The sequence below is a fragment of the Lacerta agilis genome, chromosome 6, assembly GCF_009819535.1.
Source record: "Lacerta agilis isolate rLacAgi1 chromosome 6, rLacAgi1.pri, whole genome shotgun sequence".
In the NCBI taxonomy this organism is placed as follows: domain Eukaryota; kingdom Metazoa; phylum Chordata; class Lepidosauria; order Squamata; family Lacertidae; genus Lacerta; species Lacerta agilis.
The window spans coordinates 91226660-91289536 of NC_046317.1; the positions used below are offsets into that span (position 1 = coordinate 91226660).

Sequence of the window (62877 nt, forward strand, 5' to 3'; positions counted from 1 at the left end):
AGATAACTGAGAGGCTAAGGTGTCAAAAGTGTCCGTCTGTCACAAGACTGGACTTTAATTTTTATATGCTATATATCAGCAATGATCTTTAATTTTTAAAATCTAATTAAAATGTATTGGATTATCGCTCTTAAATAATGAACTGTCTGAATCCCAACTTCATCATCTCAATGCCAACCTTTCCTAAACGACGACTTTCCACTAAGCTCAAAACAAAACACTTTTTATTCTAGGTTTGTGCTGCCTGCTGGTTACCTGTCATTAGAGCTCTTTCGGTGCGGCAGAAAATATTCCCTCTTCGCGTTCATCTTGGTATACTAACCAACAACATTAACGATACTAACTTGACCAGCGTCCTTCCCCCCAAAGCCACTTTCTGAAGCCTTTCTTTGGTTTTCCGGAGATAAGAATAAAAGAAGGAGACATTCGGATGAACCAAGATCTCAAATACGGTTTAGGAAACACTTTGACAGGGTGAAAAAGAGAAAGATGAGACTGGAGACCTGCTACATCAAGCTTAATATGGGAGTGAATATAACTCCTTCCTTCTACTGGATCATAGACAACAACCCAATCACGAAACAAAGATCACTATTTACAAAGCTCATTTAAAACTAAGTGAAATTGTGCATTAAGATGAGGCTTCTGTGATTCCAAACGACCTATTTTTCACTAATATCCATAACAAGGATACTATATAATAATAATAATAATTATTATTCTATTGTGTCCTACCTTCCAAAGGACCCCAGGTGGCTGCGCAGATGTCTCTAGGACCAGGTATAAGGCAGCGACACCATGGTGTCACAGTTTGATGGCCCCAGACTCTAAAGTCAACCAGGAATTATAGCCGCACCAACCCCCCCCCCCCCGACTTCCCACGAATGGAATGCATGCAGAGGGAATGGGGATCATTCGTGGTATATAGACAGATCAGGATTCCATTAATGTGCTTCTGTGCATCTGTGGACATTTGGAATCATGTGCTCCCTGGGTGAGATTTGGGCCTTGGGCAATTCGCCATCCCTGGACTCCAGGCCACTGTAAGAAGTGAAGTGTTCTGGTACGTTGGAGGTGCAGCAGAAAGAAAGAAAAATACCTCTATTTTCTCGAACCCTCGCCAGTTCTGGAAGGATCCTTTGGAAAAATCCCATATGACCAGAGACTTTGAGCCTGCCCACTAGGGAATAGGAAGCCCCGAACATTTATTTTTTAGATGCCCCTTTTATGACAAGATACGCAGAAACACCATTGCGCCCCCCCCCCCCAATCGAGAGGCTTGCTGACCTTCCGGATAAGCCTAAACTTCCGGATAAGCAGATTTGCAGGCGCAGTCTATCCTCCTGGAACAAATTAGTCTGCGGGGAAAATAGTCAAAGTGAGCCTCCAGGGTGACAGGGTCAATCTGTATGGTATCTCAAATTTTAAACTTTTAGGTTCTCACGCGTCTGTTTAACTTAATTTTAAGTCTTAAGGTGTTTGCTGTATATTGTTTTAAATGCGTATTTTACCTTTGTGAAAGCTGTGCTAGACGTGCCTTTTGAGCTGGTTTGTAACCGTAATAAACAAATGAAAGTACTTCTCGTTTTATACTGTATTGGCCTGAATACAAGCCTCACTCCCCACCCCCACCCCCAATTCCAAGCGTGAAAAGTTAAAGTGTGGCATATATATGCAGCCAGGTGCGTGGGGCAAACAGCGCCAGGAGTGCAACAAAGCTGCGCCTGCCCTGTGCATATTTCCCCGTCCTCTCCTCCAAGACCGGGAAGGGAGAGACCGAGGAAGGAGAAAGGCTCCCCACAATACAGCGTGGATCCCCCCCCCCCCGTCTAGTATGCAGCCAGGAGCTGCAAGGAATGGAGAGGCTTATATTCGGGTATTTGTTTTCTCTCCCCCCCGCCTCCAATTTTAAAAGTGCGGCTTATATTATTTGGGTGCAGCTTATATTCGGGCCAATACGGTATATTGCAGGCAAAAAAACGGCCACTTCGCTATTGGCAGAGTTGCTGCAGGTCACGGAATGTTCACAAACATTATTTGCCAGGCAGCTGCTGTGCTTGGGCCCTCAAGCAGGGCTTGTAGGGATAAATACAGGGCAGGTAGAAGGAGGGAATCTCAGCTTTCGAGGCTGGAGAGTTTGGGGTGTTGTGGCCACCTTTTCTCCAGAGAAGCTGGACAGATATCCTGCAGGTAGAGCACAGCATTGCTGCACGCCGGGTAAAAGCTGCCCCCGTCACATTCATGCCTTTCGTGCAGTTGGCTCAAAATGTTTTGAAACAAAACTGCCGAGGCGAGGTGAGATTTTATTGAGCCTTTTGCAGGAGACTTGATTCTCCCTGCTGCCGAATAAGGGGAAGGGTCCTGTTATGTACTGAGCTGAATCCTAGAACAATAGGATTCAGAATGCAGCAGTCTGATTGGTCCTAGAACAATAGGATCCAGAATGCAGCAGTCTGATTGGTCCTAGAACAATAGGATCCTGAATGCAGCAGTCTGATTGGTCCTAGAACAATAGGATCCAGAATGCAGCAGTCTGATTGGTCCTAGAACAATAGGATTCAGAATGCAGCAGTCTGATTGGTCCTAGAACAATAGGATTCAGAATGCAGCAGTCTGATTGGTCCTAGAACAATAGGATCCAGAATGCAGCAGTCTGATTGGTCCTAAAACAATAGAATTCAGAATGCAGCAGTCTGATTGGTCCTAGAACAATAGGATGCAGAATGCAGCAGTCTGATTGGTCCTAGAACAATAGGATTCAGAATGCCGCAGTCTGATTGGTCCTAGAACAACAGGATCCAGAATGCAGCAGTCTGATTGGTCCTAGAACAATAGGATGCAGAATGCAGCAGTCTGATTGGTCCTAGAACAATAGGATGCAGAATGCAGCAGTCTGATTGGTCCTAGAACAATAGGATCCAGAATGCAGCAGTCTGATTGGTCCTAGAACAATAGGATCCAGAATGCAGCAGTCTGATTGGTCCGCAGGAGCCACCCAATCCAGCTCCAGGTGGAAGTGAATCTGCAACCTGATTGGCCAACAGGAGTAGCCCGGAATTAGCCAATCACGTGGGGCACATTGTGTAAATAATGTATATATAGCAGACTTTTCAGCTCAGTACATAACAGGTCCTTTTGATTTTTTCATCTTGGGCTAGCCCTGCTGAACAGTTCAACGTGGGGAAAAGACCAGCTTATGCGGCCATTGCTGAAGCAAGGGGTTGAAAATGGGGAGTTTGACACCCCCGAAATGCTTCACAGTCTCTTGCAAGGATGTTGCAACCCAGACTGTGCCAGCAGAGGGCAGCTTAGTCCATTCGCGGCACCGAGGCTCCAAATGGTGGGGTCTCTGAAGCTACTAATTGTGTTTATGTGAAGCAAAAGAAGGGAACTCAGAGCTTCATCTTCAGAGCATGATCCTGTCCTATATAAATCAGTGGTGGGGGAACCTTTGGCTCTGCAGACGTTTCTGAACTCCCACCAATCTCTGCAGAACCAGTAACACAGGTAAGTTCATGCGTGTCTTTACCCAAATAAAAGTCTGAAGTGTAATATAAATCTTACCGGATTTTTCTGCATTTACCCAACAAGCTCGCCCCCCCCCTTCCCCCAAATGAGCCGGATAGCGTGACGCACTTTTCACGGGCAGATTCAGCCTTTAACACACAGAATAGTTCGCCGTACATTTTTTCGGAAGTCCAAAAGCCCACAAAAGACAGCTACCTGCGTCATCTGGGAAGGGAAAGAGAGCGCTGGTTCTGTTTGCGTCCGACCTCAGAAATGAATTCCTAGCCGCAAGGGCCTCTTTGCTGGGGAGTCTCTCTGCCACCTGTCCAAACCTGAAGGCAGTTCCTGTTACCTGTGCCAAGGTTTGCTCTCCCTAGCTCACAGAAACTGCAGCCCGGCTCGGCCTTCTCTCCGCTAAGCTCCTTCGGGGCTGCCTGCAGGCCGGATCATCATCCTCGTGCCCTTTAGCGAGTAGCCCGGTCCCTGGAAGTAGTGCCACCGGATCCCGTTCAGTTTCCGGATATTGTGCCTCGCCGGGTAGTAGATGCCGTTCAGGTTCGAGAGTCCGCAGGCGTCAAACCACCAACCTGAACGTGGATCAGGAGAAACAAACCGTAGGTCAGTGGGTCCCAAAGTGGGCACATCTTGTGATCATTTATGCAGGGTGCGGGGCTTACCTGGCACCCCCAAAGTTGGCATCCCTGCTAGGGGGGCACTAAGAGGCAAGTGGGGGGGGGTGTCGCTGGAAGTGGAGATGACTATCTTTGAAAAGCTGGGTGAAGCCCATCATTTTTGTTGGAATAATTGAACTACAGGTGAAACTCGAAAAATTAGAATATCGTGGAAAAGTCCATTTATGTAAGCAATTGTTTTCATTAGCTACTGGAGTTTAATATATGAGATAGACTCATGACATGCAAAGCGAGATATGTCAAGCCTTTGCTTGCTATAATTGTGATGGCGTACAGCTGATGAGAACCCCAAAGTTGGAATTGTTAATTTGGGGTTCTCATCAGCTGTACGCCATAATCATCACAATTATAGCCAATAAAGGCTTGACGTATCTCGCTTTGCATGTCATGAGTCTATCTCATAGATTAGTTTCACCTTTTAAGTTGAATTACTGAAAGAAATGAACCTTTCCACGATACTCTAATTTTTCAAGTTTCAACTGCAAATAGTTTTAACTGGACTCTGAATGAACATGCAATTAATTGCTACGGTTTTGAATTTTTTTGGTGTGTGTTATTGCCTTCCTCAGTGGCTCATGCAAATCACTATTCATGCAAACCACGTTTTATAGAACCAAGGGAGCAGTGATGATTGTGATGATTATGGTGTGCAGCTGATGAGAAACCCCAAATTAACTTTGGGGTTTTCATCAGCTGTGCGCCATAATCATCACAATTATAACAAACAAAGGCTTGACATATCTCGCTTTGCATGTCATGAGTCTATCTCATATCTTAAACTCCAGTAGCTAATGAAAACAATTGCTTACATAAATGAACTTTTCCACGATATTCTAATTTTTCGAGTTTCACCTGTACATGCAAATGTTTACAGGATGAGAAATTTGAGCTGAAATTCTGATGGCTTATATATGTGTGTATGCAAACTGATTTGGAAATGTGGAGAACTTTATTTTGGAAAAGGAGAAACTCAAGATTCGAAGCTCTTGGATTCCCACTTGACCCCTTGCCTCTCTCCTCCCTCCCTTCGCTGCCAGGGAGCACAAAGGCCGACTCACCACCGGACAGCATCTGGGCACACTTGCAGTTGCGGCAGTTGTCATTGTCAGCATCTCGTGTGCTGAAGCCTGTCCCTTGGAGAGACAATCCACTCTGCTGCCCAGCGCTTCCTTTGTAGCCTCTCAAGAAAAGCCTGTGGAGCAGAAGGCATCATGATGAGAAAGAACGATATCCCCTCCAAGTTACGGCAGAGAGCAGGCCGGCAGAGGCTGGGACTCCAGGATTGCATTTCCTTGTGTGCAGGGCTGGTGGTAGATAGTTTTTGAAGGTGACCCAGAAACTACAACTAATCCAGAATGCGGCAGCTAGACTGGCAAAATCTCAAAATCTCGGCACACGAGCTCCTCTGGCTGCTCCTCCCCGTTCTGCAAATCCTGCTCCTGCGCCAACCTGCCTATTGTCTTTGCAAGGCTTCATATTCAGGCCAGCCAGGGGGCAATGGAAAGACTTCTTCACAGCCACTGTTTGCTGTGGGTCTGTTGCAAAACCACCTGCCTAGTGCCAGATTTAGGATGGAGCAGGTGGTTCACTCAAATGGGGCACTGAGCCAATGGGGCTCAAAATACTACTACTACTACTACTACTACTACTAATAATAATAATAATAGGGACCCAGGTGGCACTGTGGGTTAAACCACAGAGTCTAGGGCTTGCTGATAAGAAGGTCAGCGGTTCGAATCCCCGCAACGGGGTGAGCTCCCATTGTTCAGCCCCAGCTCCTGCCCACCTAGCAGTTCGAAAGCACATCAAAGTGCAAGTAGATAAATAGGTACCGCTCCAGCGGGAAGTTAAACGGCGTTTCCGTGCGCTGCTCTGGTTCTCCAGAAGTGGCTTTGTCATGCTGGCCACATGACCCGGAAGCTGTACGCCGGCTCCCTTGGCCAATAAAGCGAGATGAGTGCCGCAACCCCAGAGTCGGACACGACTGGACCTAACGGTCAGGGGTCCCTTTACCATTAAATAATAATAATAATAATAATAATAATGATAATGCGCTCTGCGTGGGGCTACCTTTGAAGGTGACCCGGAAACGACAACTAATCCAGAATGCGGCAGCTAGACTGGTGACTGGGAGTGGCCGCCGGGACCACATAACACCGGTCCTGAAAGACATACATTGGCTTCCAGGACATTTCCGAGCACAATTCAAAGTGTTGGTGCTGACCTTTAAGGCCCTAAACGGCCTCGGCCCAGTATGCCTGAAAATGTGTCTCCACTCCCATCGTTCAGCCCGGACACTGAGGTCCAGCTCCGAGGGCCTTCTGGCAGTTCCCTCACTGCGAGAAGTGAAGTTACAGGGAACCAGGCAGAGGGCCTTCTCAGTAGTGGATAATAATGATGTGGATGTATATTATTAAAGGGAAAAGAAAAATAAAAAATTAGAGAGAGAGAGAGAGAGAGAGAGAGAGAGAGAGAGAGAGAGGGATGATGATGATGATGTTTTTGGAATTCCACAAATACCTCAGCAGATCAAAAGCCGATGAAATGACAGAAGCAGAAGTGCCCTTGCATGGTGAGCAGAGGGCAAGGAGGCTTATTGGACAACCTGAAAGAACACCATGTTCTCTGAGAAACAGATGCTCGCCAGAAACACTTAGTCACATCCATAAATGCCAGCAGGTTAAAGGAGGCCTGGCATACTCAGCTCTTGCATGGGCAGCTCCCAAGGAAAACGGAGGTGAAGACCCAAACAGAGCTGGAAATTTGCAAGGCGGCAAAGTTCTCTCACAAGAGGCCACCTGCGATGAGTTGAGATTCCCCATTAAACCCACAGGAGATGGTCCCTTCACCTGATGATTTGCTGGGTGGCTGACCTTCAGGACGAAGCACTCTCGGAACAACTTGTCCAAGCTCCTTCGCCTTTATCAGAGTAGGTTAAAAACTCCTTCTAAGCTGGCCAGAACGAGCATTTTCATTTGGGTGAATTTGGCTGATTTGGTGCTTGAAGCACGTACGAAAAAACCCTGGCTGGAATCTCCATGGAGCTCAATGGTTTAGGAGGTGAGACCAATTCTCTTTCATACTCCAGACAGGGATTAGCTCTAAAATGAAGGTGATGTCATACCCTCCAAGCATCCCGATTTTCCAGGGACAGTCCAGGAATTACAGAAACCATCCCGGTTTCTGATTTGATCCAAAAATGTCCCGCTTTTCCTTTTTCCTCCCCTCCATGTCCCAGAGAACAATTAGAAGTGCTGGGTGGGTGGGTGCAAAAACAGACTCCTGTTTATCCTGGAAATAAAAGTCTTGCACCAAACAAAGGAGATGGAGAAGCTGCCCTAAAAAGCCCTTCCTATAATGGACTGCAAGAAGATTAAACCTATCCATTCTGAAGGAAATCAGCCCTGAGTGCTCACTGGAAGGACAGATCCTGAAGCTGAGGCTCCAATACTTTGGCCACCTCATGAGAAAAGAAGACTCTCTGGAAAAGCCCCTGATGTTGGGAAAGATGGAGGGCGCAAGGAGAAGGGGACGACAGAGGATGAGATGGTTGGACAGTGTTCTCGAAGCTACTAACATGAGTTTGGCCAAACTGTGAGAGGCAGTGAAGGATAGGGGTGCCTGGCGTGCTCTGGTCCATGGGGTCACGAAGAGTCGGACACGACTGAACCACTGAACAACAACAACAACAACAACAACAACAACAACAACAACATCTTATCTTATCTTATCTTATCTTATCTTGAGGACACTTAAGTGGCCTTTTAAGGCCAGTGTCTTCACATCAACAACAATAATTTTGAAAGAAAATGTCACCAATCCTCTTTAAATTCTTTCACTGCCATGCTTCAGCAGTCAGCTACTTCTTAGGAAACACAGGGAGAGTTTATTTCTTTATTGTAAATGGAACTTTACACTGTTTACTCAGGTTGGCATGCACTCAAGGGTGGTTTACTCACAACAACCCTGTGAGGCAGGTTAGGCGGAGAGGGAGGGAACGATGGGCCCAAGATAACCAAAATAAGTGGTCTTTATGGCAATGGGGTGGGGGGACAGTCTGAGGCTAACCTTTTTAGACCCAAGTAAGGCCGCTCTGTGGTAGAGCCTAAACCACAGAGCCCAGGGCTTGCCATTCAGGAGGTCGGCGGTTCGAATCCCCGCCATGGGGTGAGCTCCCGTTGCTCGGTCCCAGCTCCTGCCAACCTAGCAGTTCGAAAGCACGTCAAATTCAAGTAGATAAATAGGTACCACTCCAGCGGGAAGGTAAACGGCGTTTCTGTGCACTGCTCTGGTTCGCCAGAAGCGGTTTAGTCATGCTGGCCACATGACCCGGAAGCTGTACGCCAGCTCCCTCAGCCAGTAATGCAAGATGAGCGCCGCAACCCCAGAGTCAGACACGACTGGACCTACTGGTCAGGGGTCCCTTTACCTTTACCTTTACTCCTACGTAACATGGTAAAAACTGATCAGTCTTAAACACTGCAATATCAAGCATTTTTTTACTCAGAACTAAGTCCCACTAAGTCCCACTAATAGGATTCACTCTCTGGTATGTACCTGATCATTCTCACAGTTTCTACAGCAGCTTCCAACCCCCATAAAACCACAATAAAACATTAAAAAGCATCCCTATACAGGGCTGCCTTCAGATGGCTCGGGGGTCAGATAACTCCATACCCTCCAACATATCTCTGATGAAAACAGGGATGTCCTAAGGAAAAGTGGGACATTCTGGGGTCAAATCAGAAAACCGGGATGGCTTCTGTAAATCCGGGACTGTCCCTGGAAAATAGGGACACTTGGAGGGTCTGAACTGTGGTGTGCGTGGTTCTCCTCCTCCCCATTTCATCCTCACAACAACCCTGTGAGGTAGGTTAGGCTAAGAGATGGCGAGCTCCACGGCTGAGTGGGGATTTGAACCCTGCCGATAAACATCTACCATGCTGTTTGCCTACAGTTGGCAAAGACCACATATTACCGATATCGCTGACGCTCGCTCCCCAGCTGGAACTTTTCGTAGTGGGCGTAGGCGCGATTGCCTTCCCAGTCCAGGAGTTCCACCCTCAAAGAATAGGTTCCCTGGTTGGTCAGGAGGTGGACTGCCTCATTCCCCAGCCAGTATTCTCCTGCTGGATCCCCAAAGCCCTAAGAGAGGCAAAACACAAAACACTAAGTGGATTGCTCAATTAAGTTCTCGGCACAAATCAGCTAAGAGGCTGTTCCTCCCTTGAATATTGAAATCAGCTGGTGAAGGCTGAAAGGATTGCAGTCAAAATGGGACCAGGAGAGAAGAAATGAGATCAGCATGGTCAGGAGAACTCCAAGGTCTGCAGATGTACAAACATCATTTAGGGGGGGAAATATTTAGGCAACCTTCCCCCCGCCCCCCCAAAAAAACAGACAAATGAAGAGCAACAGCGTGCTGAGTCTCTGGAGAAAGGGACAGAAAACGGGGAAGAGGAACAGAACAGAATGGAGTATTTTGCAAGAGGATCAGACCTTGCTGGCTGGAACCATGAACAGGAGCACTCCACACCGCAATGTCTTGTAAAAATCAGATGACACATATTTGGGGGGTTTCCATGGTTGGGAAGGTGAGATGAACTCTGTGGTCATTTCATAGAATCATAGAATCCTAGAGTTGGAAGAGACCACAAGGGCCATCCAGTCCAACCCCCTGCCAAGCAGGAAACACCATCAAAGCATTCCTGACAGATGGCTGTCAAGCCTCTGCTTAAAGACCTCCAAAGAAGGAGACTCCACCACACTCCTGGGCAGCAAATCCCACTGTCGAACAGCTCTTACTGTCAGGAAGTTCTTCCTAAAGTTTAGGTGGAATCTTCTTTCTTGTAGTTTGAATCCATTGCCCCGTGTCCGCTTCTCTGGAGCAGCAGAAAACAACCTTTCTCCCTCCTCTATATGACATCCTTTTATATATTTGAACATGGCTATCATATCACCCCTTAACCTTCTCTTCTCCAGGCTAAACATACCCAGCTCCCTAAGCCGTTCCTCATAAGGCATCGTTTCCAGGCCTTTGACCATTTTGGTTGCCCTCTTCTGGACACGTTCCAGCTTGTCAGTATCCTTCTTGAACTGTGGTGCCGACACTATTGGTTGTATCCAATGTTAGTTCAGAGTAGACTCATTAATAGACATGAATAGTCCAAGTCCATTAATTTCACTGGGTCTGCTCTGAGAGTAACTTAGTTGACTCCAACCTTCTGATTGCATCTTATTATTTTGTGTCACATGGAGGAGGAGAAGCTCCTGCTGTGCTGAGCTATGTACTGCAGGGCTTCAGATCAGCTGTTTCTCTTTTTTTACGTTTAAAGCAATTTATTAAGTAGAATGCACATTTGCCCCCTTCTTTCAATCCATCACTACTGAATAAATTTTTGGATGCTGAGACAGTGATTGGGGAGGTAGAGCAAAGTGGGTTGGTGACTTCACGCTGCCTGGCCAATCAGTGCTGTGCAGAGCCCCGATATATGGTTTCCCCATGCTTGATTTGGGAGAGAAGATTGTGCAGCTGACCAAACCGTGGCGAGCAAGTTTCCTCTACATAAAATAATGCACACTGACGCATGGCCTCAGGAAGCCAGTGGGTCAGCAAAATAGGGGTCAGCGAAGCCGTGGGCTGCTATTGGCCCTGTGGTGATTGTATGTGGTCTCTGCTCTTTCTACTTTTGATCGAAAAGATGTGACGGATTGAGGATGACAAGTCCAAGGCAGAATCAGACCTGTTTGTACTCTTTCCAGTTCTTTTGGAAGCTGACGCTGCCGTTGACACGGTACTGGATCACCGTCCAGCCACCTCCGTCCGTCTCCATATCGCAATAGGTCTGCAAAGGAAGAAAGCAGAGGATTCTCAGTTGGAAGGAACAAGAGGCAGAAACACAGCTGAGCCTACGGATATCAGAAGAATCTGATCTTTGCAGATGCCATAAGCACTTTTTTAAAAAACAAACAAACAACACTGGAAACTGATGTGGAACTGTGGAGCACAGAACATGACTTGGAATGAACAATTTTCTCATGCCCAGTCAACAGAGGGGACACGGGTGGCGCTGTGGGTTAACCACAGAGCCTAGGGCTTGCTGATCAGAAGGTCAATGGTTCGAATCCCCGTGACGGAGTGAGCTCCCGTTCCTCGGTCCCTGCTCCTGCCAACCTAGCAGTTCGAAAGCACATCAAAAGTGCAAGTAGATAAATAGGTACCGCTCCAGCGGGAAGGTAAATGGCGTTTCCGTGCGCTGCTCTGGTTCGCCAGAAGCGGCTTAGTCATGCTAGCCACATGACCCAGAAGCTGTACACCGGCTCCATCGGCCAGTAAAGCGATATGAGCGCTGCAACCCCAGAGTTGTCTGCGACAGGACCTTATGGTCCCTTTACCTTTACCTAGTCATCAGAGACTTCCACCAAGAAAATCAGAGTTTAGATTCTGGGTTTAACTCCAATGTCGTGATTGCAAGTAATCATTATTTAACAAGAAAAAGTATGTGATATTCTCTGGGTGCCATGCCCAGTACCAATTACTTCTCTAGTTATTATGGAGGAATGGGACTTACACATTCCAGGCATGAGTTGCTCCACCTCCTAGTTCCAGAGACAAATGAAGGGCATTAAGCATTGGTTTGGAAAAGGGACATCAATCTGTAGGAGAGCCCAGCTATACATGCAGAAGGTTCAATCCCTGGAAGAACCTCTAGGAAGGACTGAGAGAGACAGCACCTACTCTTTGGAAATGCCTGCCTATTGATATCAGACAGGCTCCAGCCAGGACTCCTTTTGACAACTGGGACATGGGTGGTGCTGTGGGTTAAACCACAGAGCCTTGGGCTTGCCGATCAGAAGGTCAGCAGTTTGAATCCCTGTGACGGGGTGAGCTCCCATTGCTCGGTCCCTGCTCCTGCCCACCTAGCAGATTGAAAGCACGTCAAAGTGCAAGTAGATAAATAGGTACCGCTCCGGCGGGAAGGTAAGTGGCATTTCCGTGCGCTGCTCTAGTTTGCCAGAAGCGGCTTAGTCATGCTGGCCACATGACCCGAAAGCTGTACGCCGGCTCCCTCGGCCAGTAAAGCGAGATGAGCGCCACAACCCCAGAGTCAGACACGACTGGACCTAATGGTCAGGGGGTCCCTTTACCTTTAAGAACATTTTTTGGGATGCAGGTGGTGCTGTGGTGTAAACCACTGAGCCTTGGGCTTGCCGATCGGAAGGTCAGCGGTTCGAATCCCCGCAACGTAAACGGCGTTTCCGTGCGCTGCTCTGGTTTCGCCAGAAGCGGCTTAGTCATGCTGGCCACATGACCTGGAAAAACTGTCTGCGGACAAACGTCAGCTCCCTTGGCCAGTAAAGCGAGATGAGCGCTGCAACCCCAGAGTCGTTCGCGACTGGACTTAACTGTCAGGGTCCTTTACCTTTAAGAACATTTTTCCTTAGACAACTCTCCCCAGATGTTTAGAAAGTCAATGCGAGTTTCAATCTGTTTTTAATCTATTGTCATTTTAACTTTTTGAAAGTCTTAAATTGCTGCACTTAAATTTTTCTTATTGAAAAAATTGATGGTTTCGCCTTTTTTTGTAAACCGCTCTGAGGTTTTTGAAGTGGCGTATACTATTTATGAAATGAAATAATAACATAAATGCCGCAGAGGCGCTGCCTGTCAGTGTAGACAATACTGAACTATATAGGCAAATGGTCTATATAGAAGTTGTAAGGAAGTTTTAAGGAAACCTCCTGTGTTCCAGAGCTGCCAATTTCCCCTATGAATGTTCCCCAGCCCAAAGCAAAATCTAGCCACCAGAACCAAGCACAGAAAGGCAATCCATTTGAATAAAATCTGCTTGCCCCTCTTTTGCTTAGCTGCCAATGTTTCTCAAACTTGGGTCTCCAACTGCTTTTGGACTACAACTCCCATCATCCCTAGCTAGCAGGACCAGCGGTCAAGGATGATGGGATTTGTAGTCCAACAACGGCTGGAAACCCAAGTTTGGGAAACATTGGGCCTTAGCAGAACCCGTTTCTAGACCAGGGCATTTTCCAGACACCCTTAGAGAGGGGCAGATTTCTTTAGAAGCAGAGACGGCAGGAGAACCAAGGTGCTTTTTTTAGCTGTACAAATTGAGCAATGATCTCTCTCCCTGCCTCGATTCATAGGCTCTTGGGGTTTTACTGACCTTCTTGGGTTCAGTGAGATTGTTGATATGGAGGGTGTAAACCCCACTGAGATTAACTCCAGATTGGCGGATTTCTGCACAGTCCTGGAACAGCCGGTCTTCTTTCTTTGGAGGAACTAGATAGATAGATAGATAGATAGATAGATAATTTATTGTCATTGTACATAGTACAACGAAATTGAATGGCATCCCACATTTACAGCCACATATACGCATTTATACATTTACAGCCACACATACACATACATACCATCCATCACGACTCCCCAAGATCATATCATTTGGTTACAGCATTTAAAATAGTTATAGCTCTTGGATAAAAACTGTTTTTTAGTCTATTCGTTCTTGATTTAATTGTTCTGTATCTCTTGCCTGAAGGCAACCGTGCAAACAGACTATATCCAGGATGAGATGAATCCTGTAAAATGTTGTTTGCTTTTTTGAGACAACGGGAGCTATATAGTTCGTCCAAAGATGGGAAAGGATGACCGATAATCTTTTGGGCTGTGGTTATGACCTTCTGGAGCATTTTCCTTTTCTTTTTTTTAAAATTTAAAATAAGCCTTTATTAAATTTGTGGGGTTTTTTTTTTTTTTTTTTTAAAAAAAGGATTTCAAACATAAAACAAAACAAAACATTAAGTCTTACATCACACAAATAATAACAGACATAAATTTACAATAGTCTCTTTCAAATTATACATCAAATTTAAAATATGACTTCATATTGCTTCTACAACGGTTTTCTTAGTATAATACTCATTTCATTACTCTAACTAATAATTACTCTCATTCTTACAAACAAACAAAAAACAACAACAAAATTTTTTTATATATAGTTTAAATCTCCCACATGCGTAACTTAACCTAAGCAAATCATTAGTTCCATTTTCAAACCTTCTTTTCTTAAATATTCTTCCACATATTTCCAGTCTGCTTTTGTTTTCTGTTTTTGTATATCTCTTATTTGTATATCTCTTATCTGGAGCATTTTCCTGTCGGTGACTGTGCAACTGGCAAACCAAGCACAGATACAGTATGTAAGAAAGCTCTCTATGCTGCCTCGATAGAAGGATACCAGCAGTCCTTCTATCCAGCAACTAGCAAGAGAAAGTAAAATGCTAAAGAGTTGTCCTCTCCAAATTAAATAAGCATTTTGGGGCATGGATGCAGCGACAGTGAGCTCCCAGTCTCAAGCAAATTTCCCTATTTAAAATGTGAATAAAATTCCTATTTAAAATTTGCTTGGGGAAAACTGTGATTATATGTACTAATTCCTGCCTTGTTCTTTCTTAATCAATCCAAGCTAAAGATGCAGTAAGACCAGAGTGTGGAATCTGTGACTCTCCAGATTCAGCCAGCATGACCAATGGTTAGGGATGACGGGAGTTGTAGTTCAACAGCACATGGGGGATCCTCATCCTTCCAGTAATATTTTGGGCAGATCCACACCATGCATTTAACAAACACCCGGTGCACATTTAAAGCACACGACTTCCCCCAAGGAGTTCTGTGAACCGTACCTTTTAAAGGGTGCTGTGAACTATTGCACCGTGCAGGGAAACTATAGTTCCCAGGATCCTTTGGGGGAAAGCCAGGTGCATTGGATGTGCTTCAAAGGTATGTTGTGGATCTGACCTGAGTTTATTGCAGGTGGGGATGTGTAGACACGGTGTAAAAGCACTGAGTGTGAAAAGTTGCTACACTTATTGCTTTAATACTTAGAAAGCAACGTAGAATTGTAAGTTTTCCAAAAGCATCCTTCACGGTGGAATGCGTCCACTCTTTTCTGTACGTTGCGCCAAATTGGCCTCGTGCGCTATTCTCCTGCACACCTGACCTTTCAAATGACATAGAGCGTCGCTGCAGCCTTCCTCCCACTCCCTCTTCCCATTGGCCCGGCTGCTCTGATGTAAAGGAATGTTCGCAAATCAAGTAGTCCAGAGGGGGAAAGTCCTGATGATGGAACATTGGCAAAAAGGTGCGACTCTGCTAAGGAAAGGAAAGTTCATTTTGGAAGGGGAGACTAGGAAGGAGGGACAGGGAGAGAGGCTGTCGGCAGGTGGGACCCATAAGCAGCCAGGAGAGTTCAGGAAAAGGGGTAAGAAGACTGCAAACTGTTGAGCTATCTCCGTCTGCAGTGGACCTCTGGCTAGCACGCACATTATCTGGAGCTCCCAAGCTGCAGAGGCTTTGGAAGCTTCCTCATTTGAGATAAAGCGTGATTTATTTCAGTGGCTCTAAGCTCACCTTTGCCTTGGGAGACCAGCTGGACCAAATTCTGAACCGACTCCAAAAGCTGCTGCTGCTGCTGCTGGAGCAGGCTGGTGTTGCCGCTGGCCGCGTGGAGAGACTTCTCCAAGCCCTCGATGGTGTTGCTCTGGCGGCTCACCAGCTGCTGCAGCTCCTCCTTCTCCGTCCGGATCCCTTCCAGTTCCATCAGGTGCTTCGTCTCCATCTGCAGGACTCGCGTCTCTAAAATACTGCCAAGGGAGGGAGGAGAGGGAATGAGGGCAACGGAACTGCAGGGCGCATGGCTGGCGGATTTGCGCAGAGCCGGCAAGAGACACTTTTCAGAAGGCGTTTTCTACATCCGTAGAGTTCACCTGTGGGATTCACCAGGATATGGCTCTTGTTTTAGGTGTAATTTAGGGACAGTAAGGCTCTTAACCAAACCTGTAGATCAGGGGTAGCCAACTCCCAAGAGACTGCGATCTACTCACAGAGTTAAAAACTGGCAGTGATCCAGTGGCGGAGCAAGGGAGGGGTGTAGGGGGTAGGGTGCCCCAGGTTCCAGGGGAGGGGGGGTGACATTCTCCGGCCCCTCCCGCCACCCGCCACCCTGCCCCTGCTGCTCCCGTGATGACCGAGCAAACCGCCGAGCGAGCGCCGGCTCGTGGGGCTGCCCTGTCCATAAAGCAGAATTTTCGGGCATGCGTAGTGCATCCAAATCGGCGAGTGGGCGGCGGGGTGGGGGTCGCCTGGTCGCCGCAGGAGCAGCAGCGCCGGGCTGGATGGGCTGTGCATGTGCTGCATTTTTGCGCATGCATAGCCCACCCCGACGTGCGTCGTGATGTCATGACACACGTGCCGTGACATCACAATGCCCTGCCCCTGGGGGTGCCTCTGTCCCGCCGCCCTGGGTGGCGCAGAGGCTTCCTCCATGACTGCAATGATCTACCCACTTTTTTTGGGGGGGGGGGTTCAGATCAAAATTGTTGAGCTTTTTTTTTAGGAAGGTGAGGAAGGCCCATTTTGGGGGAGGAGGTAAAATGTTGAGTTTTTTTTAAGGGGAGCCACAGTTGTTCAGCTTCTTTGGGGGGTACCAATGCTCTACCAGTGATCTACCACAAAGGTTCAGTGATCTACCGGTAGATCACGATCTACCTGTTGGACATGCCTGCTGTAAATGTAGGGTGGTGTAAACACACCATCTGAGTCATCAGCCAAGGGATGTAATCCACTGGAGCAGTGAAGTACAACATTTCCTGTTTGCCTAGAGTGAACATACAGGGGAATGTTGGTCCAGCCAGCTGAACTTCCTGTTACACCTGGTCTGGACCATCCTTCTTTGCATGTGACCAGGTAGATGGGTGTGACCCTTCCAGACCTAACCAAAGGTCCAGTCATGCAGCCATCTCCCTCTTTTGACTCTCCTTTTTGCCTTTTGCCTCCTGGATTGCACCCAGCATTACAGAGCTATACCCATATGGGGTAAACCCACTTTTATGTATTTGTGACTTCAAGCCGAAAGCCAGCCTTCAGGGACCACACTGTGCTCTGTGCTCTGATTGTGCGTGAACTTCTTACTGTTACTTACGAACAACACTGTTGTGCCTTTATTCTTTTAGGAGGGAATCAAAGGGGTCTTACCAGCAATAATAGAGCTTAAGAGATTATAACGAATCTGCAACTAGCTTCCTACTGTGTAAAGAGGGGAATGTACTCTGCTGTATGAATAAACTCACTAGCATGAGTTAGGAAGGATAATATTTAATCAATATATCATTTCCTGTTACCCACATCATTCCCACATCAGAACAATACAAAATTTAAAAAGTTGTATAAACACCGACAATTTGGAAACATTGGCCTGCGAGCGCTCCAACTGGAGAACACCCTTAACCAAAGGTGTAATGGACTTTGAAGACACTCGAAGTCAGGACGAAAGGGAGAAACGTGCTAGGAGGAAGGCACATTTGGCAAACCCTCACTGTGATCAGCTCCTGCCTGGAAACCTATGTCCCCACTGTGGAAAGACGTGTGGATCCAGAATTAGAAGACGCCTGCTTCTTGGGAGAAAAGCGATGACAAACCTAGACAGCATCTTAAAAAGCAGAGACATTACCTTGCCGACAAAGGTCCGTATCGTTAAAGCTATGGTTTTCCCAGTAGTAATGTATGGAAGTGAGAGCTGGACCATAAAGAAAACTGATCGCCGAAGAATTGATGCTTTTGAATTATGGTGCTGGAGGAGACTCTTGAGAGTCCCATTGACTGCAAGAAGATCAAACCTATCCATTCTGAAGGAAATCAGGCCTGAGTGCTCACTGGAAGGACAGATCCTGAAGCTGAGGCTCCAGGACTTTGGCCACCTCATGAGAAGAGAAGACTCCCTGGAAAAGACCCTGATGTTGAGAAAGATTGAGGGCACAAGGAGAAGGGGACGACAGAGGATGAGATGGTTGGACAATGTTCTTGAAGCTACTAATATGAATTTGACCAAACTGCGGGAGGCAGTGGAAGACAGGAGTGCCTGGCGTGCTCTGGTCCATGGGGTCACGAAGAGTCGGACAAGACTAAACGACTAAACAACAAACACTCACTTACAGACTCGCTGTTAAAACTGTTTATGGAAGACAATCTTACTTCGCTACGAGGGATCACCAAAGAAGACACAATCAACATGCACACAGTTAAATGCTGATTGGGCACGTGGAGTTGGAAGGGCACCAAGGGTCATGTAGTCCAACCCCCTGCAATGCAGGAATCACGGCTAACAGATGGCCATCCTGACAGGAGACCACCCAACCTCTGCTTAAAAACTTCCAATGAAGGAGAGCCCACCACCTTCTGAAGGAGTCCGTTCCACTGTTGAACACCTCTTACTGCCAGAAAGTTATTACTGATGTTTAGTTGGAATCTCCTGTCTTGTAACTCGCTCCCCCAGGGGGCAACAATGACCACCAACTTGGATCGCTTAAAAAAAAAAAGATTAGGCAAATCCATGGAGGAGGAGAGGGCTATTGATGGCTGCTTGCCATGCCGACTGTGTTCTGCCTCCACAGTTCATAGAATCCTAGAATCCTAGAGTTGAAAGAGACCACAAGGGCCATCCAGTCCAACCCCCTGCCAAGCAGGAAACACCATCAAAGCATTCCTGACAGATGGTTGTCAAGCCTCCGCTTAAAGACCTCCAAAGAAGGAGACTCCACCACACTCCTTGGCAGCAAATTCCACTGTCCAACAGCTCTTACTGTCAGGAAGTTCTTCCTAATGTTTAGGTGGAATCTTCTTTCTTGTAGTTTGAATCCATTGCCCCGTGTCCGTTTCTCTGGAGCAGCAGAAAACAACCTTTCTCCCTCCTCTAGATGACATCCTTTTACATATTTGAACATGGCTACCATATCACCCCTTAACCTTCTCTTCTCCAGGCTAAACATACCCAGCTCCCTAAGCCGTTTCTCCTAAGGCATCGTTTCCAGGCCTTTGACCATTTTGGTTGCCCTCCTCTGGACACGTTCCAGCTTGTCAGTATCCTTCTTGAACTGTGGTGCCCAGAACTGGACACAGTATTCCAGGTGAGGTCTGACCAGAGCGGAATAGAGTGGTACTGTTACTTCCCTTGATCGAGATGCTATACTCCTATTGATGCAGCCCAGAATTGCATTGGCAATTGGAGGCAGAAATGATTATGAATCTCAGTTGCTAGAAACTGCAGGAGGAGAGAGGGCTCTTGTGCTCGGGTCCTGCTTGCAGATTTCCTACAAGCATCTCAATGGCCCCTGTGAGAACAGAATGCTGGACTAGATGGGCCTTTGGCTTAGAATCATAGAATCCTAGAGTTGGAAAAGACCACAAGGGCCATCCAGTCCAACCCCCTGCCAAGCAGGAAACACCATCAAAGCATTCCTGACAGATGGCTGTCAAGCCTCTGCTTAAAGACCTCCAAAGAAGGAGACTCCACCACACTCCTTGGCAGCAAATTCCACTGTCGAACAGCTCCTACTGTCAGGAAGTTCTTCCTAATGTTTAGGTGGAATCTTCTTTCTTGTAGTTTGAATCCATTGCCCCGTGTCCGCTTCTCTGGAGCAGCAGAAAACAACCTTTCTCCCTCCTCTAGATGACATCCTTTGATATATTTGAAAATGGCTATCATATCATCCCTTAACCTTCTCTTCTCCAGGCTAAACATACCCAGCTCCCTAAGCCGTTCCTAATAAGGCATCGTTTCCAGGCATTTGACCATTTTGGTTACCCTTTGGTTGGGCCTTTGGCTTAGAATCATAGAATCCTAGAGTTGGAAGAGACCACAAGGGCCATCCAGTCCAACCCCCTGCCAAGCAGGAAACACCATCAAAGCATTCATCATCTAGCAGGGTTCTTTGTATGTTCTCACGCTTGCCATTTTTAGAGACTGTCCCCGAAGGAGAGAGTGCGTCCATGTGTCCTGGAGCAACAAAGGCCGGAACAAGCAACTTCTACGACTCTGTCACTGCTGCTGCTGTCATCACCATGCACTTCATCAGTTTATTTTTGCAGCCATTAGGGATTTCATTATTATTTTTTGAAAAAAAAAAAAAAAAAAAGAGAACTTCTCTTGTGATGCTTCTGTGCCATGTTGGTGCCGTACGATTGGATTCTCTCCCCCTGCCCCCGTCACCTTTCTTTGGTCAGGCGAGATCGCCATAAATTGGCTTTTTCGTAACAGTTTGGAACGGCAAACGCATCTTGGGAACGATCCAAAAAGTGCTGCGGTTGCAAGAGAAATCATCCCCCAAGACTTTGGGAAGCCAGCTGGCCGGGATGCAACGAGTTCTGAACTCAGCTCAGTTTGGATCCTTCACAAGAATGGAGCGGAATTGCAGCATGGAACCCAAAGTCAACTCCAAGTCAACTCCATATAGCTTTTTATTTTTTAATTTATAAATGCTCTTTTGTACTGGCCTTATGAGAGTTGAGTGGCAGGGTGCTGCTACCTGTGAGCAGATCTTCATCCTCTGAGGATCTGAAGGTGGTGCCCGATATTGTTTATTTACTTATTTCATAGAAGGTTTTTATTTTTCTCTCCCCCAAGGTACCAAAACATTTAAAATTGATTCATCTACCTCAGCAGCTCCACCACCCACCCTTTTTTTGCCCATAACCTCTTGAAAATTGCTGGTGGTCTCGGATGGATCACTTAGTGATTTTTCCGTCTGCTGTAGCAATTGTAATTCCATAGAAATTCAAATCGCAATGCAGTAAAATACAACGGAAGAAGCAATCAAAAAATAGAATTAAAAAAGCAAGAGGAATATTTAAAGCGATGGATGTCCTGTTTCCCATCTTCAACCATGGATCCAGAGACATGTCATGGACCACCTGGAAGAAGCTCGTGGATGTATCTGATCTGATGCACCAAGAAGAAGAAGAAGAAGAAGAAGAAGAAGAAGAAGAAGAAGAAGAAGAAGAAGAAGAAGAAGAGTTTGGATTTGATATCCTGCTTTATCACTACCCGAAGGAGTCTCAAATCTGCTAACATTCTCCTTTCCCTTCCTCCCCTACAACAAACACTCTGTGAGGTGAGTGGGGCTGAGAGACTTCAGAGAAGTGTGACTAGCCCAAGGTCACCCAGCAGCTGCATGTGGAGGAGGGGAGACACGAACCTGGTTCACCAGACTACGAGTCTACCGCTCTTATCCACTACACCACACTGGCTCTCTAAATGTTGCGACCACACAGGCAGGAGGGACTTCAGTTGTAGGCAGACTATGGCTTCTACTGAACTACACTCTGCTCAGGGTAGACTCACTGAAATTAATGGACTGACCTTAGTCATGCCCATTGTTTCTACAGGACGAATGCTGGATACAGCTCTGCACCCTGCACCACTTTGAGAACTTGCACACCCTCCATCCCCAGCAGAAATTGTGTCAATGGAACTCGCTTTATCCTTTGCTCCTTATCTTCTGGGAACCAAACAGCAAAATCCACAGGAACATATATTGGTCCTCGGCCAACAAATCCATTAGTGACCTAGTGGAACGAGGTGCTCCTTTGGAGAACACTGCTGGAATTAGAGAGGAACCAAGAGGTCCTCACACAGGGGCATACCTAGGATCAAAACTAGGGGGGGGCAAGCCATGGTCGTTCAGGTTCAAAAACAAAAACAGCTTCAGAAAACAAAAACAGCTTCAAAAAACAAAAACAGCTTCAAAAAACAAAAACAGCTTCAAAAAACAGAAAAACTCCCCCCCCCAAACAGAAAGCCCCAAATGGCTGAAAAACTCAGCTTCCCAGGATCCTCAGTCCTCGCAAAGGAACTACTCACCATGCAAGGGAACTCAGTTCGCCAAGCTCCCTTGCAACGATGATGAATCCCGGCAACGATGAATTCACCCCCAAGTCTCAGCCTGCATCCCCATTTGACCAAGCAGGGTGCAGGCTAGGATCCGGTCTCTGATAAGCACGCCAGCTCTTTGTCGGCATGAGGGAGGGGGAAACAGCTGGCGCAAAACACACACACACACACACACACACACACACACACACACACACACTGGCCAACTGTGCCTCCAGCAAGAGCGGAAGAGCTCAACTGTTATTGAGATTCTGGGAGGGGGAGAAAGACCAGTCTTGAGCTTTTTTTTCCTTTTAGGCTGCTGATAACCATTTTTTTTATTTATTTATTTTTTTGCTTCCCCGCCCCCTGGGTATGCCCATGTCCTCACATCTCGGCAGAGCCATGGATGGCGATGGCTGGGAAGAGAACCTCAGTCCTTGGGAGGCTGAGATCTGCAGTCCAGGAGAGCAAGACTGAGATAAGGAAGCGAGCCAATTGCAGTTGGGGATAGATTTATTTCAAATCCTCCTGAGTACATTTCTGGACAGGGAGTCAACCAAGAATCAAAGCCCAAGCCCTGCTGGATTCTTGGCTCATAGGATTAGCAAACTGGAGATTCATTTTACCCAAGAGAATGTGTTTGTAACAACTAATGAAAGAGAGAATGATTTGCTTTAAAGCAGTGATTCCCAAACTTTTTCGGGCATGGCTCGCTTGGTTCCACAAACTCATCCCCAGTGCCCCCTACCTTATCCTATAAAAAAGTATTGTTAAGAATAGTGGTTCAACCCACAAAGGAAGATAATAGCACAATAAAATTCAAAACAGTAGCAATAAATTGCACATTTATTCAAAATCCAGTTTATAGCTATAGGTTCCCAGATAAACTCACTTATAGGTACAGGTGTGTGGCATTGATGCACACACACACACAAACACAATATTGTAGTTTAAAAGAACACACAGCAAAGAATATTGCATGAAAATATTTTGTATCCATTCTTACTAACAAAAACGTAAAGGTGAAATAAATATATAGCCAAAAGTATTTATATATAGCTACTTAGCAAGCATGCACAAACCATCACCTACCACAGTTGTATGGTAACTAATTTATAAGAAAATCAATAGCTATTACCAATACTTGCCTATCTTGTGACTCACGACAACTCAGAAGCAGGAATACAAATAAGCATAGAATCATAGAATTGTAGCATTGCTAGGAATCCCAAGGCCATCTAGTCCAACCCCCCCTGCAATGCAGGAATGACAACGTGACCAGATAACAATGCGGCCAAAGGAAATAGCTTTGAAAGCAAAGTGAGCAAGAGAATTTTAAAGTGAGGAAGGTGTTTTGCTCTAGGCTCTAGCCTGGTCAACTGTAAATAGTCAAAACAAAATAAAAAAATAAAAAATTCCTTCCAGTAGCACCTTAGAGACCAACTAAGTTTGTTCTTGGTATGAGCTTTCGTGTGCATGCATACTTCTTCAGATACCTCATACCAAGCTCATACCAAGAACAAACTGAGTTGGTCTCTAAGGTTGGCCACCTCATGAGAAGAGAAGACTCCCTAGAAAAGACCCTGATGTTGGGAAAGATGGAGGGCACAAGGAGAAGGGGACGACAGAGGATGAGATGCTTGGACAGTGTTCTCGAAGCTACTAACATGAATTTGGCCAAACTGCGAGAGACAGTGAAGGATAGGCGTGCCTGGCGTGCTCTGGTCCATGGGGTCACGAAGAGTTGGACACGACCGAACGACTGAACAACAACAAAAAAGGTGCTACTGGAAGCAATTTTTTATTTTTTATTTTGTTTTGACTATGGCAGACCAACACGGCTACCTACCTGTAACTGGAACTGTAAATAGGCGATTGATGGACACAAAGAGACCCACCTCCAGCAGCAGCCCTGAGCCCCTGAATACATTCTCTGCTTTGGGAAGAGGCAGCTCTGCAGGAATCCAGGTGTTCCTACACCTGCATAGCAGCAACAACAACCTACCTGTTTCGGTTCTGCAGCTTGTGGATCTCGTTCGTCTGCATCAGCAGCTGCTTCTCCAGCTTATTGGTGGACAGAGAGTTCTCCAGGAGCTGGATCTCAATGCGGGAGGTCTGGTTGAGTACCTGCGCAAGGCACAGAAGGAAACCCGAAGCTGGGATGAAGATCTGAGCCACCCCACCTCTGATCCCTTCTGTCTGTTTGATTGCAAAGCTGAGGACACCGGCATATATCTTAGGCACACATATACAGATAATCCCACGCCCATCTGGTGAAACAACAAACATTAAAAGCTTCCCTAAACAGGGCTGCCTTCAGATGTCTTCTAAAAGTCAGATAGTTGTTTATTTCCTTGACATCTGGTGGGAGGCCGTTCCACAGGGCGGGTGCCACCACCGAGAAGGCCCTCTGCCTGGTTCCCTGTAACCTCACAGGGAGGGAACCGCCAGAAGGCCCTCGGAGCTGGACCTCAGTGTCCGGGCTGGACAATGGGGGTGGAGATGCTCCTTCAGGTATACTGGACCAAGGCTGTTTAGGGCCGGGGTCTGCAACCTTTAAGACACAAAGAGCCACTTGGACCCGTTTCCAAAGGAAAACAAACAAACTGGGAGCCGCAAAACCATTGCGACATTTAAAACAAATATAACGCTGCATATATTGTTTCTTACCTTAATGCAATAATAATAAATAACGTATAGGAGCCATGCAAAGTATAATTAGTAAAAACAACAAGAATAAGTTCTTACTTTTTTGCATTGACTCAGGGGCGTACCCAGGATCAAAACTGGGGGGGGGGGGCAAGCCATGGTCGTTCAGGTTGTGACATTTCAGCACGGAAAGGCGAATGAAACCAAAATTTTAGGGAAATTATATATAATTATAGCAGTGCTTTATTACAGTAGTTATTATGATTATTTGCTTGGTTTTTTTAAATTTTTATTCTAGTTACATGTCTTATACCAGGGGTGGCCAACTCCCAAGAAACTGTGATCTACTTTCAGCAGTGATCTACCCCCGTTTTTTTGGGTTCAGCTCAAAGTTGTTTTGGGGTGGGGTGTGGTGGGTGGGAGAGAGGGCTTCCCCCTCTAAGATAGGTTGGCAAGCGAACTAATAAAGAAAGAAAAAGGGGGGGTGGGAATGGAAAAGTGGGGTGGAAAAATATAAATTGGGGGTGGGGTGGGGAGAATATCTATTAAAAATATGTAGTAGTTTAAAAAATAAAAATAAAGGGGGAAAATATTTTTCTTCTTTTTCCTTTTTTTGAAAACAAAAACAAAAGGGGAAGAGAAAAGAAAAAGGGGGGATAGAGGGAGAAAAGGGTAATAATGAAAATTCAAATAGAGTGGCTGCAGCAGCTGTGGGGGATGTTTGTTTGTTTTTCGTTTGTTTGTTTGTTTGTTTTAAAAATGGGATTTCTCCCCTTGGATTAAAAAAGGAGGGAAGGAAGAAAAAGAGAGGGGGGGTGGGAGAGCAAGGCAAAAAGCCAAAAAGCAAAAAAAAGGTTTGAGGGGGGGGGGAAATCGCGCCAGGCACTGCAGCGCGCTGGCCTCGGGGCTCTGGGCCCCGAGCCGCCCTTGGGGCCGTCGTTGAGCATGTACACCGCCCGCAGCGAGCGCTGGCGAAGCACCGGTTGGCTGAGGTTTCAGAAGCAGCCCGGACATTTTCGCCGCCGCCGCCCCAAAGCAGCTCTACTTCATCCTGTCGGCGACCATTACCGCCCTCCCGTCACGGCGACGCCTGGCCCGCCTGCTCCGCCCTCCGTGCGGCCGCTTTGAAAAGGATTCCGCCCGACAGGGGCCGCTCAGAACAGGGGCCGCTCCAATCGCCGCCGCCACCTCCCGCCGCCTTTATTATCCCGACTCTTTTCTCTCTCTCTCTCTCGATAACTCGCAAAGCCCAACTCCTTCTTCTCCCCGCCCTAACGCCACCCTCATTGGCACGTTCCCCTCAAACAGGAACAGGCATCCCGGCGGCTCATTGGCCGGATGAAACGTCGCTCTCCCGTGCCCGCCTCCCGCCTTCATCCTCAGTGGCTACCTCAGTGGTAAGGCCCCGGCTCCGAGCCTATGCGCCAAGGCGGGCGATCTGTCCTGCCAATCGGCACGCCGAGGTGATAAAAGCTCAGCCCTCCCCACACGCTTATTGGTGTGAAGAAGTCGCTTCCTCTCTCTGGGAGTGATCAAGGTGGACATCAATCTTGGGTCTGTCCTCGGGAACCCCGAGCGGGCTGAGAAACACCGCCCAGCTGTTCAACGTTGATGCGGATTTTTCATGGTTTTTTTGGCCCTTTTTTTGCCGATAACCATTTAATTATTATTGAAAGGGCATTGAAAGGGGGCATGCTGGAGCCGCGGGAGACCTGTCAGAGAGCCGCATGCGGCTCCGGAGCCGCAGGTTGCTGACCCCCGGTTTAGGGCTTTAAAGGTCAGCACCAACACTTTGAATTGTGCTCGGGAGCCAATATAGGTCTTTAAGGACCAGTGTAATATGGTCTCGGAGGCCACTCATACTTATTTATTGCATTATTTATTGTTCACTGTTTTCTCTATGGGGCTCACAGTGGCTTATATGGTTCTCCCCCTCCACATTTAACCCCCCACAACAACCCTGTGAGGTGGGCAGGGCGGAGAGTGATTCAAAGTGGGGATTCAAACCTTGGTCTAGTCTGACACTCTAACCACTACACCACACTCCCTCTTTTATCCAGAGCATCTCCTGCTCAACTTATCAACAGCCACGCCAGCCAGGTGAGGTGGGAAAAGCCCCACCCATTTGCTACTATGGAACAGAGCGATTACTTTGGATATGTTAAATGGTGGTACTTAACTGGGCAGCAAAAGCCATTGTTTCTACAGGTTTGTCAAGCTTCCTCTTGTATTAATTTATAAAGGCTTGAACAAATTGGGTCCAGGGTACCTTGGGAATCGTCTGAACCCTTATATCCCAGCTTAGTCACTGAGTTCATCTGCAGGAGCGTCGCTGGTCGTCCCCCAAGTGGGTGAGACTCACTTGACAACAAGAAACAGAATCTTTAGTGTCATTGGTCTAGTCCTGTGGAACTCTCTGCCACAAGAAATTCAGCAGGCTCCTTCTGTGCCAGCTTCTAAACACCTACTGAAAACTTTTCTATTCCACCAGGCCTATGCAGGCAATTAATAATGCACATAATTGACGTGTGTTTTGAACTTTTAAATATGTTTTTACTGTATTTTCTTTTGGTTTTTTTTTTCTTTAAACTGCTTTGAGTTTTTTAAACGAAATAGTGGTCTGTAAATATATTTTATAAACGAACAATACATTCTACCCTCACAGCTACAGGATTGCAGATTTGGAAGGGACACCGGGGTATCATCTAGACTGACCTCTGAAAGCTCATAACAATTTTTCCGCATTTCTTCTCTTCTTCAACCCTCTCTCCCCATTAGAAAACCTCCACCAACCCACCTGCGCCTCCACGTCAGTCAGTTTCCTGGTCTGCTCCGCTGTTTGGTTCAAGAGGTTCGTTCCAATCTCCAGCATCGTGGCCGTCTGGTTCTGCACCACATTCTGCTGGATTTGCACCATTTCCGACTTCATATTCATCTGGATGTAGCTCTCCAGCTGAAGGGAAAGAAGTCAAAATGTTAAGGGCAAACTCCTCAAGACCTTTCCTCCCCCTCTGTCTTGCCTTCCTGCAGTCCAGGGGTGTAGCAAGGTAAATTGGTACCCGGGGGCAAAAAAAAAAAAAATTCACACCCCCCCCAGAGGCATGGGAAGGTCAGGTGGTACCTGGTGCGGAAAATTTCTTGTCAACCCCCCCATTGATTCCTCCCCCCACAAAAATGGTTTTACGTTATTTCATATTTTCTTACAAAGGAATAATAACAAGTAATAATAATAATAAACTTTTATTTATATCCCACCCTCCCCGGCCGAAGTCGGGCTCAGGGTGGCTAACATCAGATACATAACATTGGTTAAAATCAAACAATAATTAAATTGCCTCCTAAAAACATCTCAAAATCAAATTAAAGTCTAATTAGATGGCTTTCCACAGGGTTAGGGTTGGGAACAGTAAGTGCTCCACTGAACTGAAATTTCAGCCTTCACGACATAGGAAAACAGCCAAGTGAACAGCTATTTTGGTGGAGGAGGGTCAAGATATTAACCAATATGCATGAAATTTCATATATAGCTATATAATCCCTAGTATAGTAAGATAAGACCTTCGGAGCAGGCATTTAAAAAAAAATCCAAAAAATGTCAAATTCCCCCCCCCAAATTGTTCCTTGATAATTTGTCACCCCCTCCATTATGGAACCCGGGGCGGCCCCCCGCCCCCCTGCTACGCCCCTGCTCCAGTCCATTCGACAAGAAGGCCCCCTTGCTCCCACTCCCCATTTCCTCCTTCAGAAGAAATAATTGAGAAGCTCATTCGGATGAAATAATTGTGGCGCTTGTCTCCAGAGACGCACCTTGGATTCTCTTGGCTCCACAACGGTGCCAAATCTGGAGCAGTTCTTGAGAAATATAACCCAGGGCAATTTGACCAAGATGATGCTCAGGGATGCTTGTTGCGGCCAGGCAAAATCCTGAGCTATCTAGCGACATGTTGTCAGCAAACCTGGATCGCTGCCTCCAAGAGAGAGAGTGGGGGAGGGGTGGGATCCGCTTTTGGAAAAATTAATCTCTCTGAGAAATGTTGGCTAAGAAAAACGCTGGATGTTTATGGTGTCCCTGAAATCCCTCTTGTTTTCTAGACTCCCATTTTCTCTTGCAAAAAGATCCTGCTTCCATCCAACACACGGGTTTCAATGCTGGAGCTGGATAGCTTCTCTGAGAAAATAGGGGCTCTTTCAAAGATCAATTGGTGGAGGACCTGCAGGGAGGAAAGGCATTTGCCCTCCTCGAACTCTCCTCTCCAGAAAGCAGATCCTAGATACTAACAGTGAACTTGTTGTCTGAGTGTGAATTATCATATACGGCCTCGGCCCAGTACATCTGAAGGAGCGTCTCCACCCCCATCGTTCAGCCCGGACACTGAGGTCCAGCTCCGAGGGCCTTCTGGCAGTTCCCTCATTGCGAGAAGTGAGGTTGCAGGGAAACAGGCAGAGGGCCTTCTCGGTAGTGGCACCCGCCCTGTGGAACGGCCTCCCATCAAATGTCAAGGAAATAAACAACTATCTGACCTTTAGAAGACATTTGAAAACAGCCCTGTTTAGGGAAGTTTTTAATGTTAGATTTTTTTACTGTGTTTTTAATATCCTGTTGAAAGCTGCCCACAGTGGCTGGGGAAACCCAGCCAGATAGGCAGGGTATAAATAAATTATTATTATTATTACCCAAACAGCATCACTTGACATACAAGAGGGAGGTATAATTAGACTCAGGGTGTCCTCAAGGTTTTTGAAAATACAATACAAAACAAACAAACAAGCAAACAAACCCCTCTTTAAGCCAAAACATCTTAAGGGGAGGAACTCACAAAAACTTCCCAAGGAACCAATTCTAAGGTGCTACTGGAAGGAATTTTTTTTTATTTTTTATTTTGTTTTTCCCAATGAAGACTGAGCATACTCAGTGAGCACTGAATATCGAGTGTCTATTTGGTGCGGGGCGGGGAATGGAATGGAGTATTCGGGAAACGGGCATGGCTGGCCAGCACCCTGAACAGGAGAACACCACACTGGATTCCCTATAGCAGGGGTCAGCAACCTTTTCCAGCTGTGGGCCGGTCCACCATCCCTCAGACCATGTGGTAGGCTGGACTATATTTTGGAAAAAAATAAAATGAACGAATTCCTATGCCCACAAATAACCCGGAGGTGCATTTTTTAAAAAAGCACACATTCTACTCATGTAAAAACATGCTGATTCCCGGACTGCCCGTGGGGCAGACTGAGAAGGTGATTGGGCCGCATTTGGCCCCCGGGCCTTAGGTTGCCTACCCCTGCCCTATAGCAACTGTGCATTTGTTGTGCGACACGCGCAATCTTTGCCCCAAAGGCCCTGATATATTGGATGAAAAGAAGGCAAAAAAGCACTCTCCCCTGGCCCCCGCTCAGTGCTTCCTCTCCTGCTTCTCCTCTTCCCCCTTCTCCAACTGGCCGGCAGCTGGGAAAGGTCTGTGTGCATCTCTCCCTTGGGATCCGCCAACACCATTCCGCATGGCTTGGGGCAGGGTAAGAATAAACATGTCATTTCCTCTAAAGCGCTTCCTACTCCAAGCCTTTAGCTGAAAGAGCTTCAGGGGAGAGTCAGCCTTCATCAGATAATTGCTGTGATCAATCCGCTACAGTTTCAACTGCGTTGTTTAAAAGGCTTGCTAACTGAGCAAATCGCCCGCTTGATGGACCGCTCACAGTTGCTGGCCTGGAGCCGAGGAATATGGAATCCCAGCTGCATCAATTCCGGGATGAAGGATGCAGCACAAGCAACAGCTCCAATGGTGCAGTTGGCTAAGGCACTGTATTTCTATACAGGTCCAATTCCTGTCATCTGTATAGTTAAACCAGTGCTTTTTGCTTGGGGTATGCAGGGGTACGCATACCCCTAAACATTTTGTTAAACTTTATACAGTGGACGCTCAGGTCATGAACGTGATCCGTGCAGGAGGCGCGTTCGCAACCCGCAGCGTCCGTAACCTGCAGCGCCGTGTCTGCGCACGCACAGGTTGCGATTTGGAGCTTCCAACCCGGAAGTAACCCATTCTGGTACTTCCGGATTCGGCGCGGTGCGCAACCCAAAAACACGCAACCTGAAGCGGCCGTAACCCGAGGTATGACTGTACTCTTGTCTATTTGCTGTTTCCCAGTCTGAACTATAAAATGGTGATTTTCTTGAGTCAAAATGAGAGTATCCCAATCATTTTTTAAAGAAAAAAAAACCCCCACTGAGTTAAACTATGGAACTCCCTGCCACAGGAGGCAGTGATGGCCACCAATCCAAAAGAGGATTAGACAAATTCAGGGAGGAAAAGTTTGTCGATGGCTCCTACCAACGATAACTAAATGCTTCTGAATACCAGTTGCTGTGAACCCAGAGCCGTCTCATCCATAGAGGCCGGTGGCGCGGCGCGCCAGGGCGCAGGGCACCCCAGGGGCGCCCCCGTGAGCCCACCGGCATACTGGGCTCCCCCTCCCCAACCCGCCCCTGCCCCCATGGGCAGGCAGGCACTCGCGCGCCGGCGGGCGGGCGGGCTGTAAGCCGCCCGCCCTCGCCTCCCGGAGCCCCAGCTGGAGCGCTGAAGCGGCGCGGGGCTTTGCGCGACCTTCCAGCACTCCAGCTGGGGCTCTGGGAGGCGAGGGCGACCAGCTTGCAGCCCGCCCCCCCCCGCCGGCTTGCAGCCCGCCCTCCCGCCGGTGCGCGAGCGCCCGCCCGCCCGCCCCTCATCCTCCGCCCGCCGGAGCGCGGGCGCCCGCTCCAACGCCACGCCTCTCATCCCCCGCTCGCCCACCCCTCCTCCCGAGGGGCGGCCAGCGCGGGAGGGAGGCGGGCGGAGAGGCGGCAGGCTGGGGGCGCCGAGGGATCGCTGCGCCAGGGCGGCAGATCCCTCTAAGACGGGCCTGTGTGAACCACAAGAAGCGAGAGAGCTCTTGTGTCCGAATCCTGACCGCGGCATTTCTTTAAACCACCTGGTTGTCCACTGTGAGAACAGGATGCCGGAGGGCAAATTTTGAAGAAGGGCTGTGTTTCGGTTCCCACTTTGTTTCAAAAAGTGAGAAATTAGGTGAGGTTTGCCTTGAAATGTGACATCTAAAAAGCTGACCAACAAAGTCCCGCTAAGCATCTGGGTCTGATCTGGCTGAGGGCAAAGAAGATACAGCGGCAACAAGGGGCACCCGCAGACCGCAGCGCGAGTTGTCATTGAGAAAAACGGAAAGATGCCTCGAGCTGAGGACGCAGATGAAAGTCAGATGTCCCTTCCTCTTTCTCAAGCCACCAGGGAGATGAATTTCCCAAAACTGGCCTATTTTTAGGAGAGGTTGTTGTGAATCAAATGTTTGGTTAATCTGATACATCCCAGGTGCCCCCTGTTTTTGGAAGGACTTGTGGGAGACAGGGAAATGGGGACTTCGGGATACATGCTGTTGAAGCCCCTGAAGCAAGAAGAAGAAGAAGAAGAGTTTGGATTTGATATCCCGCTTTTCACTACCCGAAGGAGTCTCAAAGCGGCTCACATTCTCCTTTCCCTTCCTCCCCCACAACAAACACTCTGTGAGGTGAGTGGGGCTGAGAGACTTCAGAGAAGTGTGACTAGCCCAAGGTCACCCAGCAGCTGCATGTGGAGGAGCGGAGACGCGAACCCGGTTCCCCAGATTACGAGTCTACTGCTCTTAACCACTACACCACACTGGTTCTCAAGAACGTAGCAGAAAGAGATTCCTACTGCAGAGGGACCAGGGCTTGAGCTAGGAGTCTCGGGGTGCGAAGGACCAGTTTCTTGCGTCACAAGTAATGATCTCAGGAAGGCAAGCAAGCCCCGATAAGAAGTAATGATTCTCCGGCAGTTTTATGTACATTTATTTAAAACAACACAACCAGAAGATGGCTTCTCGCCTGCTCGCATTGGCAAGAGTTGGTCAGCCTGAATCTCTGCCCCTTTCACAGCAGGAAGGACGCCAAATTCCTGTCCTTCCCCTCTTGTCCTCTGACCTTATCCAGTCTCCTAAAACAGGGATGGAGAAGCTGGCCTTCCCCCTTCCCACTTCCACTCAACACACTCTCAGTACTCCGCTTATCTGCTGATTGCCTAGCAACGCTCTGGCTGCCTCCTAACTCTCCCGCTTCTTGAGAACTAACAGTGTCTTCTTCAGGAAGGGGGGGAGGGTCGAATTACCCCTTCTCGGCTCAATTTCTGAGTCTGAGTCTTCCCCTGTGCTTGGGTGAACCACGTTTGTGACAATGCCAAGACAAATGAAGATGGCTTTCAAAGGACTAGCTCTGATCCATGAAGGGCAGGTCAAACCAAGCCCCATAATAAACCCCAGCACCAAGTTTACCCTCTTCCCCTCCTTCTGCAACACACTTCTGGACCCAGCGACATTGTTAGACACGATTATTCTGATGGTTAATTCCCCAGTTTAAGGACATAAGGAGAGCCTGAGGCATGGAGTACCATAGGTCCATAATAGCTGTCTGTCCTGAACACATGCCCTTCCCTGAATGACCTGGAATATCCCAAGAGAGAAGAGGATAGTCAGTCTGAGCTATGGGTAGCCCTCTCAGGAGCCGATGAGCCAGGAGACAGGTCAGTGGACAGAACGGATAAGGAAGGACCAAAAGGTAAAGCAGAGCCAGGGGATGAAAGCAGAATCAAGGGAAAGCTTTGTGCCAGAGCAAGGGTTAGCTGGAGAAGGAAGCTCCTCCCTGTCTAGAAAGCACCACTGGTCCACCTGAATGGGCAGAGTGAGCTCTTTTTCTCTCCAGTAGCACCTTAGAGACCAACTGAGTTTGTTCTTGGTATGAGCTTTCATGTGCATGCACACTTCTTCAGATGCACACAAAAGCTCATACCAAGAACAAACTTAGTTGGTCTCTAAGGTGCTACTGGAAAGAATCTTCTATTTTGTTTCGACTATGGCAGACCAACACGGCTACCCACCTGTAACTCATTTTCTCTAAAAAGGTTAACTCCTGCAATTCAGCCTCCCACCACAAGGGGCAGTCACGCAAAGATTCCAGCAGTGCCAATATATTTCCATTCTCTATCATTCACCATGGTGATTTAATAGGCTGCTGCTGGATTGCAGGAAACAGACATCCGGATTCAGCGTCGGATGTTGCCTCTTAACACCACAATAAACTCCCCCTTGTGCGATGATGTGCACAGATGTTCTGCTGCGGACTGTTGAAAGCTGAGGGCTTAGCAGTAGCTTGAGGGTGGACTCCTCAAAAGGTGTTTGGAATGATGGAGAGAAATGTTTCAAGCCATCGAAAGTATGGCGTCACCTACATCATCTGCGTGGCACATTAGGAGCTGTTTGCCGAGCAGAGAGTGGTATCTGGAGAGAACATGTCATCGTGAAGCCCCACAGCTCCTGGAGACTTTCCCTTAGTGTCACATCGTTAATCCTCCAATTTTGCCGGGCAAAAGTTTTGTTTATGAAAATGAACAAATCTGAGTACAGGAAACACAAGCAGAGGTTGAGGGTGGGGAGGGTCACGGGTAGAGGCTGGGAGGAACACATTACCCAAAATGGCATGCCCACCAACTGCAGCTTGGCTTCTCATTTTCTTGTGGAAAGGGGCATGCCCATTGTTGGTTAAACAGAGCAAAAAATGGAGCAAGTAGAGGCAGCTGCAGATGGTGACAGCAGTCACGAAATTAGAAGACGCCTGCTTCTTGGGAGGAAAGCAATGACAAACCTAGACAGCATCTTAAAAAGTAGAGACATCACCTTGCCGACAAAGGTCCAAATAGTTAAAGCTATGGTTTTCCCAGTAGTAATGTATGGAAGTGAGAGCTGGACCATCAAGAAGGCTGATCGCCAAAGAATTGATGCTTTTGAATTATGGTGCTGGAGGAGACTCTTGACAGTCCCATGGACTGCAAGAAGATCAAACCGATCCATTCTCAAGGAAATCAGCCCTGAGTGCTCACTGGAAGGGACAGATCCTGAGCTGAGGCTCCAGTACTTTGGCCACGTCATGAGAAGAGAAGACTCCCTGGAAAAGACCCTGGTGTTGGGAAAGATGGAGGGCACAAGGAGAAGGGGACGACAGAGGACGAGATGGTTGGATATTGTTCTTGAAGCTACCAACATGAGTCTGACCAAACTGTGGGAAGCAGTGGAAGACAGGAGTGCCTGGCGTGCTCTGGTCCATGGGGTCACGAAGAGTCGGACACGATTAAACGACTAAACAACAAACAAGAGGCAACTGACTTGAATTAATCAGGACTGAGTGTGAACTGCTTCTCGTTTAAACAAAATAAAAAAAAAATCCTTCCAGTAGCACCTTAGAGACCAACTAGGTTTTTTATTGGTATGAGCTTTCATGTGCCTGTACACTTCTTCAGATACACAGAATATTTCCCAGAACGTTTGCTTGGTGTAAGAGCATAAGAAGGACCAGGCCAGTGGTCCATCTAGCCCAGCCTCTGGTCCTCACATTGACAAACCAGATGTGGGATTCTCCTGGTAAGGAAAGGAAATCTGTTACAGGAAGTTAACTTTATGCCAAGTGAGGCCAATGGTCCAGAACCGCCTTTAGTGGTTCTGATTTAAAAGAGAGGTAGAGCTGGGTATCATCCGCATACTGATGAACACCCAACCCAATCCCCCTGATGATCTCTCCCAGCAGCTTCAGGTAGATGTTAAAAAGCATGGGGGAGAGGATGGAACCCTGAGGCACCCCACAAGTGAGAGCCCAGGGGTCTGAACACTCATCCCCCAACACCACTTTCTGAACACAGCCTAGGAGGAAGGAGCGGAACCACTATATAACAGTGCCCCCAGCTCCCAGCCCCAGTTAAGAAGAGTTAAGAAGGAACACAACAAGAAGAAGAAGAAGAAGAAGAAGAAGAAGAAGAAGAAGAAGAAGAAGAAGAAGAAGAAGAGTTTGGATTTGATATCCCGCTTTTCACTACCCGAAGGAGTCTCAAAGCGACTCACATTCTCCTTTCCCTTCCTCCCCCACAACAAACACTCTGTGAGGTGAGTGGGGCTGAGAGACTTCAAAGAAGTGTGACTAGCCCAAGGTCACCCAGCAGCTGCATGTGGAGGAGAGGGGACGCGAACCCGGTTCACCAGATAACGAGTCTACCGCTCTTAACCACACCACACTGGCTCTCAGCAAGCGGATTACCATCAGATGTACACCAAAAAGAAAGCTGTGTCTGGATCTACACACTGTTGTCGCATGCAGTGCACAATGATTCAGAAGTGAGAACCTTGCGCAGTGTCTTAGAATGGGGAACATGGTGTGCAATTAAGCCAACTGTAGATAATAAGAGGGATAAAATGTGTAATGACAGCTTGGATTGCTTTGCGAAGAAAGTGACCCAAATAAGTGAGGCCAACATGAGGAAAGACAGAAATAGAGGGTCAGAAGTGAGTGCTTTGTTTGTTTTCTGTCCTTTTAATACATACCCCAGAAGGAACTTTGAGTTCCTTCTCTTGACAAAGTTGCTAACTGGATTAGTCTGCTCAAGTCAAGTTTCATTCCAGTGCAATTCAACAGGCTGTCCTGATGAATACAAAGAAACAGCCCATAAAGAGGATTAAGCTGCAGCTGTAGAAGTCTGCAGAAATTGTATTAATTTGATAGTTGGGTGTTGCTGTGATGCCGCTCTTCACTGCAGCAAGGCCTGTACTCACATCCCTGTACCTAGGGATGTAAGGAGACCGTCATTTCCATCGCGCCATCTGTTCATAAGAAAGTAAGATGAGTCTGATGGATCCAGCCACTGGCCCATCTAGTCCAGCATCCTGCTCTCACAGTGGCCAGCCAGATGCCTGCGGGAAGCATGGAAGCAGGATTCGCACACAAGAGCAGAGCGCTCCCATCCTGTTCCCATTCATTGCTGCCTCTGTGGCGACAGACATAGCCATTGTGGCTAGTAGCCATCAACGGTTAGTCCTAGGGGCATTTCTAGCCCCTTGGCTGCCCGGGGCAGGAAGCCAAGAGGCACCCCTGGGGGCGGGGCATCACAGCGTGTGTGTGCGTCATGACATCATGACGCACGTGCACAGCGTGACACCCCGCCCTGGGGATGCCGGGTGGCGGCTTTGGGAGTCTCTGCGGGCTGCAGAGATTCCCGAAGCTGCGGCACAAAGGGGTGCCGGGCGGCAGCTTCGGGAGTCTCTGCAGCCCGCAGAGACTCCCGAAGCCGCCGCCCGGACTCCCTCGGCGGAGTGCAAGTCGGGGCAGGGAGAGGGGCGGGCCAGTGAGGAGGCGTGTCACCCCTCCATGCTGGCCCGCCCCTCTCCATATCCCGGCTTTGCAAGCCAGCCAGCGGTGGGAAAAGCCTCTGAAAGGGAGGAAAGGAAGACAAAGCAGGCGCTTTTTGGCCGCCAGGTGGCCCGTGCGGAGCTTGGCATAGATGCAAGGGGCGGGCACCCCTCCTCGCTGGCCCGCCCCTTGCCTCCATGCCGCGGCGAAAAAAGCCGCTGGAAGGGGGGGGCTATTTTTGGCGCTGCCAGGGCAGAGCCGCAGGGGTGGCCAGCGAGAGGGGGGTGACACCGCCCCTCACTGGCCGCCCCTGCGACTCTACCCCGGCAATGCTGAAAATAGCCTTAACAAAAAAAAGCCCAGGGGGGTGGGGCCACTGCCCAAAGTGTCAGCCCCAGCAGGGCACTGCCCAGGGCGGCACCCCCGCCCCCCTTGCTACGCCCCTGATTACTCCTCTCCTCCATAAATTTGTCTCATCCTCTTTTAAAGACACCCACATTGGTGGCCATCCCTGCCTCTTGTGGCAAGGAGTTCCATAGTTTAAGGTTGCTCTCTGTGAAGACGTATTTAATCTGTCCCGACTCTTCCAATGCAGCCAATCTAAACCAAACGACGATGTTTCTACGTCTTTTTAGGGTCTTCAGAATTTGAAATCTCAAGACCGAGGACGTCCTCTGAGAGCAAATGACTACCGGCCCAAATTGCCTGGCCATGCACGACAAGGCCTGCTCCAGCTCACACGGAAACTTTGCTCCTGCTGAACCCAGTGGGATATGATGTTCCCAGGGGGCAGGAGGAAGTTTCATTGAGAAATCCAAGGCTTTTTCAAAGATCCCCAGGATTAACACAGGAAATGGGGGAAGAGAAAGCATCCATAAATGAAAATCTGATCTCTCTCTCTCTCTTGGTGTGTGTGTGTGTGTGTGTGTGTGTGTGTGTGTGTGTGTGTGTTATGTAAAGGCCCAGGGGGCTAAAAAGGGGAAAGGCGACAGATTGTTTTCTGTTGTTGTAGCAGAAGATTTTTTTAAAAAATGGGGGGAATTATGAACCACATTTGTGTCTTTCATGGGAGTTACATTCTGGGGGGGATTGTACGCAAAGGCAAAATTGCATATAGTCAGAATGACCCAGGAACAGCAACCCCATAACCACCCTTACCTTTTTGGAGATGGAGCTCCGAGTGGACCAATCTTGTTTTAAAGCCATCCAGGTTGGTGGCCACCCCTGCCTCCAGTGGGAGGGAGTTCCACAGTATGAAGATGTGCTGCTGAAGAAGGGCTTTATTTCACCTGTCTTAAATCTCCCCACATTCAGCTTAATTGCACATCCACGAGCTCTACTGTTACGAGAGAGGGAGAAGAGCTTTTTTCCCCCTCTCCCCTTATGCTGTGCATAATTTTATCAGCTTCTATCATGTTGCCACTGTAACGGAAAATCCCAGGTGTGGAACTGCCCAGGCACCTGGCCCTTGGGGATAAGCCCACTGGTTTTATTTGGGGTGGGGTCACCTAAGCAAAGTCTCCTCCCGAGTAAATTCATTGGGGTATGGAGTGATGCCCTTAAGGGGACCCATCTCTCTGCCATGATCCAGTAGGCAAGAGACCACGTGCAAAGGGAAATGCCTCAGCAGGTAATCTCTGGGTGCTCCGGGAAGCCACTGGGCTAATATCCCTCAACCGGAATCCCATTGTTCTCTCCCAGGTAAGTGCTCAAGGTATCCTTGCCAATACTTAACACCCATTCACATTGGCTCAGGGCTATCTCCCTGATATTGCTCTGTTTTCCCCATATGTTAATCTTGTTTTTCCTATATGTTAATTATGTATAACTGTTATGTACTGAGTTGAATAGGATCCAAAATGCAGCGGCCTGATTGGTCCCAGAACAATAGGATTGAGATTGCAGCAGCCTGATTGGTCCTAGAACAATAGGATTGAGATTGCAGCAGTCTGATTGGTCCGCAGGAGCCACCCAATCCAGCTCCAGGTGGAAGTGAATCCGCAACCCGATTGGCATACAGGAGTATCCCGGAATTAGCCAATCACGTGGGGCCCATTGTGTAAATAGTGTATATAAAGCAAACGTTTTGGGGAAACCGCATTTCCTCACTACTATGAGCTGAATAAAGAGCATGAAATTCACACTTGACTCCGAGTATATTTCAATAACCCTCCCCTTTCGTGATGTAGTGATGATGTTTTAGTGATGTGGTAGTGAGGTTTCCAAACTGTATTCTGGGATATGGTAGGAGTTTTTAAAAGTTCTTGTAACGCTGCTCTCGGGGTGCAGTTTGACTGTAACCTATTGTGCAATAATAAACCCTGTCTTGTCCTTGCTCCAGTGGCTGGACTTCTTTTATTTAACTCCGCAGAAACCCCAAGGGCCAGGTGCCTGGGCAGTTCCACACCTGGGATTTTCCGTTACACCACTTACTCGACTTTTCTCCAAACTATGAAGTCTCAAAGGTTCCTGACCCCGAGCATCAGGAACATGCAGAAAAGCGGCAGAGTCTACTCAGTTCTCAGAGGTACAATGTAGTTACTTCCCCTGGCTTTGAACCAAGAATGCTTTGATGGTGTTTCCTGCTTGGCAGGGGGTTGGACTGGATGGCCCTTGTGGTCTCTTCCAACTCTATGATTCTATGAAATTGCTTTCCATCTCCCGGCCTGTTCCTTCTTCCATCGAGCTCTTCAGGAACTGTAGCCATCTCTTGAAAACAACTCCAGTGAGTTTGGGGGAGCATAAGGACAGCTTGCTAATCCACTTTCTCCGCAGCCTCTCATTCACCATGCTTGCCTATTGCCAAGCACACAAGAGCCTCTGCTCCCCCTCCTCATTTTTCGCTTCCTCCCCCTTGCCCCATGTTTTCCTTTCAACTAAATTTAATCTCTTCCGCGAGCAATGCAAAACATGGAGTTCAGAAAGGAACTCGAAAGCCCAGGCCCTGTCGCCCTAATTTCTGACAAAGCCAGAATAACAAAACTCAAAACCATCAAAAGTGCCAGCGAGGGAACGGGACGGGGTCGCGGGCACATGCCTCGTTATTTTTGGGAACGGCGGGACCAATCTGTGCTTTCGTTGTCCCTGGGAAGCTTCCAAAGAGGGCAGGATTTGCTCGAAATGTGCAGCGTAGCAGCAGTTTAAGGGAAGGAGGGAGAGAGATCCAGGGAGACAAAGGAGCGATGGAGGAGACTCTCTCCCCCAAATACCCTTCTTTCTCTTCCACTGAAGGAAGGAATTCTCCACACCATTGCAAAGTTAGCGAACTTTGGTGGAGAGGGCTGGGGGATTCCTATAGGGTCTTAAATTGCCGCCTGTTTATCTTCAAATTAGGAGGTTAGTGTGGCAATGGCAGGGACAAACAGATAGTTTAAGGCTGCCAGACTCCAACATGCAAACATGATCCTGAATGTTTCCTCAGCCAAGCCTCTTGCTTCTAATAATAATAATAATAATAATAATAATAATACTAATAATAATAATAAATTTTTATTTATACCCCGCCCTTCCCAGCCAAAAACCGGGCTCAGGGCGGCTAACACTAATTAAAATCACAGCAAAAACATAAACACAATCAATTTAAAATAACAGATACAAATTTAAAAATTCAATATTAAAACTGCAGTCTCATTTTCAAATAACCCACCAATAAAAGAATGAAGCATAAATATCAAACAGAAACCAACCCAAAGGCCAGGTGGAACAGCTCCGTCTTGCAGGCCCTGCGGAAAGATGCCAAATCCCGCAGGGCCCTGGTCTCTTGTGATAGACTGTTCCACCAAGTCGGGGCCAATACTGAGAAGGCCCTGGCCCTAGTTGAGGCCAACCTAGCATCTTTGGCCAAACTGTGAGAGGCAGTGAAGGATAGGCGTGCCTGGCGTGCTCTGGTCCATGGGGTCACGAAGAGTCGGACACGACTGAACGACTGAACAACAACAACAAAGCATCTTTGTTGCTCGGGACCTCCAAAAGATTATTATTTGAGGACCTTTGAGAGGCGGTCCCTTAGGTACGAGGTGAAGGTAAAGGGACCCCTGACCATTAGGTCCAGTCGCAGACGACTCAGGGGTTGTGGCACTCATCTCGCTTTACTGGCCGAGGGAGCCAGCGTACAGCTTCTGGGTCATGTGGCCAGCATGACTAAACCGCTTCTGGCAAACCAGAGCAGTGCACGGAAACGCCGTTTACCTTCCCGCCAGAGTGGTACCTATTTATCTACTTGCACTTATTCATGGTGTACACACTCACTTTGTGTGTGTCTGTGTGTGTGTGTGTGCGTGCGTGTTAGGGATGGGAGGAATTTCAGTTTTGTTTGCATTCTAATTACAAAGTTGCCTAATTCACACTCTCGAACCAGTACATGAATGGAGGGGCAACTATCCTCTGAAATTGGAATTCCAATGGGAATTTGGCCATGCAGTTCTTGGGGAAAACGTGCCTATTAGTCAAAATGTGCCTATTAGTTATTTGAAGAAATTCTCGCTAAAATGCTGCTGGATTGACATGAGGATTAAAAGAAATTGAACTTAATTTAAGATTGGAAAAATGAGAAACCAGGAGAAATCACATATGACAGATTTATCCATCCTGGGGGGTAGAGGGGAAGAACTCTGCATATGCACAAATTATTATTATTATTATTATTATTATTATTATTATTATTACACACTGTAATTTTCCTTCCTAATAATCCCTGGTCTCCACAGGCAGGCATCATGGCCTGAAGGAAGGCAGAACTTTTCCTTTAACTGTCTGGCCAATATTTTTCTTACATTTTCCAATTCTTTCACAACCCCCTCCCCCTCTGCTTACCCCCTCCCCCCCCATGCCTGCAACAGAGTTGTTTTTTCGGGACCTGAATCCAAAGAAAACAGGTCCCATTAAGTGCTTCCAGCTGGATTTATGAAAAACAGGCCTGCCTTGGAAGAGGAGCGTTGTGGCATGGGGGTCATGGGGACACGGGTCTTTTGGAGAGGCTGTCGCGGTGGGGGGGGTGAGCAGATGCCTCCCCCTTCTCTGAGAAATCCTTCGGGTTCCCTGCAAAGCCACAATCTGGAAGCCCAGTGCCTCAGTGCTCAGCATGCGTCACTTCTCATTTTAAATGGACAGCGATGGAAACCAAGCCATATCCAGAGACTTTCGGCACACTGCAGATTTATTTGCAGCTCGATGCGCCTCTTTAAGTGCCATGCCTTCCCACAAAGAACCCTGGGAGTTGAAGATTAGTGGGGTTCGCAGAATTTTCCATTAGAGAACCCAAGCTCCCCACCAACACTAAATTTGCACACCTGGAAATTTTGGGGTAATAATGGCTCAACCAGGTCAAATCACTGGGGAGGAGGTACTGTATTTTTCGCTCCATAGGGCGCATCTCGTTTTTAGAGGAGGAAACAAGGGGGGGGGAATATTTTTTCTGGTTTTCTTCCTCTAAAAGCCCTGGTTTTTTTGAGGATCAGCTAAAAGTTTTGCAGCTTTTTTTTGCAAAGGGAAAAGCCCTGGTTTTTTTTAGGATCAGCTAAAAGTTTTGCAGCTTTTTTTTTTTGCAAAGGGAGAAAAGCAAAGCTCCTTTTGCAAAGGGGGAAAAGCAAAGAGGAAAAGCCCCATTTCTGCAGCTTCTGGAGGAAAGGGAGCCATTTCTACAGTTTCCAGACAGATAATCTAATCAGCCAGTCACATGTCGCTGGGGAAACAAACAACCTCCCTCTGCAGCACATTCAACAATGGAGGCCTGGGCAAGAGGGCGGAGCTGAAAGGGACTCTTATCTCTCTCCCGATCTCTTGCTGATCAGCTGCTGAGCGGGGTCCTTTCAACACCCCTTTTTCTCTTTGTAAAAAGTAAAAGCATGATCTGCTTTTGGCTCCTGGGCAATTCGGCTCCAGGGACCACCATTCGCTCCGTAAGACGCACAGGTATTTCCCCTTAATTTTTTGGAGGAAAAAAGTGCGACTTATGGAGCAAAAAATACGGTATGCCCATGTTTTCAGGATTTATAGATGACCATCTTGCAAAACACAGGTGCAGGACACAACCCTTTTATCAAATCACAGAGTTGTAGAGTTGGAAGGGACTTCCACAATCATCATGTCTAAACTCCTGCAACGCAGGAAAGTCAACTAAAAGGTAAAAAAAGGTAAAGGACCCCCGGACGGTTAAGTCCAGTCAAAGGCAACTATGGGGTTGCGGTGCTCATCTCGCTTTCAGGCCGAGGGAGCCAGCGTTTGTCCACAGACAGCTTTCTGGGTCATGTGGCCAGCAGGACTAAACCACTTCTGGTGCAACGGGACACCATGATGGAAGCCAGAGCTCAGGGAAATGCCGTTTACCTTCCCGCCACAGTGATACCTATTTATCTACTTGCACTCACGTGCTTTCGAACTGCTAGGTTGGCAGGAGCTGTGTCAGAGCAACGGGAGCTCATTCCGTCACGGGGATTTGAACCGCCGACCTTCAGATCAGCAAGCCCAAGAAGCTCAGTGGTTGAGACCACAGCGCCACCTGTGTCAACTAAAGCATCTGTGATAAATGGCCGTTGAATTTCTATTTAAAAACCCGTAATGAAGGAGATTCTGCCACCTTCTGAGGGAGTTGGTTCTCTGTCAAACAGCTATTACTATAATAAAAATAGTAACAGTCACCACAACAAATGTATAAATTTCTTGATATTTTTGTGTGACCCTTTGGAACTCCCTGCCTATTGATACCAGGCAGGCACCTTCCCTGAATTCCTTCCAGTGCCTGCTAAAACATTTTTGTTCGGACAAGCCCACCCAGATATTTAGAAAGCTGATGCGAGTTTTAATCTGTTTCCCGTCTACTGTTATTTTAAGTTTCCCGAAGTTTGAAATTTGCGTTCATAATTGTTCTTATTGTCTTATCTGTTTTGTAAACCTCTTTTAAGTTGTTTTCTTTTTAAAAGCCTTTCAAGCAGTGTAGGAACTTTGTGGAATAAATAAAAGAATATGTAACAGCAGCCCCCCTCACCTTAGCATTTGCTGAAATTTGCAACGCTGCGAAAAAATTACGAAATTTCATTTCAGCGAATCTGGCATTCTTACGCTGCCTGGTTCTGTGCCAGACACAATTCTGTGCTTGAGAATCTAATACAAGGATTTTTGGAATACACGCAATCCTGACTCGGATCTGACCATGCAAAGTGTGCTGAAATCTTTGCATGTCCTAAAGGTAAAACTCGAAAAATTAGAATATTGTGGAAAGGTTCATTTCTTTCAGTAATTCAACTTAAAAGGTGAAACTAATATATGAGATAGACTCATGACATGCAAAGCGAGATATGTCAAGCCTTTATTGGTTATAATTGTGATGATTATGGCGTACAGCTGATGAGAACCCCAAATTCACAATTTCAACTTTGGGGTTTTCATCAGCTGTACGCCATAATCATCACAATTATAACAAACAAAGGCTTGGCATATCTCGCTTTGCATGTCATGAGTCTATCTCATATCTTAAACTCCAGTAGCTAATGAAAACAATTGCTTACATAAATGGACTTTTCTACAATATTCTAATTTTTCGAGTTTCACCTGTATAGCAGAGTCTCAGCAGTGGGATTCGGCTCTTGAGGAAGAACGGAGCCGTGGTTGTTGCTGGAGTCTCATCCAGTAGTTCCTTGCTATTCTGCCCCTGTGCTCTGTGTACATTTCGTCCTGCAAAGCGTTGCTGGGTCAGCCAGACTTTCCCAGTAGCTGCCTCCGGTGCAGCTGTGTACACAGAGGAGAGCAGCCAGACATACAGTATCAAGAAGATACTCTTCCAGAGGAACATGGAAACAGTCCTCAGCTTAAAGTGGCTACAAACCTTCTAAGAGGGGCTACTATTTTCCATCGAGGGACTGATCAGGGCCAGCTCAGAGCTAAAACAATTCTGATGCTCAGGGCATGAATGCATTTAATTTTTCTGTCTCAACGCCCAACTTACTAACAGCAACATCAAGTCCCAAGCCAAACTGGTAGGGGCAGTCTTGTGTACTTATTATGCTCACACCACTTTATTTTATCAATGAGATTAAAGGTAAAGGTAAAGGGACCCCTGACCATTAGGTCCAGTCATGTCCGACTCTGGGGTTGCGACACTCATGTCGTGTTACTGGCCGAGGGAGCCGGCGTACAGCTTCCGGGTCATGTGGCCAGCATGATTAAGCTGCTTCTGGCGAACCAGAGCAGCGCATGGAAATGCTGTTTACCTTCCCGCCGGAGCGGTACCTATTTATCTACTTGCACTTTGACTGCTTCCGACCTGCTAGGTGGGCAGGAGCAGGGACCGAACAACGGGAACTCACTCTGTCGCGGGGATTCGAACCGCCGACCTTCTGGTCAGCAAGCCCTAGGCTGTGGGGTTTAACCCACAGCACCACCCACGTCCCATATCAGTGAGATTAACCTGCTTTAAAAAGAATGAATGAAAAATCCATCAGTTAGAAAGGTGAGCCTAATTAATTTGGCAGCTTTTTTTGGCGGGGCAGGTGAAATAAGTTAAAATATTTTTAAGATGAGATCTAAACTGGCTGGTTTCAGAGGTGCCATATTATGGCCAAAGGATGCAATGTCAGAACATGGTAAAAAGAGCCCGGCTAGTGGATCGGGCCAATGGCCCATCTGGCCTCCTGTTCCCACAGTGGCCAATGAGATGCCCCCATGAGAAACCAGCAAGCGGGATCTGAGCACAAAAGCCCTCTCCCCTCCTGTGGTTTCCAGCAACTGGTATTCAGAAGCATTGCTGCCTCCCACCATAGCTGTCAACTTTTCCCTTTTCTTGCAAGGAATCCTATTTGGAATAAGGGAATTTCCCTTTAAAAAAGGGAAAAGTTGACAGCTATGCCTCCGACTGTGGAGGAAGGACATAGCCATTGTGGCTAGGAGCCACCGATAGCCCTCTCCTCCTCCAGGATTTTGTCTAATCTTCTTTTAAAGACATCTAGGTTGGTGGCCCTCACTGCCTCCTGTGGGAGGGAGTTCCATAGTTTAATTCTGGGCGGTGTAAATAGGTGCTCCCTTTTACGTGTTCAGAATCTTCCAACATTCGGCTTCATGGATGCATTCTAGTGTTATGAGGGAAGGGGGGAAACTTTTCTGTATCAAACTTACGTTGCAACAGGAGTGGGAAACCTGATTTTAAGAAATTGTATTACATTAAAGTAATTTGGTTGGATTTAGTTACAGGTAGGTAGCCGTGTTGGTCTGCCATAGTCAAAACAAAATAAAATAAAAAATTCCTTCCAGTAGCACCTTAGAGACCAACTAAGTTTGTTCTTGGTATGAGCTTTCGTGTGCATGCACACTTCTTCAGATACTTCTTCAGATACACTGAAATGGAAGTCACCAGACCCTTAAATATAGTGAGGGAGTGGGGAGGGAGGGGTATTACTCAGAAGGGTGGTGGGAATGGGTGATTACACCTATGATCAGCCGATCACCCTTCTGATTATATCTACCGGTAGTTACAGGTGGGTAGCCGTGTTGGTCTGCCATAGTCAAAACAAAAAATAAAATAAAATTCTTTCCAGTAACACCTTAGAGACCAACTAAGTTTGTTCTTGGTATGAGCTTTCGTTTCAGTGTATCTGAAGAAGTGTGCGTGCACACGAAAGCTCATACCAAGAACAAACTTAGTTGGTCTCTAAGGTGCTACTGGAAGGATTTTTATTTTATTTTGTTTTGTTTTGGTTGGATTTGTAATAATTTGGAAAATTAATATAAATAATCGCAGAAAACTTTTCTCTATCGATTTTCTCCATGCCACACATAATTCCATAAACATCCATTTGATTTAATTCCCCCAGGGTGCTGATTCACCCGTGGCATCAAGAGGCAGAGTTGGTTCCCCTCTGAAAGTCAGACTATAATTGCAAATAAACCAGCAAATTTTACGCAAATCCTTTTCCAGGCCATTTAAGCAGCGCAACGCATCCTGCTCAGAATCTCCACTTCGAAGTGAAAGCAGACTGGGGAGCGGGGGGTCGTAAGCATCACCCCCCTGCAACCCCCCATTCCATTTCTCACGAGAAGAAGGCCCAGAGATCCCCCCCTCTGCTGGGGAACTCAGTTCCTTCCAGTTGTCCTCCGGATGCTATGGGACACTCTCTGGTCCCAACCCAATCTGGGATGGAGTTATTTGCAGGTCTGACGCAAGCAGCTGTAGCTTAGATGACAGACGAGAGGTCCAGTGGTCCTCTAGAGGGAAGACGACTTTTCTACTCGCCATGGCTGTCTCCTATTTTGGAGGGAGTCGGCTGCCAAGAAAATAGTGGGGAGGAGGGAGAAGAGAACCTGGCCCCCAATAGATATTCCTAGCTCCTTCTCTGAATCAATCAGCTTACCTCCCTCCACTTCATATCTATTTTATCTATCTATCTATCTATCTATCTATCTATCTATCTATCTATGTCAAGGTTGTGTCTCCAGTTCTTTGCTTCCACTCTCATCAGAAAAAAAAAAATGTGCAGCCCAATTGCTGGGTGAGAAATCAATTTATCCCCACCTCCCAATGCTCTTCTGGCCAATGACCGCAAAGGGCCAGGCTGACGGACAGGCATCTAACACACCTTTTGCCAAAAATTGCCTTAACACTTCGTGGTTCTCGCACTTTTTTCTGATAAAAAATCGCTCGCACCACACCAAATTTTCCATTGATAAGAAATGCGTTGGGAAACAAAAATAAACAACTCCTAGCATTCATGACACAGAACATGACTACTTCATAATATGATCACGGGACATGCAGAAAGTATAAAACGATGCAGCTACGTAAGAAAAAACGCATCACTCCCAAACCTTAACTATGTATAAAAACACAGTAAGAGGAATGAGCTCACTTTTGCAAATAAAAGAAATATTTTGATACTATGCCATACGACACTGAAATGTTTAGATGTTTCTTTGATTGTCCTGCCACACTTGCCAGCCTCTCCTGAGAGCCAGTGTGGTGTAGTGGTTAAGAGCGGTAGACTCGTAATCTGGGGAACCGGGTTCGCGTCTCCCCTCCTCCACATGCAGCTGCTGGGTGACCTTGGGCTAGTCACACTTCTTTGAAATCTCTCAGCCCCACTCATCTCACAGAGTGTTTGTTGTGGGGGAGGAAGGGAAAGGAGAATGTGAGTCGCTTTGAGACTCCTTCGGGTAGTGATAAAGCGGGATAACAAACCCAAACTCTTCTTCTTCTTTTACATCAGTGTGGCACGTCACACCCTTTGAGAACCACTGCCTTAAGACACACACACACACACACACACACACACACACACACTTGCTCTGTGATTCCTACATTGCAGGGGGTTGGACTAGATGACTTTTGGGGTCCCTACCTACTACATTTCTATTATTAATGTATGTTGTGAACCTCCCTGAGATCTACAGATGAAAGGCGGTATGCAAATATAATTTAATAATAATAATAATAATAATAATAATAATAATAATAATAATAATAATAGATATGATTCTATGATTCTATATTAGATCATTGGTATTTAAGTTTTCAGTTCTTTGGCTTTGCTTGACATTGTCTGTGCAGAGTCCCGTCCCCCCCCCCCCATCCGCCGCTCTTGCACATCAGCACATATAAATTGTTGCCTCCAAGCCTGCGAAAATCCCCCCGGGAGCTGATTTTAGATGAGCCGCAGAAGCAAGTTCCGGTAGCAAGATGAACCAGAGGACACTGGGAAACCACATCCCATCCCCCTGACCCCCCTCAACTCCCAGAGGTAGGATTAGTGATGGCTGGGGTGGGCGGGTGGAGAGGGACTGGTCATCGCGAGGGGGGGGGAAGAATCACGGGACGTCCACTATTCACACACACCGTCTCCTTCAGGCAGGCTATGAGTGAGTGCTCAGCGGGAGAGGAAGGCACTCTGTGCATGCTCAGTGGCTTCATTCCATCAAAGAGTAAAGATAAAAATTGATTCTCTAGCCCCCTCCCTTGTAGGTCTCCAAATATGTCCAGATCTTTACCATTTTGCTCCAGCAAATTATATCTCATTTTGTTCTTCCGTCCTCTCCAAAATGACAGCGACAGCGTTCCCTTCCTTCAATCCCCATGCACTGCAGCTCCCAAACTCTGCCATATTTCTGTGTGGCCAAGAAAGAGAACCGAAGGCGGGGCTATGCCTATGAGGAGGTGTGGCCATGCAAATAGGAGCGTGCTTAATTCTCAGCACCTGGAGTGAGAAGCAGAAGAAGAAATCCAGTGTCCCTGGGTGCACTTTCCCCCTATATGAATGAAATGTTGGAAGGGATCCCCCAAAGGCCATCTAGTCCAACCCCCTGCAATGCAGGAATCTCAACTAAATCATCCATGACAGATGGCCAGCCAACCTCTGCTTAAAAACCTCCAATGAAGGAGAGCCTGTCAATTTCCAAGGGAGTCCGTTCCACTGTCAGACAGATCTCACTGCCAGGAAATTTCTCCTCATGTTTAGTTGGAATCTCCTTTCTTGCAGTTTGAATCCATTGGTTCGGACATGGCCCTGACTGACCCCCATCCTGTGGAAACTGCATGTGGGGGTACAGTATGTGTTAGAAGCTGCCTTGTACAGAGTCAGACCCTTGGTCCACAGAGTTCAGTATTGCCTACACAGACTGGCAGCAGCTCTTCAAGGCTTCGAATAAGGATCTCTCCAAGCCCTTTGGAGACTGAACTTTGGAGCTTCTGCATGTAGGGCAGATGGTCTAACCCTGAGCTATGACCCTTCCCCTTTCTCTATAGCATGCAGAGGTGTGCTGGGCTGCCTTGCAATGCGCAAGACTGAGTTGGCTCAGTCGGTAGAGCACGAGACTTTTAATCTCAGGGCTGTGGGTTCAAGTCCCATATTGGGTAAAAGGTTCCTGCATTGGAATAGATGACTCTTGTGGTCTTTTCCAACTCTGTGGGTCTATGATACCTCTATGCAGCACTATTTTTCTAGGGGAAAGGGGCCAGAATGCCTCCCTCATTCTCTTAGAATGGCGATGGTGCCCACCTGAGAGGTGCCGGAACTGGTGAGTTCTGGCTGAAAAAAGGCCCTACTTCTATTATACTTCTAGGGGCCTCCACCCATCAAAATGATGGCCATTTTGCTGCTGATCAGGGTAATATCTCCACCAAGCCCTCACCTGTCGCACCTGGGTGTTTGTACCTGCTGGGTGTTCCTTCTGAGCAAGAAAAAACTGTCTACACTGCACCCATGCGCTGAAATTCCAGCGGGTTAAAATCGAGTGGGTGCTTCTTTCTCCAGAGGTTGACAAGCCCACCTGTATTTCCATGGCCTGAAAGTAAGGAAGGAGCTTCCTTGGGTGCCTGGAGGTGCTTCTTACTCAGGACCATAGAATTGTAGTGTTGGAAGGGACCCCCAAGGGTCATCTAGCCCAACCCCCTGCAATACAGGAGTCGCAGCTAATAAATCCCTGACAGACGGGCATCCAACCTCTGCTTCGAAACGTCCATAGAAGGAGAGCCTGCCACCTTCCCAGGCAGTGAGGCGAGTGACTCTTTGCACGCCTCCTCAACCTCTTCATTCATTTCACAAGAGGTGAAACTGAGGCTGAGAGGGATCCTCGGCATCAGCAAGAGGGCTCAGGGCTCCTTGCCTTTTGCCCCAAAACTTTTCATGCGATACTAGGCCTCGCTGATCCCAAACGAGCTTCCGTCCTATAACCGCAGGATGAGTGTGCAATAGCTCCTGAGCATGTGCAGAGCGTCTTCGGCTGTTGATGTCTAGGCGCAGACATGGGCAGGCTTGATCCACGGCATCTCTCCCCGTTTGTGGCTTCCATCCTCCACCCTCACCCCACCCCCCAGAAGACCCTTCCCCCCCTTACCTTCAGCAGCCACTGGGTGTTGTTTTCCAAGACCCTCTCCAGCTGCTGGACCCGTTGGGTGGACTGGTCATCGCTCCACAGCAAAGGGCCAGCCGGGGAATCCCGTTGCAGCGTGTTGACATTGAAGGTCTCCCCAGGGTGCTGGCAGGGTTGGGGGTCGGCCTCTGGCAGGACGAAGGTGTAACTGCAGCGCCCGTTCTGAACCCGGTGCGACCTCCTACGGATCCCCCCCTCGGCCGCCCTCCGCTGGCTGCCCACGGCCCAGGAAGCCGCGACCACCAGGAGACCCAAGGCCCCAAACTGGAGATTTGCAACCGTCCACATGGCTGAGCACGGAAGGGGTGGGTCTCATTGAGTCCCAGGCCACCCACCACCCCCCTGCACTGATCCAGCACCCAGTTGGTATTCTCAGGGCAGAGGCTGCTGGTCAGAACTCCCTTGGGTGCTGGTTCCGGAGACCCAGCTGGGGTGAAGCCTCCGAAAGGCTCTGGCCGTTCCTCAACACGCACTGAAATCCTGCAAGCTCGGGACTTCCTCTCCTCCTGCCCCTCCTCCTCTTCTCATTTTAACATTCCCCACCCCACCCCCCTCCAAGAGTCTTTCTTTTATCATTATGCTGGCTCCAGCAACAATATTGGCCGGCCGGCCATTTTTTATTTTTTTAAAAAAAGAAGTTCGAAGTTTTTTCCCCCTCCTTCGTCTTCCTATCCCACCGCAGGAGCTCAAGTTTCAGAAATGGGAGGTTTTCTTTTGCATACGCATAACCAAGCCGACGGCTCTCCCAAGGGCTTTGCGCAGATCTCAGCAACGCTCTGTGGTTTGATTTGCATCCTGTCTGTCATTTTCTATCGATAGGCCGAAGGGCAAGTCAGGCACAAGGACCGAGGGGGTGGAGAGGCCACTCCAACAAGTCACACTGCCGTGGACCTGGCAGAGAAGGCGTGGCATTGTACCTGAAGATCGTCACAGATGTGTTGCTCTGTTCTACCTCCCCTGCTGGAGGCAAGTTCCTTGGGAAGCGCAAAGTTTAACTGTGGAACTCACTGCCACTGGAGGCAGTGGCGGACACCAACTTTAAAACCGGACTGGGCAAATGCAGGGAGGAAGAAAGGGCCATCAGTGGCCACTAGCTACGATGGCTACGCTGAGCCTCCACAGTCGGAGGCAGTAGTGCTTCTGAATGCCAGTTGCTGCAAAGTTGCTCTTGGGTTCGAATCCTACTTGCAGGTTCCCCTGAATGCCAGTTGCTGCAAAGTTGCTCTTGGGTTCAAATCCTACTTGCAGGTTCCCCACAGGCATCTGGTTGGCCACTGTGAGAACAGGATGCTAGATGGGCCATTGGCCTGATCCAGCAGACTTTTTTCCTTATATTCTTACATCACCCAGCCAAGGAAGGGAGCCACTTCTTTGGGATCTGCCAGGGTGCCCTGCCCCAAAGGTTTTTAAATATTTGCTTCCTGACTCTTGGTGGGAGCTCTTTGTCCAAAGCCTGATCCTGATACCTGCCAATCCGAGTGTTTGGAAAGAGAGAGGCATCGGAGAAAGGCAAGGCAAGGCACACCCAGCCTCCTGTTGCTGTGGGTTGGCCTGAAGAAACAGCATTTTGTCGTTTGAAAGAGATAGGAAGCGGAGGGAATGGGCTGAAGGCACCGCAGGAATGCAGGGACCACGGCCTCTCTCTAGACGGCTGATATGGCACCCAACTTGGCGCAGGTGCCTTGTATGAATGCCTTGCCCCATCAGAAGCATGCAAACTCCTAAAGATGGCCCTGGTTTGGTTGTTCCAGAAAGCTCAGATCAGATAGGATCGTCTCTGAATGCAAACTGCCTTGAATCTCTCCCATCTCCCCCTTTCACTGTGTCCACCCCACCCCACCCCAGATTCTGCTTCAGTTGCACACCCTGCTAGTTCTTTCTGCCTCTTAGCCCTGCACCAGTTCTCTAGCCAGAGGCTCCTTGGTTGCAAGAGCTTGGCACCCTGGCCCCATCCTAGGAGGGATGCAGACAGCGAGCCTCTGAAGCAAAGAGCGTTTCTTTCTTAGCACTCTCCATGGCATAACTCAGCAAATCCTTCTCTGATCAGTACCAGCTGTGACCTTGCTGGGTTCAGCTGAGCCGCATTCAGATTAGATTCAGGGCTTCCTCCTTCTCTGCGGTCTATTTATAATGTCCCAAGGAAATGATTCAGGACTCGCCTGCAGACCTTTCTCACATCAAGGGATATTCTCTCTCGAGCCAGAGAGGGGACTTCTGAGTCATCTGGAATAGGATGGGCGAGAGGGGAGTCCATTTGATTTGCATCTAAAGGCAAACCTGCCCGAGTCCCAATTTCTGAAAACAGCCGCAAAAAACCCCACAGCTGTCTGTTGAAATTTGCACATTCCCGAATTTTGCAACGCAGTTCTTTGGCTCATAAACACAGATATAATGGTACCTCTTGTGGCGGGCACGATCCGTTCCAGGGTGCCGTTTGCACCCCGAAAATCTGTAACCAGAGCGGCGCTTCTCTGCATGCACGAACCACACAGAACATTTCTGCGCATGTGCGAACCGTGCAGAACGCTTCTGCGCATGTGCACGCAGCGAAACCCAGAAGTAAACACTTCCGGGTTTGTTGCATTCTTAACCCGAAAAAACGCAACATGAAGTGTTCTCAAGAAGAGGTATGACTGTACTAGGATAAGTGTACAAATATATATATGTTGCATGTACTAGTGAAAACAACACAGAAAAATGCATTGCATTGGGCCAAATTGCTTTGCAAACATTTGCACATAAGACAAATTGCCCGCAACCATATGCATATGAGGAGAAGTTCCTCAGCACTAAGGAACATACCGGTGAGAAGCATTCACTTTGATGCCATTTTGATTTTGGGTGTGGATTATTCTCATGCATTGAACACCAGCCTGTTATTATATTAATTTATCTGTCATTTCAAATTATATCCTGCCCTTCCTCCCAAAGCTGGAGAGAAAGAGACACATATTATTGGATGCAAACCCATGGCTAGGGGGCATCTCTGGAAACCTAATGGAGAAGCGAGATCTGTTGGGGGGTGTTAATGCTGTGAGCCCCTCCATCCTATGCTCAGGTTGTATATGTGTGTAAATAAAACCATATATCCGAAAGAGACCACAGTCTCCGCATACTTTCATTCCAAGGAAACAGAACCTGGGTAAGCACCTCAAACGCCTGGGGTCTGTCCCCACTGGGAGACTGGGGCAGTATGGAACAATAAAAATTAAGGACAAGAAAGATCTGTGAAGCAGCATTTGCTCAATAATTCACACGCACGCACACACACACACACACACAAAGAGAAGGAAGTGAGATGATCTCAAGAATTACAACCTTCCTCTTGAGCCTTAGATCCTGAATCTCATGGGTGAAATCTTGGTTATAATGGGTAAATCCTACTTGATTTTTCAAAAGACCCAAAGTAGTTTACGAGAAAGATAGATCAATAAAATCATCAATAAGAATTAGCAGCAATAATTTAAGACTTCTCTTAAAATAACTGTAAACAGATTACTGCCCCCCTCCCTGTGAAATTTCTCCACAGTTCTTATTAGGGTCATTTCTTTTCTGGACCATCTTTGTGGCAAGTGTTCTTGTGATGCACTATCCTTCCAGTTAAAATAATTCCGTAATCCCGGAGATGGGAAGGCTTTTGTTTTGAGAGGTTTTGCTCTGTTGTCAGTCGACAAATGAAAAATGGTTTTACTATAGCTGGCTTTCGAACTCAGTTGATTACTCTCGAAGGAATGGGTAACCTGTTTTCCACCCACCCCTCTTCTACAGACTTCAGGCCTGGCCACCAAGCCCGGGGCATGATTAACGGCAGTCGCAGTCCTCGGTGCCAGGCCAGCTTGTTTTCGAGCGCATCCCCAGGGAAGTTCAAGAGGCCCTCTTTGCACAACAGTGTGTTGCCAACCATAACACCAGAGAGAGAAAGAGAGAGAGAGAGAGAGAACCAGTGGCCTCCCAGTCCTGGTTCAGCATCACTTGTTAGTGCAAAGTTTACGTGGAGGTTAGATTATATCTAGTTACAGGTGGGTAGCCGTGTTGGTCTGCCATAAGTCAAAACAAAATAAAATAAAAAATTCTTTCCAGTAGCACCTTAGAGACCAACTAAGTTTGTTCTTGGTATGAGCTTTCGTGTGCATGCACACTTCTTCAGAAAGCTCATACCAAGAACAAACTTAGATTATATCTAGTCTTTGCTGGAGGGGTGGAGAGTAACAAATGTCCCAGTTTTCTTCTGAGGAATGTTGGTGAAGATCGCAGAGCCCAGGCAGGTAAATATGGGAGAATTCGGTCCTTCGGGTAGCCTGGGCCAAACCTTCTTATGGTTAGATAAGATTCTGCATTGTCTCGCAGTACAGCTAAGGTTCCGCAACGTGGTTTAATACCATCATCTCATTATTCAAACCCAAGGTGATGCATTGCTTAGGTCTGAACAACGCAAGAGAGACTCTTTGCATTTCTAGTCCTTGTCGCAAGAGGAATTCTCCCTTTCCACCCTGCCAGGCACCCTGGGCCCATGCCAGCTGGGCAAATAAACATCCCGGCCGTCTCTGTTTACATGCTGAGCGGGATCGCTTCTTTGAGATGCTGCCCTTTGGCCTGCAGTTGAGATGGGAACTAGCCCAGCTTTTCCTGCATCCTAATGGAGACGGGGACGCTGATGCAAACCCAGCCCATGTTAGGCCAATGGGGCAGGCATGCGAAGCCCCACTTTGCCCCTCCTGGTAAGCAACTGCGGCGCTGCTGCCACTTCTGGGAGGCTATTGCTGCAGCCCCACAGAATCGCAGAGTTGGAATGGGTCCCAATGGGTCATGCAGGAATCACAGCTAAAGAATCCTGCCGTTCTTCTTCAAGCCTGCAAGAACTACTTGGATTTATACTGGAACCCAGAGGTCAAGGAACCAGAGCCAGCTGAAAACAAGGCATGGGGAAGGGGGTGCAACCCTGGGAACACCCAGGACGGAGAAAATGAGGCATTTCCACCACATAGGTAGGGGTGCCAGCTCAGGAGCATCCCAGATGCTGAGATTTCAGGACACAAAGCTGAGACCTAGGGGTGACCCCATTGCAATTTCGCTAGTGGAGGCCATTGGTGATCTTGTTGCGACGATCCCCTGATGATGTCATCGTCCAGGCCCTGGAGACAGAGGTTAATTGGGAGAGGGGAGTGGAGGAGCATTGGCGTTGCTAGCCTCTGCGCTGCTGGGGGCGGCAGCAGCGCAGAGGAACCCCCCTGGGGGAGGGGCACGGCGCGTGCGTCGTGACATCATCATGACGTCACAACGCACGTGGGTGCAGAAAGGGGGAATTTCCCCCTTTCCGAGGCTTTTTTTCGGCGGTGGGTGGTGGCCAGCGAGGAGGGCGTGAAAAGCGTGACACCCTCCTCGCTAGTCGACCCCCCCCCGCCGAAAAAAAGCGGCGGGAAGGGGAAAAAAGAAGCAGAGCCGGCGCTCTGCATTCAAGCCCCGGCTCTGCTTCCTTTCCCCACCCCCCCCCGCGGGTTTTTTCAGCGGGGGGGGTCGACTAGCGAGGAGGGCGTGACAAGCGTCGACGCCCCCCCGCCGAAAAAAAGCGGCGGGAAGGGGAAAAAAGAAGCAGAGCCGGCACTCTGCATTCAAGCCCCGGCTCTGCTTCCTCCCCCCCCCCCGCGGGTTTTTTCGGCGGGGGGGGTCGACTAGCGAGGAGGGGTGACAAGCGTGACACCCTCCCTCGCTGGTCGACCCCCCCCCACCGAAAAAAGCGGCGGAAAGCACCCCTTCCATGTGCTGCTGGGTGACGGAGGGAGCGGCGGCGCGTGGGAGTGGCGGGAGGGGCCGCCGCTTGTCACCCCCACCCGCCGCTTTTCACCCTGTCACTGGGGGCGTACCGCCCCCACCGCCCCTCCCCAGCGACGCCCCTGTGGAGGAGGACAGAACCCCTCCACAGAGTGTCTATGCTATAGTTTGTAGCCATCTCCTGCTGAGCTGTAGCTTGCAAGGAGCAGGCACGGCCCTATTATCATCATAGTTATTGCTGTTATTGCTATTATTACTGCTAAAGGCCATATTGTTCACCTGGAGATCCATACCCTCCAACCTGCCACCTGGAGAGTGAACCCGGAGGTCTGGCAACCCAATACACCAGAGGTTTCTTTTTGCCTTCCCTCCGCTGATTTGCCCATCAATTGAAAGGGATGGTTCTGAGAGCTTGTATTCTGTCCTAATTGAGCCACACCTGGAGAATCACATCTGGTTCTGAGCATTGTCGTGCTATAAAGGAGGACAATACTGCCAAAGGCTACAGCCACAACCACTCTGTTTCCTGTGTCCAGTTCTGGGCACCACAATTTAAGAAGGATATCGACAAGCTGGAATGTGTGCAGAGGAGGGCGACGAAGATGATCAAGGGTCTGGAAGCCATGCCTTATGAGGAACGGTTGAGGGAGCTGGGTATGTTTAGCCTGGGAGAAAGAGGAGACTGAGAAGAGATAGGATAGCCATCTTGAAATATCTCAAGGGCTGTCCCATGGAAGAAGGAGCAAGCTAGTTTTCTACTGCTCTGAGGAGGGGGGTGGGTTTAGGACCCAAATCAATGGATTCAATTTACAAGAAAGGAGATTCCGACTAAATATTTAAGACAGTAAGAGATGTTTGACAGTGGAGAGGTTTCCTTCAGGAGGTGGTGAACTCTCCTTCCTTGGAGGTTTTTAAGCAGAGGTTGGATGGCCATCTGCTGTGGATGCCTTAGCTGAGATTCCTGGATTGCAGGGGGTTGGACTAGATGGCCCTTGGGAGTCCCTTCCAACTCTACAATTCTACGATTCTATGATTCTATGAATGTCGGTGTTGGGGGTCATGGATGGGAGAAGACTTTTGCATTCATGTTGGTTCCTTTGCCAGCCTACTGCAACCTGGTGCCTCCAGATGCTTTGGTGGTGTAGTGGTTAAGAGCGGTAGAATCGTAATCTGGTGAACCGGGTTCGCGTCTCCGCTCCTCCACATGCAGCTGCTGGGTGACCTTGGGCCAGTCACACTTCTCTGAAGTCTCTCAGCCCCACTCACCTCACAGAGTGTTTGTTGTGGGGGAGGAAGGGAAAGGAGAATGTTAGCCGCTTTGAGACTCCTTCGGGTAGTGATAAAGCGGGATATCAAATCCAAACTCCTCCTCCTCCTCCTCCTCCTCCTCCTCCTCCTCCTCCTCCTCCTCCTCTTCTTCAGCTCCAACCAACCTCCATCAAAATGTGGTCAATAGACAGGGATGATGGGAGTTGTAGTCCAACTGCACCAGGAGGGCCACATGTTCCCTATCCCTGGCTTAATGCTCCTCTAAATGAGCAAGGCTATATAATGCACACATTCAGAAGTTGTTGTTTTTATATAAAAAAGAACGTTTTTATTGTAAAGCAAACAAATCAGACAGCTGCCCTGCTTTTGAACGTGATACAGGCAATATACAAAACCGTAGCAGTTGCTGATTTTGCGTTTCACTTGCATTCACTAGAAGGCAACAGCCGAAATTGTATTAAATGCAGGAAAGGAGTACCAGCCATTCTCTACTCTGTAGCGCCCCCAGGTGGTAGCTGCAAAAAAAAGTGTGTGTAAAAAACAAAACAAAAGATCCTTTTCCTTGGAAAACTTCCGTCTTCCATGCAATCACATTTGTTTTTCAGCCTAAGTCTCAACAAGGTTTCAAACAGAGGTTTCTATTTACAATGCATCTTTTTTAACAAAACAAAAATACATTTAAAACAAAATTGAAGAAATAAATCTATACGAGGAAGAGCATTTTAAATACATTGACATTCTAGAAATAAATTCTCTATATTATATATATTTATATTTATTTTTTATTTATTTATAGAAACAATAAAATGTCATTTGTTTTCATCCAGAATCACAGGAACCTACCCAAAAAATCTGCATCTTTGCTGAAGAAATGTACCTATGTAGGCTTACAGTGCAAGTTTTCTCAAAGGCAAGTAACTAGAATAAAGGGAAAACAAAATAAAATAAAAAAATTCCTTCCAGTAGCACCTTAGAGACCAACTAAGTTTGTTCTTGGTATGAGCTTTCTTCAGGGTATCTGAAGAAGTGTGCATGCACACGAAAGCTCATACCAAGAACAAACTTAGTTGGTCTCTAAGGTGCTACTGGAAGGAATTTTTATTTTATTTTGTTTTGACTATGGCTACCTACCTGTAACTAAAATAAAGGGAGTAAATGGTTGGGGTGTTTGGGACCCTCCGCAACCCTCAGCTGGACAACATAAAGTGGGAAGGGGGAGAGGATTTGTTTTTTAAGTATAAAAATTTAGCTGATACTTAGCCACGAGGTCACTATGTAGACTCAGTTCCAAGATGCAGATCAGGGGCTGGGTGTGGTGCCGTTTTGTACTTTCCCCCTTTCCCTTTCACCCCCCCCCACCTCACTTCCTGCACTTTGTGTAACCTCTAGGGCCTAGGCTGATGAAGAGTTCTGTGGAACTCAAAAGCTCACACCACTTTTGTGACGTTTTGCCCAGTTATCCCAACAAAGGTCTTGCTCAGCTGTGGGTTTCGAAGGCCGTCCTCCCACGCCACTTATAGAGCATTCTTGCTTCCTTCATTTTTCCTGTAGAACTAACAGGATTTCTCCACTGGGAAGTTCCTCCCAGATTGGGCCTCGTGGGAAACCATTGCTGCTATAGGTTTTGGTCATGCAGGAGAGTTTCCTGTGTGTCCACTATATTTTCAGGGAAATGCAACCATAGGGCCCAGGTTAATTTTCAAATCTGAGGTTTTGTAGCAGGAAGGATTACGGCTATGGGGCGGATTTTGCAAACACGCTCTCTCTCACTCGCTATCACTCTCTCTTCAAAATGTTGACTTGGAACGTCTGTAACACCATTATAGCAGATGGTAGACAGAGACACAGCTCAGCTCCAGCTACAGAATAAATCCTCATGATATGCCTATACCAGGGGTGGCCAACTCCCAAGAGACTGCGATCTACTCACAGAGTTAAAAACTGGCAGTGATCTACCCCCTTTTTCGGGGTTCAGGAAGGCCCATTTTTGGGGGGGTTCGGGTCAAAGTTGTTGAGTTTTTTTCAGGGAGGAGGTAAAATGTTGAGCATTTTTTAGGGGAGCCACAGTAGTTCAGCTTCTTTGGGGGGTGTCAATGATCTACCAGTGATCTATAACAGATGTCCAGTGATCTACTGGTAGATCTCGACCTACCTGTTGGACATGCCTGGCCTATACAAATTGGGTTAGGTCATTTCTCTTCTGGGCCCTGTTCCGGGACATTTCAGGAGCTGGAGTCACTTCCAGGGGTTCTCTGGCAAGAGAGTTGTCCTTCCTTGACTTTCTATGCTTGCTGAATTCAAAGTGAGACCTGATGGCTGCCTAGGGCTTGCCGAACAGAAGGTCGGCAGTTCGAATCCCCGCAACGGGGTGAGCTCCCGTTGTCCGGTCCCAGCTCCTGCCAACCTAGCAGTTCGAAAGCACGTCAAAGTGCAAGTAGATAAATAGGCACCGCTCCAGCGGGAAGGTAAATGGTGTTTCCGTGCGCTGCTCTGGTTCGCCAGAAGCGGCTTAGTCATGCTGGCCACATGACCCAGAAGCTGTACGCCGGCTCCCTTGGCCAATAAAGCGAGATGAGCGCTGCAACCCCAGAGTCGTCCGTGACTGGACCTAATGGTCAGGGGTCCCTTTACCTTTAAGTTGTTTAGCAGCAGAGCAAGCTGATCAGGCGCATGGGGCAGTGTGCGTCCCCTGTGCTCAGGGGCGGGGCCAGCTACGTGTGGGGGGGGCTACTTGCCCACAGGGTGGGGCGAGCTGGGGAAGGACACTCCGTGGGGCCTCCGAGGCGTCTGCCTGCCTCCTCCCACTCAACTGCCCTACAGCTGAGGGGGAGATGGCGGGCGGACCGTTTGGGGCAGCGTGGAGCCTGCCGGGGCCGAAGCCACTGCGTCACTCCCAGAAGAGACGTGTGGCTCAGGTGTGCTGCAGGCCCCACGGTGAGTGCCACCCGGCGTTTTGTCACCCCCCTCAGTGGTGACACCCGGGGTGGTCTGCCCCCACCACACCCTCCTTCCTCCTCCCCTGAAGTCGTTATGACCAACTTGTCCCATTGATTTCAATGAGCCCTAACTTCAGCCAACCTAGTCTGGATCCAGCCCATTGAACAGTGCCACTCGGACTGCAGGCTTAGAGTCCCACTTGCTCAGACCCCAAATCCTCCTCCGTCCAGCGGTATGCATTCATTTCATAACAAATTTTAAAACGTACCAAAATCAAGCCAATTCACTTCAGCGCTCGCAAATACCAATAGGGATGGGTAAAACTAGGTTCATTATTGATATCCCATAGGCACTAATTCCTCGTGTGTCATTCAGGAGTATGTGTGAAGTTCCTGGCGTGGCAGTGGAAACAGGAGACATTTTATTTTCCCAGAATGCCCTGGGTGTTGCATCATTCCAGGTCATTTAATGGCAGCTGGCACTCCTCTCCCCATGGCACGACATCCAGGGGCATTCTGGGAAAATAAAGCGAGGGTTGCTGGGAAGATGCAGCCAATGAAATCAAGCTCTCCTGCCGCTGCTCCAAATTTGGGGCCAGTGCTGTCAAGTATCCCGTTTCCCCCGGGATTCTCCCTTATTTCAAGCAGTTTCCCGCTGCTCTCCCTTATTTTTTATTTCCCTTAAATTTCCCATTTTTAATGGAAGCAGCTCCTCCCCTGCTGGCCAGGGACTGGGTGGGAAGACCTCGCCTACTTGGAGAGAAAAGCCGCAGCCCTCAAAGCAAGTGGGAGCCGTTTCCCGTGCTTACAGGGGGGTGTATTCCTCCCCCTGCATCAGCCCCTATCCGTTGCCGCCGAGCCCCTCAGCCGGCCAATAGGGTTAGCTGGCGGGCGGAGCCTGGCTGCCTTTGAGCAGCTGCTGCTTCCTGACCTGTTTTGATGGGACCAGACAAGAAGACGATGGGGCTCCATTGCGCGGAGCACATGGCTGCCCTCCTCTTTGCTCCGCTCCGAGCCCAAGCCCGCTTGGAGTTTACATTGCTGCTCCGTCCACTTTTTCTTCTGGCTCCGCCCACCACTGACATGTGACTGTCCCCGGGATAGGTGAGACTGCTGATCCCTTATTTTCAAATCCGAAACTTGACAGCTATGTTTGGGGCCCAAGCCACAACAAACGAGGGAAGGAAGGAAAGCCCGCAAAGAAAGGAGCTTTTTGCAAGTGAATAACGAAACAACTGACATTTCAATAAACAACGAAAGGAGTGGCGTTATTAGTGCCAATAACAAATGGAAGAACAACACCCGGGGGGGGGGATATTCATGCACCCCTCATGGTCGCCTGAATGGAGAGAAACAACTGGAGGCCTTTCAAAGACTTCTTTGGCACGGAGCTATCTTGCATCCCGGCTGCAGCAAGAGCATCTCCAATGAAAGTGTGCTGGAGAAGCAGCACAGAGGGTGACCCGGAGGTCGCATCAGGTCTAGGGCTTGGCTTGCTGGGCTCTACACATGCATCAGTGAGCCCCTGTCAACTGCCCAGCCATCGCAACTCCTCCTGCGTGAAGAAGACGGAGATCAAGAGATACTCCCGGCAATTCGCTTTGGCATCTGTGCAGAGGATCTTGCCATTTCCAAATGGGGAAGGGAGGCAGGAGAGAGAGAAGGGAGGCATTGCATTGGCGGCCTAGCAAACGCATCTAAAGACATCCCGGCCTCGTCTTAGGAGGAGAGATACGCTGGGGGGGGGGCTGCTAGATCCTAGCCAGCTTCTTCTGTTCATCAGTTCTGCTAGGTGAGCTCGCCTGCTCCCAGGCAAAGGGCGCAAGGCAGTTGGGTCAGCCCATTTGGGAAAGCCAAGAGAGTTGGTTATCCACCCACCTGTGAACACCTGTGGTATATTTGCATTGCTTGGGAAGGAGATAAACACAAGCCTACAAGCCACGGACCTTTGAGTCAGGGTGACATGCAGCCTCTGGAACATAACAGAATCTGCCTCATACCAAGTCAGGCCATTGGTCCATCTAGCTCAGCTTGTCTACACTGACCGGCAGCAGCTCTCCAGGGTTTCAGGCAGAGAGGCCTTTTCCATCCCCAAATTCCAGCCTCTTTCCGTCCTTTGGGAGACGTCCTCCTTCTTCGCTCTTCTCTGAGTCCCTCTGAGAACCAGTGTGGTGTAGTGGTTTAAGAGCGGTGGACTCGTAATCTGGTGAACCGGGTTTGCGTCTCCGCTCCTCCACATGCAGCTGCTGGGTGAC

The 62877-nt window shown here is 48.1% G+C and overlaps 1 protein-coding gene across 2 annotated transcripts; it reads right to left on the reverse strand.

Annotated features, from left to right (window-relative positions):
• Positions 1 to 3612: 3612 nt before the first annotated feature.
• ANGPT4 (angiopoietin 4) lies at positions 3613 to 51096 on the reverse strand. Of its 2 annotated transcripts, none has more exons than XM_033153819.1 (9): positions 50613 to 51096; positions 27372 to 27527; positions 23931 to 24052; positions 15631 to 15863; positions 13382 to 13497; positions 10943 to 11044; positions 9182 to 9344; positions 5258 to 5395; positions 3613 to 4094 (listed from the first exon to the last, which is right to left on the reverse strand). In XM_033153819.1, the coding sequence occupies exons 1-9, from the start codon at positions 50934 to 50936 to the stop codon at positions 3922 to 3924; spliced, it is 1527 nt and encodes a 508-aa protein (XP_033009710.1). In that variant the 5' UTR covers positions 50937 to 51096; the 3' UTR covers positions 3613 to 3921. The 2 variants fall into 2 exon arrangements, with proteins under 2 accessions (XP_033009710.1, XP_033009711.1); XM_033153820.1 differs by having other exon boundaries at positions 5258 to 5391; positions 9178 to 9344.
• Between the last annotated feature and the right edge of the window lie 11781 nt (positions 51097 to 62877).

Bases quoted from the DNA above. Each gene is read 5' to 3' on its own strand.
- ANGPT4 (XM_033153819.1), bottom strand. From the start codon at position 50,936: ATGTGGACGGTTGCAAATCTCCAGTTTGGGGCCTTGGGTCTCCTGGTG. The intron at 27,528-50,612 runs GTAAGGGGGGGA...CTTTCCCTTCAG, and splicing joins ACACCCAGTGGCTGCTGAAG to CTGGAGAGCTACATCCAGAT. The intron at 13,498-15,630 runs GTGAGCTTAGAG...CTATCTATCTAG, and splicing joins GCTGGTCTCCCAAGGCAAAG to TTCCTCCAAAGAAAGAAGAC.